This window comes from Lycium barbarum, chromosome 5, assembly GCF_019175385.1.
Source record: "Lycium barbarum isolate Lr01 chromosome 5, ASM1917538v2, whole genome shotgun sequence".
In the NCBI taxonomy this organism is placed as follows: domain Eukaryota; kingdom Viridiplantae; phylum Streptophyta; class Magnoliopsida; order Solanales; family Solanaceae; genus Lycium; species Lycium barbarum.
In genome coordinates, this window is record NC_083341.1 from 71,657,210 (window position 1) to 71,729,298 (window position 72,089).

Consider the following 72,089-nt stretch of genomic DNA (forward strand, 5'->3'; position numbering starts at 1 on the left):
AGTCAACACCCAATGGCCAAATACCAACTTTCCAACTAATAACCCAAAATGCTCCCGAGTGTCTCGGGAAACGAACTGAACATCCCACCGAGTCATAGTCGACCATTCAGACCTCTTGAAATCAAAGGATTTTCGAAAAAGGTCCGCTTACCCAAAAGTCAACTATAGGTCAAACATTTTTCAGTTTAAGGCTCTATTTCACAAAAGTCATCATAAATCTCCCCCGATTACTTCGGGGACCATGCCACCCATCCTCGCGGGTCAAAATCGTACTAATAGGGTTCGGGGAAGGGTCAACGTGGGTAAATGGTTAGAAGCACATGTTTGGTCGTTACAACATGATTCTAACTCTTTCTCTTAGAAATTTTGAGTACGTTATTAAATATTTCTAAGTAATTTCTTAAAAAGCTGAATAGTATGTATGAATGTATTTTGTAATTCAGATCATGTATGGTTAACAAAGTGAATGCGGTAGAAATCTCAGGAAAGTCTTTTTCCAGATATCAAAGGAAAATATTTTGTTAGGAAAAACATTTTTCCAAGCATTTAAGCCTACCAAACAAGTACATAAAAAATCACTAAAAATAGTTTTCTTCATACCAAAGACACCCTACATAGATTCATATAATTATTATGTTGTAAAGTTTGTGAAGTATATTAAGCACTTATGACATTGGTGATCTGCATACTTAAAACAGTGCTAGCATAGTAGCGTTGTCAAAATAAACTGATATATAGGAAACAAAAAGTGGTGATTGTTCATTTTATGACTGGCAAAGCCACTTGGCCTCAGAAGGAAACTAGACAACCTTTTGGTGCCTCTTTATACTACTATTTTTCATTTGGATCCAACTTTTGAAACTACTGACAGAGCTGGTAATTAAGATGATCTATGATTTTATATTCATTACTTCGGTGATAATCTATGCGTATAATCTCCTTATGAATTCTATGATTTTTCTCAATATAAAAAGGACCTATATCAATTCTGAGGCTTGGATATAAATATCTATCACGGGGAGAACAAACACAATATTAAACTTTCATTTCACGTCTCACTTGACATGACCATACAAGTGCCATGAGAACTACTTATTAGTTACAATAAGGTAAAAAAATAAATAAAAAACAAGAAAAAATCCAGCGTAATCTCACAAAGTGAGGTTTGGAAAGGGTAGAGTGTACGCAAATTTTACCCTGACCGTGGAGGTAGAGAGGTTGTTTTCGTTAGATCCTCGGCTCGAGGAAAACCAGTTCAAAGCAGTTCGAAAATAGAAATAACATGAATGAAAATACTATAGGAAGCATAACAAAGCATTCCAAAGAGTAACTACATCAAAATAATACGGTAATCGAAGTTCCAGAAGCAGCATATAGTAACAAAAATCAAAAGACCAGAAACTATAGATTTAATGCTACGACTACTTGTATGAATAGATAAGCGAGACAACACTCTACTACCTATTACCCATCTACCTTAATTTGTGTCCTCCACAACCTGCTATCTATGGTTATGTCCTCGGTAAGCTGAAACTACACCATATCCTGTCTAATCACCTCCCCCCAATACTTCTTTGGCCTACCTCTACCTCTCATGAAAATGTCCATAGCCAACCTCTCACACCTTTGCACTGGGGCATCCGTGCATCTCCTCTTCACATGTCCGAACCATCTCTTTCTGCATCTTTTCTTCCACCGAAGCCACCCACCTTGTTCTGAATATCTTCATTTCTAATCTTATCTCTCCTAGTATGTTTGTCACGACCCAAACCGGAGGCCCATAATGGGCACCCGGGATTTACCTACCGAGCACCGCTAAACATACTTTCATATCATAATCATAAACAACAGTGGACCTCGAGGGTCATCAGATGGAAATCTGCTAAATAATAAGAGAAATATGATGAAAAAAGGATGAGCCCAAAAAGATACGCCACATTACTATGCTGGACAAAACTGTGCAAACCGACGAGGCCATAATGGAATACCATACAACAAAATGTAGGCCGAGAGGCCCATACAACGTCTAACTATACCATGACTGTCTATAAGCCTCTACTGGAGTATATGACATAATAAGGTCGGACAGGGCCCCGCCATACCCATATGCGCACAAAAGTATAACGTACCAAAAGCACAACAGCAACTCCGGAACAAGAAGAGTGCTCTGTTATCAGCTGAACAGCAACCTACAGAAGCGGATTGTCAACCTGTCTACCTGAACCTGCGGGCATGAAACGCAGCGCCCCAGAAAAGGGACGTCAGTACGGACAAAGTACTGAGTATGTAAGGTATGAGAGTAGCATAAAAAGACATAAAAGTACATAGGATGAAATGAATGAAACCTATATGTCTGAACTACCTCTGAGGGCCAATGATATGCATATATACTATGCATGCATGCATAGGGGTTATACATATATATATATATATATATATATATATATATATATATATATATATATATATATGAGTATATAACGCCTGTCAAGCCTCTGTGGGCATCCCATTGTATCATATCGGCCTCTGTGGGCATCATCAGCATCATCATGTGACCAGCTGATCAGGTGGTAGTGCGTATATAACGTCGTCACCTTCCTCATACCCCATATATATATAATACATAATATAAGCGTATATAACGCCTGAGGGGTCATAGGTCTGTACATATATATATATATATATATATATATATATATATATATATATACAATGCATGAATATGATAAGAGTACATCCTGAATCTGTCGGAGTGATGTAAGGTCGTTACACTTCCGAAAGCCTCTGTGGGCATCCCATTGTATCATATCGGCCTCTGTGGGCATCATCAGCATCATCATGTGACCAGCTGATCAGGTGGTAGTGCGTATATAACGTCGTCACCTTCCTCATACCCCATATATATATAATACATAATATAAGCGTATATAACGCCTGAGGGGTCATAGGTCTGTACATATATATATATATATATATATATATATATATATATATATATATATATATATATATATACAATGCATGAATATGATAAGAGTACATCCTGAATCTGTCGGAGTGATGTAAGGTCGTTACACTTCCGAACATCATTATGAGATAGCATTTTCATCAACAAGTGACTCTATGAATCATACTGAATCTGTAGAAAGACTTACTGGAAACAACATTATAGAACCCGAATCAAAATGGAACATCTCTAGCTACTAAGAATAGAATTATTATTGGATAGCGTTACGTCTACGTTTCGTTCATAAGGATCATGCCAAAAGAAGGAAAGCTAGCCTTAACATACCTCAAGTCGTTAACAAAAATCCCAAAATGAACCCGTCGAACTAGTACTCCAATCCTATATCAAGGGAAAGCATTAGCAAGCTTAGATAGTACCAGTATATCATGTATATCAAACAATAAATTGATTCTAGAACGAAACGGGCTACATTTACCCTATAGCTTAATCAACACAATACATCCAACAACCAACAATCAACACAATATGTGCCGCCCCGCCACTGCCTGCAAATAGCCCACATTTAGCCCCATGGGAAAATTTAAATCAGCCAACCACTAGCCAAAAACCGTATGCCAAGGAGTCAACATGCGTGGGAGGTTCCTTGTTCAGCCATGGGAAGCAATTAATGCCTTGGGAGCACAGCCATAGGAAGATCAGTGCCCACTGCCCAACAGAGGCAAGCGCAAGGGCTGTCAACAAAAGACAACCTGCAATTTTACTGCTTTGGGAAAGTTGACTGTTTTTCCCCAATGTTTCCCTTTTAGCTTAGGCAGATTTAGACGCCCCTTTTCCCATTGTAAAATAAACCCCATAGGGATATAATTTCAGCTACATAAACGTGTAAGCCATGAGGGTAGATGACCATCCTTGCATACTTGTAAAATTCACTCACAAGATATATTGACAAAGGGCAGTTGCCTCCCAACTGTGTTCTTCTTTCTTTCCAGCCTTTCTTGTGTGTGTTTAGCTTTGTTTATTCACTGATTTTGTGCCAGTGAATGAGTTAGGGATGAAGCGTTGAGTGGTGATCGAGACCATCAAGGCTGCCCCACGACACCTTAGATTTTAGGCCCGTGACAAGTGGTATCAGAGCGAGCAACAAGCGTGGCTAACAATAACGAAGAAGAGGCTGTTTACGATGAGCACCATGGTGGAGACGAGTCCTCTACCAAAAATACCACAAAACAGAAGAAGCAGCGTGATAAAAGCAGGGTTAGAGGTCCACCCGCCGTTACATCTGAGGGGTTTTGCATTTCGGCCCCCACCTTTGGGTGATGTGTGCGAAAGTTCGGTGTCGAACACGCTGGTGGAGAAAGTCGTCCACACAGAAGCTGGGTTACTCACTTTGAACCAGCGTTTTGACACCTTGCAAGGCAACTTCGGCACCCTTGAATCTATAGCCCTTGAAGGGTTGGAAGAGGTCCAAAAAGGCCTCACTGCCGAGAGCAATGAGCATAAGGAGGCGTTGTCCAGTCTTGAACTCAGGCTCATGGAGGCGCCGTCCAATTTGCAAGAAGAGGTGGAGACCTTGAAGACGCAAATGGAAGTGGCCAAGCTCACAAATAGTGCTGGTCCTATTAATGTTCGGGAAACCCGCATAGAGGTTCTTAAACCCAAGGACTTCAAGGGTGAAAGGAACGCTCAGGATGTGGAAAATTTCATTTGGCAAATGGAAGCATATTTCGAGAACGTCAAAATTGTTGACGAAGCTGCTCGTATTCGGACAGCAGCCATGTATTTGGGCGACACAGCCACATTGTGGTGGCGTAGGAAGAAGGCGGACATGGAGAAAGGAACGTGTCTATTGAGGATTGGGAGCAGTTCAAGAGGGAGTTAAAGCGGCAGTTTTACCCCCAAAATGTTGTACATGAGGCCCGTCGAAAGTTGAGAGAGCTCAAGCAAACATCCTCCATCCGCGAGTACGTGAAGGAGTTCACAAGGCTCACTCTTCAAATCCCAAATCTGACCAGTGAGGATTTGTTGTTTTACTTCTTGGATGGCCTTCAAAACTGGGCCAAACAAGAGTTGCAAAGGCGTTAAGTTGAAGACATTGATGAAGCCATTGTGGTGGTGGAGTCTTTGAATGATTTTCACACCGACAATGCCAAGGCGAAGGATAACTGAGGGAAGCAAGTTGCTGCCAAGGTTGATCATAGCAGCAAGGACAAAAACAGATTTGTCCCCTACAAGGGTCGTGATTTCAAAGGAGACCGAGATCGCAATCGAGGTTCTAATTCCAATTTTCATAAAAACTACGAAGAAAGGAAGAAGAACTTCACTCCAAATGACGGCTGTTATTTGTGTGGACAAGCAGGCCATGGTTACAGAAACTGTCCCTCGTTGAGCAAGTTAGGCGCAATGTTTGCTGCCAATAAACAAGCTGGCACGCAAGCAGGGGTTCAGATCGATCAGCAAGGCGCAAAGGCGGAGGGTATGGAGCAAGCAAAGGCCAAGGTGGCAGGTTTATTCAATCACATGATGCTTGCTTCCATCTTGGCCAAGTCACCCCAAATCAGGCCAAGAGAGTCATTGTTCGTTGAGGCAACATTGAAGGGCAAACCAGTCCGCATCATGGTGGACACCGATCCGACACATAATTTTATCACGGAGGAGAAGGAAAAGGAACTGAGCCTTTCTTATGTTTCCAGTGGTTCTTTGTTGAAAACAGTCAATTGTCTTCCCACGGACGTGAATGGATTTACCCCTAAAGTCCATCTTGTCCTAGGCGATTGGCCAGGATTCACCGATTTTACCGTTGCCCCGATAGGTGTGTTTGATATTGTATTGGGTCTAGACTTTTGGTATGAGATGAACGCGTTCATTTCGCTGCATCTCAACAAACTTTTGATTCGAGATCCAAGCTGTTCTTATGACGTGCCGCTGATTCGTGTGTATCAAGCGGGCGTGCACTTGTCCGCAATGCAATTGGTGAAAGGGTTCAAGAAAGGGGAGCCAACCTTTCTTGCGTCTCTTGTGGTAGTTGCGGATGAAAGCAGTTCCAAAGTGGAGGAAGCACTGCCCCCATGTGTGCAGCAGGTCCTTGAGGAAAATAAGGACGTAATGCCCGACTATCTGCCCAAGCGGTTGCCCTCACGTAGGGAGGTTGACCACCAAATCGAGTTGGTTCTAGGAGCCAAGACACCTGCCATGTCCCCTTATCGCATGGCACCACCTGAACTTGAGGAGCTAAGGAAGCAGCTCAAGGAGTTGCTTGAAGTTGGGCACATTCGCCTATCAAAAGCACTATTTGGAGCCCCTGTTTTGTTCCAAAAGAAGAAGGAATGGACGTTGCGGTTATGCATTGATTATCGTGCTCTTAACAAGGTCACGGTGAAAAACAAGTATCCCATCCCTTTGATTGCAGATTTGTTTGATCGTTTGGGGCAGGCCAAGGTGTTTACCAAAATGGATTTGAAGAAGGGTTACTAACAAGTCCACATAGCCGAGGGCGACGAGTGAAAGACAACTTGTGTGACTCGATATGGAGCATTTGAGTGGTTGGTCATGCCATTCGGATTGACTAATGCACCCGCTACTTTTTACACGTTGATGAACAAACTCTTCCACCCATTTTTGGATCAATTTGTTGTCATCTATCTTGACGACATTATGGTGTATAGCAACAGTTTGGAGGAGCACATGGAGCATCTCCGCAAGGTTTTCCAAGTGTTGAGGGAGAACGAGTTGTGCGTCAAGAAGGAGAAATGCACTTTTGCCCAACCACAAGTGCAATTCCTTGGGCAGACAATCATCCAAGGAGAAATTCGGATGGATAGCGACAAGATTAGTGCTATTCGAGATTGGGAGATTCCAACGAAAGTAACTGAGCTTCGGTATTTTCTTGGCCTTGCCAATTATTATAGGCGATTCATCCTTGGATATTCAGCCATTACGGCACCACTTACCGATTTGTTGAAGAAAAACCGTGAGTGGAAGTGGAAAACTTCATGCATGAAGCATTTGAGGGTCTTAAGGAGGAAATCACAAAGGAGCCTGTTTTGGCTCTACCCGACTTCACCAAAGTGTTTGAAGTTCACACAGATGCATCCGATTTTGCTATTGGCGGTATCCTTATGAAAGAGGGCCACCCCATAGCTTTTGAAAGCCAATAGTTGAATGATGCGGAGCGGCGATACACTGTCCAAGAGAAGGAGATGACGGTTGTGGTCCATTGCCTAAGGACGTGGCGTCATTACTTGCTAGGGGCACACTTTATTATCAAAATGGATAACGTGGCGACAAGTTACTTTCAATCCCAAAAGAAACTGTCACCCAAGCAAGCTCGGTGGCACGATTTTTTGGCGGAATTTAACTACACTTTGGAGTATAAGACAGGGAAGGCCAACATTGTTGCCGACGCCTTAAGTCACAAGGTAGTGCTAGTGGCTATAGTTAGCACGACCAGCAGTGATATTATTGATGCCATCAAGCAATGCATGCAACATGATCCAGTGGCGAAGCAGCTTCTTGTCTTGGCCAGTAAAGGCAAGATGAAGAAATTTTGGGTCGATGACGGTATTCTCTATACCACAGGCATACGCATTTATGTGCCATAGTGGGGCAATCTTAGGCGCACCCTGATCAAAGAGGGGCATGACACGGCCTGGGCAGGCCATCCAGGGCAGAAGCGTACCATGGCGTTGCTAGAGTCATCGTATTACTGGCCGCGCATGCGAGATGACATTGAGGTCTACGTTCGCACATGTCTTGTGCGCCAACAAGACAAGACGGAGAACAAGGTGCCTGGTGGCCTACTCGAGCCACTGCCCGTATCGGAGAGACCATGGGACAGCGTCACCATGGATTTTATCACGTGTCTGCCCAATTCAGAGGGTTTTGGCACAATTATGGTGGTGGTTGATCGGTTCTCAAAGTATGCAACCTTTAGCCCCACCACGGCTAGTTGCAAAGCCAAGGAAGCCGCAAGGTTGTTCCTAAGGGACGTCGTCAAGCATTGGGGCGTGCCAAGGCACATCATTAGTAACCGAGACCCACGATTCACTGGGGCATTTTGGAAGGAGCTGTTCAGTTTGTTGGGGTCTGAATTACATTTTTCAACCAGTTTTCACCCTCAAACCGATGGCCAAATGGAGAGAGTCAACGCATTGTTGGAGTGCTATTTGCGGCACTTTGTTAGTGCCAATCAAAAGGATTGGGCCAAGTTACTTGACACTACCCAATTTTCATACAATGTTCAGCGTAGTGAGTCGACGGGTAGGAGTCCGTTTGAGTTATCCACTGGGCAGGAGCCCAACACACCACAATCACTACCCGCTCGGGTCGAATTGCGGAATCCAGGGGCATATCACATGGCCAAGGCCTGGGAGGAACAAGTTGATATGGCCAGGTCATATCTTAACAAGGCTGCTCGAAAAATGAAGAAGTTCACTGATCGCAAACATCGTCCAACTAATTACAGAATTGGCGACAAGGTCATGGTCAAGCTCAACCCAAGGAAATTCAAGTCATTGAGGAGCTTGAATCAGAGTTTGATGCGGCGTTATGAGGGCCCTTTTGAAATCGTTGCCAAGGTGGGCAAGATTTCTTATCGGTTGGACATGCCACATCATTTGAAGATTTATCCCGTCTTCCATGCTATCCAACTAAAGCCATATTTTGAAGACAAGGAAGACGAGGTTCGGGCTCAAGCCAACCGTGCTAGGATTTTTGAGACACCTGCTGCCAAGGACAAAGAAATCGAGGCAATCATTGATCATCAATTGGTCCGAGGCAAAGGTTGGGGCAATTCTAGTGCTCAATTTCTTGTCCATTGGAAGGGACAACCACCCGAGGAGGCAACATGGGAAACATATGAGGACTTATGGCAGTTCAAGGATAAGGTTCACGAGTTTTTGCAGTTATGTGGCACCGCGGTCGTCGCCAAAACATTTGAGGGAGAGTGTGCCACCCCGCCATTGCCCGCGCAAAATAGCCCACACTTAGCGCCATGGGAAAATTCAAATCAGCCAACCACTAGCCAAAAACCGTTTGCCAAGGAGTCAACATGCGTGGGAGGTTCCTTGTTCAGCCATGGGAAGCAATTAATGCCTTGGGAGCACAGCCATAGGCAGATCAGTGCCCACTGCCTAGCAGAGGCAAGCAGAAGGGCTGTCAACAAAAGGCAGCCTGCAGTTTTACCGCTTTGGGAAAGTTGACTGTTTTTCCCCAATGTTTCCCCTTTAGCTTAGGCAGATTTAGACGCCCCTTTTCCCATTGTAAAATCAACCCCATAGGGATATATTTTCAGCTATATAAAGGTGTAAGCCATGAGGGTAGATGACCATCCTTGCATACTTGTAAAATTCACTCACAAGATATATTGAAAAAAGGCACTTTCCTCCCAACTGTGTTCTTCTTTCTTTCCAGCCTTTCTTGTGTGTGTTTAGCTTAGTTTATTCACTGCTTTTGTGCCAGTGAACGAGTTAGGGCTGAAGCGTTGAGTGATGATCGAGAACAGCAAGGCTGCCCCACGACGCCTTAGATTTTAGGCCCGTGACACAATAACCTCATAAGATCCTCTTTAAGCTCATATCATCAACATTTAGAGATGTACAATAAAACACCAATATACGCTTCACATATAACACCTATACACCTCCTTCTTACAAATACACTAAGTATAACAACCCCAACACATTCTCAACATCAACTACTATCTATACCACATGATTTTAGCTCAACACATATTAACAATCATGGCTCAAAATAGATTACAACTCAAAATAACATCAAGTTCATGTTTGTACCCTTCCTCCATTTTCTTTCTCTCCAACCCTAGCATAACTATCACACAAACTTATAAACATGGAAATAAGATGAAATATTACCTCAAGAACTTAATAGCACTTGTCTTCCCAGGTTACTTCACCTTGAAGTATCCTTCGAAGCTTCGAAGGAGAAACAAGCTTCAACAATTCTTTGAAAACCTTTAGCACTTGATTCTCACTTTTAATCCTTGATTTCACTTGGGGTTGATTACATATGTTGGAGAGGGTTCTAGAAGTGTTTGGGGTTTGAGGAAATGAGATAAAAATGAGGGGTACGAAATATAACATAAAAAAAATCTTGCACCGACTTAAATTTACTGTCCACTTTTACGGATCGTAAAAATTATACGGTCAGTATAATTGGACAGTAAAATCACATCAGTGGCTCACCCCCACTGTTATCAATTTACAGTGGGGGTCAGCCAGATATACGGTCCGTAAAAGTTATACGGTCCGTATACCCAACTGTAAAACCCAACTTTTTTTTAAACATATTCTCGTCGATTCGTTCAACCTCTAATCCTCTCAACACATACTAAGCATGGACTTAAACCCTCATATACTCAAGATGAACACGTCAATCTCACACATCCTCGAAAATAACTCCGCTTTCCGAATCTATAGCAACCAACTCATGAAGAAACTTAATGTACGAAAGTACGGAGTGTAATGGCCTACACATCCATCTCAGCATGCTCATTTACACAACTTTCATCTTATGACAATGAGAGTTCTTGACTGGCCAACACTCCGCCTCATATAACATAGTTAGTCTAACCACTACCCTGTAGAACTTGCCTTTATGTTTTGGTGGCACCTTCTTGTCACACAGGACTCCAGATTCGAGCCTCCATTTCATCCACCATGCACCAATACGGTAGAGTAAGGCTAACTCTCTACGTGCAGGAAAATCATTGTTATTCCCCATGCCACGTTCTTCCATCATTATTTTGAATTCGCATCAGCAGTAGAGTTATGTTCTAGTTTCATGAAAAGCCTGAGAGCTTCTATACTTTATACAATATAGGTTCGTAGTTCGTTCATGTATGTCATTCCAAACATCATGAACTCATGACATATATGAATGCTCATGTATTTATTACCATGCGTCTTAGTCTTGAACCACAAAATATCTTCAAATAGTTAATACTCTAATTTTCATGAATACTCCATGATAGTATTGCTCAGTATACATGTTAAAACTATAGTAAGATGGCCTATGATTCTCATACTCAAGATATAAATTACGAAATCATGAACGCCTATACTTGGGTCCGAGGCCACAAATTAATAGATTATGCATACATATACTTGGGCCCAAGGCCACAGAATTGTGCACTTATAATTGGGTCAGAGGCCATAGGATTACGAACTCATATAAACAGATAATTTTCCCATGTTCAGAAAGGGGTACTTATGATTATGATTCTCATGATCAGTTATCCTCTTGTTTCAGTTTCAGTTCAGTTTTAGGACTTCCATTATGACTTATGTTTTGATTTGGGTTGCCTTCCCCCGAACACTCCACATCTATTTATTCATTCAGTTAGTTTTACATACGAGTACTATAGTACTTACGTCACTTTTGTCGAGGGCGTTGCATTTCACGATGCAGGGGCAGAGACTTAGGGCGACGAGACTTCTCATTAGGACTTGCCCATATTAGTCAGTTGGTGAGCACCATTAAATTCAGGACGTTATCTTTACTTTCAGTCATTATTAGATAGTTGAGGCGTGCCGGGACCTTATCCCAGTAAATAGTTAGTTTTTCTATTTATATCAGAGACTTCATAGACTAGACTAGTAGTTCATGTCAGTGTTGTTAGATATTGTTTTAGCCATGGTGGCTACATGTTATGTTTCAAAACCATTTCAGCATTTCTAATTAGAGACTTATTCAGACTTTCAGTAATTAAACATGATTATGTTTTATATCCCACACTTGCCTATGTCTCATGTTATGTTCAGTCATGTATGTGGTTCGCTCGATTGAGTTCAGACACCTGGTGCCGATCCACCCAGACCCAGATTCGGGGCATGACACGGATTTTGTTGGTGCAAGGTTGTACTGCGCTATTGCGAGATGGATGACAACCATCGCGAAAAGGAGAATGCCTGGTCAAAGCGATCGTGTGGGGATACTTCGCGACCATGAAGGGTGATCCATAGGTCAATTCGGTCAACCCTCTTGTGTAATCGTGAAGGGGCTGACCGCAATTGTGAAAGGATAAGTTTAGAGCATCACAAATGTGAGGCAGCGGATCATGAACGCAAAGACAACTTTTTCAGTATACATATAACAGTGGTAATTTTCAGCAGCGTTTAGATTTTGAACAAAGAGCTCTCGATTTTGGATCAAGGAAAAGTGGAATTTTAAGATAAGGATTCCTCACATTGATCTAGTGACTATTTAAAAAAAATCAAATTTTATTCCCAGAATCATAAGATTTAGAAGGATTGAATTGGGAAATTTGCCATATTCTTAAAAATGTAAAATCATTGATTTGACCAAGAATTCAATTCAAATAAATTTTTGATTTTTCTATTTAATTTATTAGCTTATGGTTAATGTGTCCATGTAATCAATTTCGAATTTTGAATCATTGACCTGAGGGCTACATTTGAGTTGACCAAGAGTTGATTTTGACCCCGAGGCATCCTAGAATTATGATATTGTTCCCCTAGACTAACTTGGATGCGTTATTGATTAATTGGAATAGATTGATGCCATCAAACCTCGTTCGGGTTGACTTTGGTAATTCAAGTAAAAATTTGACTATCGAATTTCAGCCAAGCGAAACATTACTGCTTCTTTTTCCTTAAAAACATGTTCTATGTTTTTTTATGCGCATTTAAAACATCTAGTTCGTGTGAGTACATCAAGCCAGCGGATTGTGAATCTACTATGCTAGGGTCCATAAATAGTAGATTCAAAGCCCGATTTATGGAATCTACGTTTTCATGACATAAATGATATATTGAAGCCTTGATTGCCAAGAATTTACAAGAAATGTTATGAAAAAGCTGAGAGACGCGCATCACGAAGTGGTTGGAAAGAAGATTGAAAGGCCATTGATAGTAAAACTACTCCAAAGTAATAGGTAACTCAGATTGTACTAGCAACCATCCCGGCTTCACAAGGGTGGCATCAAACCTATGTATCGTACACGCGAGGCGCGTGAATACTTAGCCCACCAAGTTGGAATCAGATCGTTGGGATATAAATGGGATGGTTATAGACATTCGAGATGCGATATCCACATAAAAGAACAAAAATATAAACTTATGTCCAAAACAGAACGTACCAACTTATACTGAAGAAGTACTATAGATGTGTAGAAAACACTTCTGAATTTCATGATTTTCACAGAAATGCATGAGGAAATAGCTCAGCAGGAAATTAAGTACAATAACCAACTCGACTCATGATTATATCAAATGCAAGACTAAAGCTTCTTAAATCAACCAGAGAACAAGAAGTTGTGCTTCGATATTTGCTGGCTCAAGAAGCTAGTGGTTCCATATGTATAGACATTCCTTGAGCATGTAATCTATACATTCAATATCCACGAGTAGAAAAGTTGGCAACAGTTTATGCACTAACATCCACGAGTGGGATGTTGTAGCCATTTTGGTGTCCCCCCGGTCATTTACTTCCACAGCTTTCGCAAAGACATATTCTTCTCCGTCTCTTTCTTCATTACCTTGGCAACTGCCATCTCAAAATCTTCTTGTGTCACGTGTACCCTCCTCTCCCTTAGAGCAAACATCCCTGCTTCTGTACAGACAACCTGCAGATAGATCATAAGACACGTCAAGAGCACGAAAAATATAAGGCAAGCAAAGATCTCTCACATGGCACTCGATCAAGGTAAAAGCCACAGAAGTCCCTCAGATGTTAGATCATAAAGTTTTAATTGCTAAATAAGTAGGCTCTCAAGCAACCAAGTTGCTCATGAAAGGTTATGTTAAATATCATTAAAGCCAAATGGACATGATATCACTAAATACCTTAAGTTCTGCCCCGGAAGCACCATTCATCTTCTCAGCAATTTTATTCAAGTTCATCTTCCTAGAATGAATCTTCAAAATGTCGAAACGGGACTGTAGAATAATGAACAGATAATTGATTAAGATGAATCATCAGAGGGTTCTAGAAATGACGACAAAAAGCCTGCAGCAATGTGAAGAAGCATAGATATTGTTGTATCCTTTCATACATGTTTAAACACCTCTTGTACTATACTCCTTCTGGTCCTATTCATCTGTGTTCAAGGCACAACCCATTAAGAAAACCATTTTATATCATTAATCTTAAGGGATATTTTGACTAGATTACCTTTATCTCTTGCTTAAGTGAGTAATTAGTGACTAGTCTTTTTGGAGGAATAAGGGTTGCATTAGGGTAGGCTGTCTACATCACACCCCAAGAGGTGAAGCCCTTCCCCGAACCTTGGTAATGCGGATGCTTTGTGCACCAGGTAGCCCTTTTAAGGGTGGAATTGGAAAAAGATAATTAATTCCTTACTGGTAATATTTTGAACCAACTAAAGTGAATGATAAGAAAGACAGAGGAGAGTAATAAACAAACTAGAAATGTAAGCGATCAAGGAGAGAGCTAAGATCCAAGAAGCTGGTAACAATATATTGAAACAATGGATACTCATGTTAAAAACATCTTATATCTTCTAAACTATGGGAAACCACACCTCTTCATTAGGATTTGGAAATTTAATCTTCCTCTCAATTCTTCCAGGTCTCAAGAGTGCTTGATCCAGAATATCAATGCGGTTTGTAGCCATCAAAACCTAGAGCCAGGAAAAGATTTTTTTTCAGCTTTACAATCTCAAGACGATATACTTGTAAACTAGGAAACATATATTCAAGTGATCCAGATAGCCAAACTTGCCTTAATTATGTTTGATGCCTCAAATCCATCAAGTTGGTTAAGAAGCTCCAACATTGTTCTCTGCACTTCACTATCACCATTGCCACTTCCTGATTCCATTCTAGCAGATCCAATACTGTCTATTTCATCCATAAAAATGATAGAAGGATCATGTTCCCTGAGAATAATTCAACATAAGGCATTTCTAAAACTGAGCTAAATATACAACAAGCGAGAGAGAAAACAAAGCACTCAGGTCAATAGACCCAAAAAAGATACATCAAAGATTATGAAAATAATTTCCCTCCTCTTCCAGAATAGGAATGTTAACGGTTTTATGGAATTACATTCTTCACGCCCAACTTTCAAGCAACACGACAGTGTCTGAAATTTGAGATCCACGAATTCTGGCTCCTGGACACATGTCAGCAACAGGAAGATGAAAAAGAACAAAGAGAATTTGAATCTAATGTAAGTGGCAAATTATATGTGCCCCAAGAGTTTAATTTAATAAAATATTTTTACATTATCACTTTTTACCTGATCAAAAGAACGTTTATGTCACGCCCCAAAACTCACCCTAGAGTGACCGGTGTCACGACCCGGCTAGGGGCGGTGATGGGTACCCGGGGCTAACCACTGAGCACCACTCATTCTAATTCTCATCATACTCCTTAAACGTTCTTTCATCAAATTCATACTTAAATTATAAGAAAATCATTTTTTTTCATATGAAAACATGATTAACTTTTATATACATAAGCCTTCCGGTTAACAAAATGATAATATGTATGTACATGCGGTAGTAACCTCGTGAGACCATATAACCCACAACTGCGTATCTACGAGCCTCTACTAGAGTACTAGACATAGGGACGGGACAGGACCCGTCGTGCCCTAAATGCATATATATACACAAAAGAATGATCAAAGTGTCACGACCCGACTAGGGGCCGTGACGAGTACCCGATACTTGTACCGAGCACCCCTTATCTATCATATTACCTTTACTTCATGGCAAGCCGTGTAAAAAGAGCCATATATTTTTTTTCCTTTCTGAACATTAACATTAGCAGCGTCACCATAAACATAAGTAGTAAGCTTTCCGCTATCGCGTTATACCGGGACGCGAACAATTCAAAATACAACACATCTAACTGTACATAGCTGACTGTGCATATCTGTCTACGAGCCTCTAGACATAGTACACTTATACATAGAAAGGGCCGAGTACTGTCGTGCCCGAATGTACATACACAAAATAGTACCGCTGGAGTGAGGCTCCGAAACAACTGGAGCGTTGTCAAGTGTGGCTGGTAGAGCTTCTAAGGATCACGTCCACCTGTTTGCTGACCTGCGCGGCATGAAACGCAGCGTTCACAAGAAGGGACATCAGTACGAATAGTGTACCGAGTATGTAAGGCATAAAAGATAATATAAACAGTAACATAGAGTACGATTAACAATATCATGGAGTCATAGGACATATAACGGGGCAGGAAAGTAACTTGTACGTGGGAAGGCCTCTGTTTCAGGCCGGCTATCATGTAGGCTTGTCCTTTTCTCTTTGAGACATTTCTTTCTCGTAGACACAGAAAATAGGATTTATATCGTGTCATATTTTATCATATTATGTGCTGCTCTATCATAGCGTGTCGTATCACGTCATGTCGTAGCATCTCATATCATAGTATATCTTGGCATAGCGTATCATGTCATAGCATTGCCCCTTTTTCAGAACACGGTGTCCCTTATTCTCGTATACAGAAAACAGTACAATTCAGTAAACGGTATCTTTTACTCACATTTACAGACACCGAATACATCGGCTCTCCCAACCCCCTCCCCAACGGTGTCCCAACACATCATATCATATATCATATATATACAGACGCCGCGTACGGCTCTCCCATATCCCGCGTCCGGGCATCCCGCGTCCAGGATGAAATCCAGCTGAATCAGGTGGTGATATAACAGTGGCCCTTCCCCTTTCCCCATATACATATACGTGTACATTTACTTCTCTTATTATACATATACATGTCTTATATACAAATACTTGTCCTATATACATATACATGTCCATACACATATCCCTGTATCATATAACCAGTATGCACGGGAGTCCAAAGAAAGTTACGTCTATCGGAGTGATATAAAGTCGGTAACCTCCGATTACATTATAGAATACTCGTGATCGCTTTGTCTCACCTTGAAGGAACGAGTATTTTAAGGTGAGACTATCAACGGAGAATAATATTAAAGTAAACGTAGAATGAAATCGTGGGCATCATAGATGACAGTTCATAGACTTTTAAATCTTTAGAAAATAAAGTCATAGCTACGAAATATAAATAGGATTCAAAAATTAGTTTATCATTTTCATGTTTACATAAGATACTTATCTTAGTCATCTTAGTCATAGAGTCGTTCCGGTAGTACGTATCATAGGCATATCCTCTTATCTAACATCATTGTTATCATTATCGTCATGGAAGTGCCCTCATTAGAGGAGTCATAGTACTTATCATTTGGTAACGAAATCGGGATCAAAGGTTCCCTTTGGATTCACTTCAAGTAAGTCAAGCAAGACTGTAAGGAAAATCTGAGAGTAACGGGCCTACCTCGGGACGGATGGGGTGGCGTATATGATTTACATATGTTACGTGTCATGTCATTACTTGTGAGGGTTCTAGGGTAATCGGGTCCCACTTATGCAAGTTCTAAGGGTTTAAGAGGTCTTTCCATCATTTGCACACTTTCTAGTTCAATTCTATTGAACAAAAAGTGGAAAACTTTTGGTGCGGATTCCGGGGACTAGGGTTGTCCCCGAGGCTCGTACCCGACTTATTACATCTAAGACATGCCATAGAAAGAAGGGTGAAGCCTTACATACCTCTTTCTGCTCCTTTTGCTACTCCAAATTCACGTTGCAATCTCGTCAAAATCTGCAAATTGGTCATATTTACCAAAACTCTTATTAGGGTACTTAGGGTTAAAATCTTAAGGTAATACTTGGCTACCGAAATTTCGGCAGCACTTCCTCTGTAAATATACCATCCTCGACATTCAACTTAGTCAAAATCTCATCAATCACAATCCGGGAATTCAAACCCGGCCAAACTATCAATATAAATTCAACAACCACACTAGCGATTCACATATTTGATTCAAGATACATGATATCGATTTACTACTTTCTTCAAAACCTTCGGACTCCAATGAACACAATAACAATCTTATAACATATTCCAACAACACCATTCTAATATCATTACATTTCATACATGCAAGAACATAGCATTCAATTCACATAACCTTCCAAAACAAGTTTCCAATTACTACTATTCCACTAAGCTCATTAGGCTTCCATTTGTAATATAATCTCCACAACACAACGACCAACATACTAAATAAAACTTACTCACTATCCGTTCATAATTCACCAATATAAACGGTCACATACACCATGCACACACACGGCTTCATCATGCCTTCACAACTACAAATCTCTCCAAAATCATTCAACTTCCATTTTTCACATAACATTCACAACAATAGCAACCAAACACTAGACAAAATAATTGAAACATGTTTCTTACACATATATGCACATGCACGGCCACATACTATATTCCTTTCCTTCATGAATTTCATCCATTTTAGCATACTACAACACATATAAACCATTCATAACACATAAAACAAGATTAAAACTCACCTTTCTTCTTCAACCTCTCACTTGACTACAACTTGGCAACTTGTATGATTATGAATTTTTCTTGCTTCAACAACAACTCCACCTTGTTAAGGACCCTCTAATTAGTAGAAATTGATTTTTGAAGGAATTTTTGTCAACTTTTCTTGTTGGTTTACCCTTGGCCGAAATGGCCTTCAACTTTTCTCCTTCTCTTTCTTGTTCTTTCAATTTCTTGAAACTTCTTGAATATTATGTGATAAAGATGACTTTGTCATCTTTTATTCTTGAAAATTAAATTCCCACATGGGCCTAGCCCATGCCATGGCCGGTTGGGCCTCTATTTTTTTTTTAAATTTCAAGCCCAATTATATTCTTAGCTAGTTCTTGTAATTTATGGAAACAATTTTTCCAACTTCCAAATTTGCCCTTCGTCGTTCTCCATATTTCCACTTCTAGACTTTTCATAAGCAACTCATGTGCCAAACAAAATAAAATATTGCCTTGCTTGTTGTTTTCCCGCGATTGTCTTGAATTATCCGATTGCATAAAATGCGGGATATAACACAAAGGCACCTCCAGAACAATGGAGTGCTCTCAAATCAGGTACTAGCTCTTATGAGTCTGGATCAAGATCACCTCCCTGTCTACCTGTGGGTATGAACACAACGTCCAACAAAAAATGGACGTCAGTATGAATATTATACGGAGTATGAGAGGCATATGCAATGGAAATATGTCAATGAGATAAAGGAAGCACCAATAAGGAGCAACTGTATGCGATTGGCACTTACAGAAGAAATAACACATGCTGGCTTACTTATAATCATTATCATATCATGTATGCATAAATGTACAAGTGTATAAGCATAAGCTGCCCGTCCATATACATACGGTGTGATAATAATTAACCTGCGTCCAGGCCTTCCGCGTCCAGGGTATATGCTGCCCACTATAGTGGTGTGTGTGTGTGTCTGCCCGTCCATATAGGAACGGTGTAATGTCATGAACATATACTCATCATAATGCATGTATAATAACTCAAAGATAGATATACTTCACCGAGCTGACCTAAGGTCGTGAATCCCCGATTTTTTTATGGAAGCTTTATGGTACTCTGCCTCACCTTGAAGGAAATAATATATATAAGGTGAGTGTGTACAATATACGACATCATTAACCTTATGGTATTCTGCCTCACCTTGAAGGAGATAATATATAAGGTGAGTGTGTACAATCTATGACATCATTAACGTTATAGGAATATCATATCATGAACTCTAGAATCTTTAAACTTAACTCATCATCATCATTATTGAACTCATAATTTATCTCTTATCTCATATGACTATTCATGATCATAGACTCTTGGCTTTCCGGGATATAGAGAATTCATGGAGAGGAAGGAGAAATCATGCTATCGGATTCATGCCATAGAAAGAAAGGACTAGCCTCACATACCTTTGGCATTTAACTAATCTATCGCTTGCTTGTTCTCCTTCGATGTCCACGTTTCTACCTTCAAGAGAATTCGCATTAATATTAGCTAATCGATTACTTAAACGTGCTTACTAAGGCTAAAGAAAATTGAGCAGCATTTCCTTTGTTTATACAAATTTTCCCCTTGTCATATATCAACTCCCAACATCCATGATAACTTTCACAATATTGCGAACAACAATCATCATTCGTCTACATTACCCACATTTCACCATTTCACTCCCAATTCTCTATAATCATGGTCATAGTTCATTATTGCATTTTCTCACATATAATGCTTATTCCAGGTTCTAAATGTCATTCATAACATATTTAGAATCATAACATACCAATATTCATACTTCATCCCAAACTACTACTCAACAATGACACTATTCACTCATTCATGACCCATTTCCTACCTCCTTCTACAATCCAAGTGTTTCAACTTTTCAATGCCTTAAATAACATGTAAATACCATAAAACTCACCTTAGATAGTGTAGGAATAAGCCTTGAGTTGAGATATTCCTCTTTCACCAAAGCCCTAGCTCACTTCCCTTGAGTTTTCTTGGTGTAGATGAACTTTTACTAGGTTTCATACACTTGATTTCGTGGATTTGTTATAGTTGATCATGGTTTTCCCTTAGTTTCTTGGGGATGAATAATGGATAAAGTTCTAGAGGCTTCTTGGTGTGTGGAGAAGTGGAAATGAAATGAATTAAAATGAGAGAAGGGTCCTTATATAAAATCTTGAAATCAGTCTCGACCGAGATATACGGTACGATCGATGAAGTGTCGATCGGGTCGATGGAGCGTCGATCTAATCGTCGAAGTCGTTAAATTTCCAGTGAGCAACCTTTCGTTTCCTTTCATTCTTCGGTGAGAAGGACAGTCCATCGAACTGATCGACGGAACGTCGATCTGATCTGTCGAATGGTCTTCGCGCTAACTCAATTCTATGGCACAATCGACGAATCGTCGGCCCATCCGACGGTACAAAGAACAACCGTCGAACCCCCCTTTCGCAGAACTGCAGTGAAGTTTCATTTGATGAACTTTTCTCCCTTGCCTCTAACTTCTTTGGAATCTTAATTAGAATCATTAAGCATCCCTTCTTACTTGTAGGGACATCATGTACACCTTAACTTACGTTAGTCCATTCACCACTCAGCAACCCAAAGTTCCGAGGTGTAACAACCGGCATCCGACGTCATGTATAACATCGGAAGAACCTAAGCAATGCAATAATAACACTTGAACCCGCCAGGTTCAACATTCACCTCCAACAGTTTATAAAATAAATGTAACGTCAAGTTCCTTTTTAATAATCTTTCCTTATTAAATTAAACAAAGTTATAAATAACTGCATATATCAGGATCATAATTATGAAATAAGATTAGCGGAAGTCTAATATAAGTAATAGTCATAAACGTGACAAACACCCATTAAGTCGTACGAGACTTTGAAAATCTACCCGCAATTATAGAGCATCTAAGAGACACAATAATCGTCTAACTTCGGGACGCAGCCCAAAAATCTAGAATAATAAATGAAACAGGAAGTGTCCCACGAACAAGGATGTGGTCTCACCAAATCAACAACAGCAGCAAGTTCTCCTAAGTGTCGAGAGTATCACGAACCTGCTCTTTTCCGTTTCCTAACATACTATCAAAAACAACAATGGTATGCCTGAGTACTTTCGTACTCAGTGAGTGCCTCGGGGACAAGTATTATAAAAATAAAATATAATAATACATAAAGAAATCAGTTCTCAAAAGATAGTATAAAAAACAGTCATTCCACTTTGTGATTCTTAATATCATTTGTTAAACAGTTTACAAAGCCATTAATCAATATAAAAACAGGTATTCAACATGTGTATCTCAATAAGAATTATCAAAACCGATTATAAAGTCTTTTGTCAAGTTACAACTTTCAATTATGCCTTTCAAATTGATCATGATTGTCAACAACAGTTCCATGAGAGAATAAGAATATCACACATGCCAGTATAGGCCCAAGAATCAATCACATCGAAGGGATGACCGTAGGGTTCCCTTGTCACAGCGCACCACACCGGAATATGAAATTCTCGGTGGCTATCCTTCCTCCCGAATAGCTATGCATTAACCACACTTCGGGTAGCGAACCCGGTAGTGGCCACTCTTCCTCCCGAATGGCTTGGCAATTACCACACTAGGATCCATAGTGACTACCCTTCCTCCCGAGTAGGTAGGCCAAACACAACAATAAAGTTCATAGCATAGAAGCCGATTCACAAATTTTCTCAAAGTAGTCACACCATCAATAACATTAAAGTTCATTATGCCATATCGAAAGAATAAGTGTTATATCCCGCATTTTGTACCTTCGGATAATTCAAGAAAATTGCGAGAAGTTAAGGACAAGGCTATATTTTGATCTTGTTTAACACAAAAGTTGTTTATGAAAATTTTGATGCGGAAATATTAAGAAAGGCTAGGGGCAAAAAGGGAAATTCACAAGATGGCCCATGGAAATATTGAGGAAGGCTAAGGGCAAATTCGGAATTTGGAAAATAATTTTTCATGAATTCTAAAAAAAAAAAGAAAAAGGATAGTCTTGAATAAAAAGGCCAAGTGGGCCGTCCAAGTTGGGGTGGGCCTTGGCTCAAATAAATGAATTGAACATGCATTTGTCATCTTCCACACTTGGGAAAATTCAAGAAGCTTGAAGAAGAACAACAACAAAGGCCATTCGGCCATAGCTCCAAAAAATTAGCTCCATGGAAAATTGATCAAAAAAATTATATCTTCTAGTATTCCTACTAATTTGAAGGCCCTAATTAACTTGGGGAGGTTGTTGAAGCAAGCAAACCATTTATTTGTGCAATTTCAATCCTTGCCGAGAAAGAAGATGAGTGGGAGAAAGGTATGTGTTCAATCCTATTTTACATGTGTTATGAATGATTTATGTATGTTGAAGTATGTAGAATGGATGAAATTAATGAAATATGTAAGAGTATGGGTGTGGCCGAATGGAGGTGGTGGTGTAAAAGCGATGAATTAATTTTATTTAGTAGTTTGATTGTTGTGTTGTGGATTCCATGATGTAAAATGAAGGTTTGGTGGCTTGAAATGAATTTGAAATCGTTTGTGCATTATTGAAGAAGTTAGTGTGACATTAGTGTGGTTTCTTATATTTGTAAGAATAAATTTGTTAATGTATGGGTTGTTGATATAACTCATGAATTTGGAGATAAGAGATGTGTTTGGAAGATGGTAAGCTGGTTGTTGTGATTAAATTGAATATAAGCAAAATGTTGTCGAATTATGTAAAAGAAGTTACTAACATTAGAATGTATTTCGGATTGATTGTTGAAGTTGTTAGTATGATTGTTGGTGTAGTTTATGAATTAAGAAGGAAAGGAAATAGGTTGTTATTATTCTTGTTGAATTTGGAAGGTTTCGGGTAAAGGGGCATGTTGGTTGGATTGTTTAGAATATTGTGTGGATTGTTTGAAGTGTTCATGAATATTGTTTGAAAGGTTTCGAATTAGTACTTGAATATGTGAGCAATTATGAATTGAATTGAATATAAATGAAATGCTGTTGAATTGTATGACAAAGGTTGTTAATGTTAGAATGCATCTTGAATTGATTGTTGATGTTGTTGGCATGATTGTTGGTATTGTTGTTGATAATTTGGCCGAGTTGAATTCTCGGATTGTTGATTGATGATTTGGCCGAGTTGGATTCTCGGGGATGGTGTATTTACAGGGGAAATGCTGCCGAAATTTCGGCAGAATATAAATGAATTCATTTGAAGGACTAAGACAAGTGTATGTCGATGAGTCTAATGATTATGTCAATTCTCTTGAATGTAGACTAGCAAGTTTGGACGAATAAGCGCAGCTAATTGGACGTGGGACAGGTATGTAAGGCCTACCCTTTCTTTCTTTTGGCATGATCCTTGTGAAACGAACAGACGATATGTATATGATTCCAAAGGAACTCCCATTCTTAGAGCCACTAGGATGGCTAACGTTCTTGATTTCCATAAGCTGTTCCATATGGTTTTGATGCGTGTTTATGATGTCCGAAGTTCAGTTTGATATGTTTCCGAATGACATTCGAAAGATAATTGATATGACTAAAGTTTTGATCTTCAAATGCTAGCACGTTCGATTATTCCATTGAGTCTTTGATATGTTTTGATAAGTACATATGGTTCAAAAAATGGCTTCTGAAACGTTCGTAGAAAGTTCTGTACTTAAAACGCCCATAACTTCCTTGTACTAAGTCAGATTGATCCGAAACTTGTTTCTAAGCCTTCAGGTGTCGGTAAGTATACTTGTCTATCGAGTCTTGATTTATGTGCATATGGTTTCGCATTACTCTGCTCGTGCATACTATTGTTATATCGTTCGCCGAGTCTCGGGCCGGTTATGTCGTTGTGCGCACCATGTTAAACTCGGCACCAATATGTTATGTTATAATAAATTTATGGATCGGGCTGCACGTTCCGCAGCAGTATAATATATATATGGATCGGCCTGCACGTTCCGCAGCAGTATAATATATATATATGGATCGGCCTGCACGTTCCGCAGCAGTATAATATATATATGGACCGGGTTGCACGTTCCGCAGCAGTATAATATATATATGGATCGGGCTGCACGTTCCGTAGCAGTATACTATATATTTATGGATCGGGCCGAACGTTCCTCGGCACTAATATGTTATATATATGGATCGGGCCGAACGTTCCTCGGCATTAGTATGTTATATATATATGGATCGGGCCGTACGTTCCTCGGCACTAATATGTTATGTATGGATCGGGCCGTACGTTCCTCGGCACTATCATATTACGTATGGATCGATTATATGTATAGGTATATGGTGACATGATGTCGGCATGTATGATCTGTGTTTAGAAAGTAAGTATTTTGGTACTCTGGATGTTTTACTCATTTTCGGTACTTTTTCTGACATATAACATCGGTAAGTATGATTTACGTTCGGAAAATAAGCACCTTGGTGTACCGTTGTTCCGATTGTGGTTCTGTTTTCTGTATTCCATGCCTTACATGCTCAGTACATATTCCGTACTGACCCCTTTTCTTCGGGGGCTGCGTTTCATGCCGCGCAGGTACACCCAGATGAGTAGAAGCCATTATAGAAGATGTTCCGGCGGCGTTGGCAAGCTCCCTTTGCTCCTGGAGTGCTGCCGAGTCAGAGTACACGTGTTATGATTTTTGATTGGAGTTAGAGACTTTGCAGAAAGAGTCGTGGGTATAGAATGTCAGTTTTGTAAGCGGCTCCATCAGCCGATGTGTCACTCTGTGTTATGTGATGAATTCTACATGATTACAAATTTTGTTTGATTTGAGAATAACGATGAAAAAGAATATTTCTGAAAGCCGTACTATGTATTTCATCTTTATTTGATTTAAAAGTCTAAGAAGATTATGTGTGCACTAAGGGTCTGAGGGTTCGCTCTGCCCTAAGTAAGGGTCGGGTGCCCATCACACCCTAGTAAGGTTAGGGTGTGACAATAAGTCATTCCAATCAATGTTTTGAAATCGTACAACTTCTTTACAAAGATTCTCATGTCCCAATTCACCAATGAGAATGTCATTACCAACTCTTAGCTAGCATTACTAAGCATCTCTCATAGAGGAAAACATTCATAATATCTTATACATATATAGGGTTTGTTACAATCTAGGTTTTATGTGGGTTTGTCCCCTCACACACATTAACCATCATTTAGACATGAATTAGAGTTCAAGAAACATGAAAAAATTGCTTTTCCTTTCATTCATTAAAGAATCTTGAAAAAGTGATTTTCATTCAAAATAAGTTTTTAAAAGAGAGACATACAAATCACCTTTATAGTCAACAATGATTTTTAAAAGAGACATACGAATCACCTCTATAGTCAACAATGATTTTTAAAAGAGACATACGAATCACCTCTATAGTCAACAATGATTTTTAAAAGAGACATACGAATCACCTCTATAGTTAACAATGATTTTTAAAAGAGACATACCTTAATATGTTAAACAAAGTTTAACAATTCACTTTTCTAATGAAGAACACCCAAACCCTAGCTTGAATCACTTTGGGAAGAATTATGTTGCAAACCTTAGGTTTTGGTCACAAGAATCATGGGTTTGATGTTAGAATCGATTAGTAATGTTAGGGATGTTCTTACCTTTGATTTGAAGACTTGGAGGAATGATTTTCGTCCTTAGGGTTGTTTAGAATGTGGAGGAATAAATAAAACAAGTGTCTTATTTATACTTTTCTAGTGAAAACGGGCCAAAGGATGCCCCCGAAGGACGGACCGTCCTTCGTGTTATGGACCGTTCTTTGGACCGTCCTTTAGTGGAAATTTCCAGAGAGTTCTGGTGATTTTTGAGATGTTACAGTTCCATGTTACGGCCCATAACACGTGTTGCGGTCCGTAACGTCTCACCGTAACACAGGCCAAATTTCCAGCGAAGATAGGCTTCAGTAAAACGGGCATAACTTTTTGTACGCAACTTTTCTTGGGCTGGGTGACCTACTGTTGGAAAGCTATTTCAAAGATCTACAACGTTCATCAAGGAAGGTGTTCCAAATTCGCAACAAATTTTCATGAAAATCGGAAAGAAGACAGACCTACCAAAACTTAGGCGAATTTAAGAGCCCTTAAGAACTTCAATAGTTGGTTTGACTTCAAAACGACCATCTTCCACCCGAATTCATCAAGAATGGATTCATATAGATAAAATATCATCTTAACACTATATTTTTACAAATTCACACCTAGTTCAAGTTTATGGGGTGTTACAGTTTACTTCATATCATCACCGCCACCCCCTTTTCTTTTATTTTTATTTTTTTGGATAACTGCTAAATCCATTATTTTCAGCTTTGGAATTTGGTGGATAATAAGCTCACCCCTATACTCATACCTACCTAAATACCAAACTTGGTTCACAGAAGGAGTTGAACTCGTGACATGCACCTACCACTCATCCCATGATGTACGCTACCTTTATAACATCTTTTTTTTTTTTGTTTTAAACTGGTAAAGTTGTATTCCTCAACATTAAGGGTATGTTGGCCACTGTCACGACCCACCCCCGTGGGCCGCGACTGGCGCCCTACTTGGGCACCCAGACAGACTTACATATCCAATTATCATATCCAAATTTAGCTCAGAGTTCACAATAGTTATTTTAAACATAATTTAAATCAAAACTTGTCTTAAGCGGTCGTGCGTACCAAAATATCATATCGGAACAGATAGAAGCGGCGGAATGCACATCGCCGATCATGTGTACAAATATAAACATAAGGGCCATTTTGGCCACCATAACAGACGGACCGCATTAAGACACAGATCATAATCAAAACAGACACATATAGGACCCTCGACCCACATATATGACTACAGGCCTCTACAATTACAAAACGAAAACATATGACTGGACAGGGCCCCGCCGTACCCCACATAGTCAAGTATACAGATACATATACGTCACAAAAAAAAAATATACCGACACATGGGCTCCGGATCGAAAGGAGCACTCTGTAATAGCAGAACGTGTGGCCTACACTGGCAGATCACGAATCTCTGTACCTGCGGGCATGAAAACGCAGCCCCCGAAGAAAGGGGGTCAGTACGAAAGATGTACTGAGTATGTAAAGCATAGAGTGCAGAAGTGTAAACCATAACCGAAAATAAACAGGATACAAAAAGGGGAATACTGACCCGCATATCAAAATCTGTACCAAAAACGTATGCACATAATGCAGATAAAAATCATGCAAAGCTCAGGAACGTGGTCACCCCTCCGACGCAGGTGCCACACACAGCATAACACTAGAAGGTTCAAATCTCCGTACATCCCCGAACACACACATATCATCATAACATATCACCAGCCATATCACAGCATAACTCCAACGGAACCCGGCCCTATGGCGAGGTCTCGGGAACCGTAACACAGCATACGGCCGAATTGATCATAGTGCGCACGAACCATAACCGGCCCGGGAACCGGCGAACGAAATCATAATAAGGGCACGAGCGGAGTCATGAGAAACAATGAAATTTACATATCAAAATACTTTTGCAAACTTGACAAAATCATATGTTGACTTATTAGTCAAAATAATTCGAACAATTAATCAAAACGGGGTTCATTTCACAAAAGTATTTCCAAAACGATAATTATGGTTCAAAATATAATTTAGGATATCGTGGCAATCAAAACATTATTTTACAATAGCCAAGTTCATAAACAAAAGTCTTTTGCCGACGTTATACAAAAATGAGCCTTATAGGGCAACCGAAAGAGTCTCGGAGTTAGCGGGCCCACCTCGGGTCAAGTCGAGGTGGCGAACATGAATTACGAACATTTGGGGTCTATGAAATCATATGTGAAAGTTTCGAAGCGATTCGAATACACTTACAAAGGTTTCGGACATTAGATCACTTTTAACACAAATGGGAGTTTTATGCTTCAATTGAATTGAATGAATAGTACCCAATTTTTAATTCGGATTTCCGAGAACAGAATAGCCTCCAGGGCTCCGATGTCGACCTAGTATACCTAGGACATGCCAAAAGAAGGAAATGGGGGTAGCCTTACATACCTTTCACGCTCCCTACGCTTGTCCAAAATCGAATCCCGTTTCGCTCAGAATCTACAAATGGTCAAAGTCACCAATTAGGAATTTCAAGACTTTAAGAATTCATTTAACTTCATATTTGTCTACCGAAATTTCGGCAGCACTTCCCCTATACATATAACACCCCCGAGAATTCAACTCGGCCAAAATATTCACAACAACCCAACAACAACACTAATAACAATAACCATAGCTACAAAACACACAATATGGCACAACTAACCTTCTTCCCGACATAATGTCACAACCTTCATTCCAACTTCATATTTTCAAATCAATATCAACATCCTCACATTCATTACTAATTAAGACCATGACAATATAATTCGAGAGCATTTCATAACATTTCTACAAAATATTCATACGATATACAAAGTATACAACTTCCCACCAAAATCATAATTCATTCAAAACTTCTAACCTTTGGCATACATATTCATAACATGCTTCCATATCCCAAATTCATCAATAATCATCATAATTTGCACCTTAACAACTCCATTTTCATAATGTCATAAAATCATACTAAAACGACATAAACTTCTACATTCCATTTCAATGCAAACTTATATCATTTCATCTTCATTTACATTGCAAGAATCACAACTAACATGTTAAATCAAAATTTAATTCATTCCCATTCCATTCCCTATATCACACAGCCAACCTATACATTTCCAACTTCAACCAAATTCATTCCACTTTCATTCTCAATATGAATTTCATCCTACACACAACTAGAATATAACATAAATTCAATCCACCATAAGCATACAATGTATATATATACACGGCCATGGACCATATTCCATACCCACTTTGCAAACTCCCATGTTTTCGTGAACCTACTCATTTCCATACACTACAACACAAACAAACCTTCCTAACATAATAATATGGAATGAATTCTTACCTTTTCTCTTCAACTTCTTCAAACTTCTACTTGCCAACACAAGTGCTTTCTTGCCTTAAAAATTATACCATCTTGAAGAGCATCCTTGAGTTAGTAATATTGCTAGAAAATTATGATTTTTGGACCAAGATTAATGGACTTGGAATTTTTTTCTTTTCTCTTGGAGGGGGCCGAAACCCTCCCCCTTGTTCTTGCTCTATTGCTTTGTTTTTGCTCTCTCTCTTTTTCATTATGTTTCATGAATCTTCCAAGGGGTAAAGCTTCTTATATAAATTAATCACATGGCAAAAACTAATTAAAACATGGGTTGGGTCATGAAGCATGGCCGGCCACCCCTACTCTTATTGGGCCTCATTTTCATTTAATTTTTATTGAGCCCAATTAGTTACAAATCTTATTTTGTAATTCCCGAAACAAATTTCCGAAATTCCAATTTTTGCTCTTGACCTCCCCCCGTGTTTCCACACCAATATTTTTCATAAACAACACACACATATATTAATTCAATCAACATATGACCTTATTCCTTACAAATCAAAATCATTTCGATTTTTCCCGAATACACGAAAATACGGGATATAACAGCCACCTCCAAAAAGTGAGTAACCAAAAGAAAGGAAAAAAGACTTATAGAAAACATAGTAAATCTACAATCTGATTTGTTTCCTCTATACAAAGTTGTTTACACCAAAAAAGTAAAGATACAATACAATTCCATTTAACTTTCTGAACAGAATTGGATCTATCTTCAAAACATCTCCCATTTCTTTCTCTCCACACAGTCCACACCATATGCAGGCTGGTATTATCCTCCACCACCTTTTCTAACTTTTTCTCCCCCCTTCTAATCCAACAACTGAACAGATCTGAAGTGTGCTCTGGCATGATCCATCTTGTATTAGAATGTTTGAGAAAGATTTCCCAAAGATGGACAGTGAACTCACAATGAAGAAACAAATGTTTGTTAGTTTCCCCTGTTTTGTTGCAGAGAAAACATCTGGGTACTGACTGCATCCCTTTCTTTTTTAAAACTTCTTGAGTAAGGCAGGCTCTCTTTACCACTGACCATGTGAAACATTTCACCTTAGTAGGTACTAAGGTTTTCCAGATGGAATTCCATTGATATTGTGGCCTTCCAGCTCCACTTTACATCTCTATCTTGTATGCGCTATTGACTGTGAAGCAACTATCCTTGCTATGCTTCCATATAATCTTATCAGGTTATGTTATGATACCGCTGGAGCCTCCTAGTTTTCTAAGTAATGATGCCACCCTCTCCACTTCCCAATTATTTAGCAGCCTTCTAAAACAAAGGTCCCCCTGGGGTGTCCAACATTCATATACACTTGCTTCGAGATTATTATAAATAATGAACAGATCCGAGAATGATTCCATTAGAGGAGTTTGGTCAATCCATCCTTCTTTCCAGAATTTAATCTTGATCTCATTACCCACCTTAAATTTCAAATTTTCTTCCATCGATGGCCACAAAGCCCCGATAGTTCTCCACACTCCAACCCCAAAGGGTTCAGTGGCTGTTTCTGTACACCAAGGAATAAATTCACAAAATTTAGCCATGATCACTTCCTTCCATAGGGCATTTTCCTCTCCATTATATCTCCATAGCCACTTCGTCATAAGACTATTGTTTTGTAGTCTTAGGTTTCTGATTCCCAATCCACCCCTTGCTTTGCTGAGTATTACTTTATCGCAGTCCACCAAACTGTAACCCTTTCCTTCTTTGCAACCTTACCATAGAAATTTCCTCCGTAGCTTGTCTAATTTTTTCACTAATGCTGAAGGAATAGGAAATAAGGACATCACATATGTAGGGAGAGAATCTAGCACAGAGTTAATCAAGGTTAATCTTCCCCCAAGTGAAAAATATTGTGCTTTCCACCTTGCAAGCTTCTTCTCATTTTTCTCCACTATACCATCCAGATCTCCAGTGCCTTATGCTAATTACCCAGTGGCATAACTAGATAAGTTGTAGGCAGATTCTCCACTCTGCACCTTAACATGCTTGCCAGATTTTGAATATGAGGGACTTCTTTGACAGGGAATAGAGTGCTTTTCCCCCAATTGACCCTCAAATCTGCTACAACTTCAAAAACTATCAACATCAATATGATATAGCAGATCTGTTCAGCGTTTGGTTCACAAAAAATAACAGTGTCATCAGCATACAATAAATGACAGATCTCCATTTCCTCCCCAGCTCGACCACCAATTTGAAATCCCCTGATCCATCTATTATGTATTGCAATTCTCATCATGCCATCAAATCCTTCCATTGCTAGAATAAAAAGGATAGGAGATAGAGGGTCACCCTGTATCAAACCCCTCTCAAATGAAAAAAAACCCCACAGGTTCTCCATTTACAAGAACAGAAAACCTGACAGTTTTAATACAAAACTCAATCCAGCTCAGCCATTTGCTACCAAACCCATCTACCTGAGAGTGTTTAATAAGAATTTCTAATTTACATGGTCATAGGCTTTCTGAATATCAAGTTTGCACATAACACCAGGTTCCACTCCCTTCATTCTTGAATCAATACATTCACTAGCTATGAGTGCAACATCCATAATTTGTCTCCCTGTTATAACAGCCATCTGATGTTTGTTGATCAGCTTACTCACCACTTTATTCAACCTTTTTGCTAGTAGCTTTGCAATAATTTTGTAGACTCCACCTTCCAAACTTATTGGCCTGTAGTCCTTTAGATCAGCAACACCTATTTTCTTAGGGATCAAAGCTATAAAGGTAGCATTAAAGCTCCTTTCAAAAGTCTGGTTAGAGTGGAAGAACTGGACAGTGCTTATGGTATCTTACTTCAACATTTCCCATAAATAAAGAAAAAACAACATAGGAAAACCATCCGGTCTAGGAGCCTTCTCCATAGCACATAAATTGATACACTCCAGAATTTCCTCCTCCTCAAATTGTCTTTGTAACCTATTCGTTCTTCACTAAAGATCACTGAAGTTTCATGAAGCTGCAAATCAGGTCTCTAAGATTCAGTATCCTTATATAATTCTTGATAAAAATTCTGAGCAGCCTCCTTAATCTCCTCAGGGTCAGTGACATTAACCTCATCCACGTCTAAATGATCCATGGAATTAAATCTTTTGTGAACCGTAGCAATTCTGTGAAAACAATTGGTGTTCTTATCACCATATTTCAACCATTGTATCCTTGATCTTTGCTTCCATGCTATCTCTTCATTTGTTGCCACTTCCTCAAATTCCATAGCCAAATGTGCCTTTTGAAGTAATTCGTCATCAGTGAGAATTCTCTGATCTTCAATAGTTTCGCTCTGTTTGATGTGAGTAAATTCCTCCTCCCATTGTGCACAATGAAGGAATCTGTCAATCCTAGAAACACTCCTATGGTCCCCCCCCCCCCCCCCCCTCTCCAAGTGTAAGATCCTCCAAATAAAGAAGGATCAACCAGTTCAAGATTCTCAATACAAGCAGAAAACTCAAAGGGGAATACGGCATCCCCAAAGGGTAGGTTTATTTCCTACCTCAAGGCAAGGAAGATGATAGCCAAGGGCTATATTTATCATTTAGTTCGAGTTCATGATACAGAAGTAGATTCACCCACTCTTCAATCTGTTCCAGTGGTGAATGAATTCTCAGACGTATTTCCAGATGAACTTCCAGGTCTTCCTCCGAAAATGGAAATTTATTTCGTTATCGATGTATTACCGGACACCGAGCCAATTTCTATTCCTCCGTACCGAATGGCTCCGGTAGAATTGAAAGAGCTAAAAGCACAGTTGAAAGATTTGCTGGAAAAGGGGTTTATAAGGCCCAGCTTATCGCCGTGGGGAGCACCAGTCTTGTTCGTGAGAAAGAAGGACGGATCCTTACGAATGTGTATCGACTACAGGCAATTGAACAAAGTGACGATAAAGAACAAATATCCTCTTCCAAGGATTGATGATTTATTCAATCAGCTACAAGGTGCTAAGTGGTTTTCAAAAATAGATTTGAGGTCGGGTTATCATCAAGTGAGAATTAGAGAAGCAGATATTCCCAAAACAGCTTTCTGAATGAGATATGGCCACTATGAATTTCAAGTAATGTCATTCGGGTTAACTAATGCTCCGGCTGTATTTATGAATTTAATGAACAACATATTCAGGCATCTCTTGGATCTATTTGTGATAGTATTTATCGATGATATTCTGGTGTGTTCTCGCACAGAATCAGAACATGCAGACCATCTGAGAATTGTACTTGGCATTCTTCGAGCCCGAGAATTGTATGTAAAATTTTCGAAGTGTGAGTTCTGGCTGAATTTTGTAACATTCTTGGGCCATATTATTTCAGATAATGGTATCCGAGTCGACGCTCAGAAAATTAAAGCGGTGAAGACTTGGCCAAGGCCTACGATGCCCACAGAAGTCCGTAGTTTTCTGGGTTTGGCAGGTTATTATCGAAGGTTCGTAGAGGACTTTTCATCTATTTCGGCCCCATTGACGAAGCTAACCCAGAAGTCGGCAAAGTTTCAATGGGATGATGCCTGTGAGCGCAGTTTCCAAGAGTTGAAAGACAGGTTGACCTTAGCTCCGATCTTAACACTCCCAGAAAGGTCAGATGGCCACGTGGTATACTGTGATGCTTCCGGTGTTGGACTAGGATGCGTATTGATGCAGTACGGGAAAGTTATTGCATATACTTCGAGGCAATTGCGGAAACATGAGAAGAATTATCCAACTCATGATCTCGAACTAGCTGCAGTTATTCATGCCCTAAAAATATGGAGGCATTATTTATACGGGGTGCACGTTGATATCTATATAGATCACAAGAGTCTCCAGTACATTTTTAAATAGAAGGAGCTGAATTTACAGCCGAGGCGATGGTTAGAATTATTAAAAGATTATGATGTTAACATTTTATACCACCCCGGGAAGGCGAATGTAGTAGCCGACGCACTTAGCCGCCGATGGCAGCTTATGTGAAATCCCTCCGGAAAGGAGAGAGATGGTTCAAGAACTTCACCGATTAGCAAATTTGGGAGTGCGTGTAATTGATTCGGGCGACGCCGGGATTAGTATAAATGATTCCACAATTTCATCCTTGGATATGGAAGTGAAAGAATGGCAGTGCGAAGATTCGCAGTTATGTCGTTATAGAGACACATCTTATATGAAAGAAAAGTCTCAGTTTGAAGTTTCTATGGATGGAATTCTTAGGTACCGAGGCAGGTTATGTGTGCCGAACGTCGCGGATTTGCACCGACAAATTTTAGAAGAAGCACATGTCTCTCGATATTCTATTCACCCAGGTGCAACCAAAATGTATCGTGATCTCAAGATGATGTATTGGTGGGATGGCATGAAGAGAGACATAGCCGAGTTTGTGGCACAATGTCCAAATTGCCAACAGGTAAAAGCTCAACATCAGAAGACAGGAGGCTTGTTACAGGCAATAGAAATCCCTACCTGGAAATGGGAAGTGATCAACATGGATTTCGTCGTGGGATTACCCCGTTCCCGTGGCAGGTTTGAATCTATATGGGTGATCGTGGATAGGCTGACGAAAGCAGCCCATTTTCTTCCAGTCAAGACCACGTACTCAGCAGAAGACTATGCAAGGTTGTATCTCAAAGAAATTGTACGACTCCATGGAATCCCATTATCTATTATCACAGATAGAGGAGCACAGTTTACAGCTAAGTTCTGGAAGTCTTTTCAAGAAGGTTTGGGCACGTAAGTGAATTTTATCGCGACATTTCATCCGCAAACTGATGGGCAGGCCAAGCGTACTATTCAAACCTTAGAAGATATGCTACAGGCATGTGTGTTGAATTTCGGTGGTAGCTGGGATGACCACATACCCCTTATTGAATTCGCATACAACAATAGCTACCATTCTAGCATGCAAATGGCTCCATATGAAGCTTTATATGGGAGGAAATGTAGATCTCCAATCGGATGGTTCGAAATAGGAGAAGCACAACTAGTGGGCCCTGAATTGATCCAAAAAACAATAGAAAAGGTCAAGGTGATCCAAGATCGGTTGTTGACAGCCCAAAGTCGCCAAAAGTCCTATGCGGACAATCGCCGACGAGTCTTGGAATTTCAAGCCGATGATTGGGTGTTCTTGAAAGTGTCGCCAATGAAAGGGGTGATGAGATTTGGTAAGAAAGGGAAGCTAAGTCCCAGATACATTGGACCCTACAAAATCATCTGCAAGGTGGGTCAGGTAGCCTATGAATTGGATTTGCCTTCGGAGCTTGAATCAGTCCACCCAGTTTTTCACGTTTCGATGCTCCGCAAGTGTATTGGAGACCCCACCAAGATTGTCTCGATAGATGATGTGCAAGTGACATAACGACTTACCTATGAAGAGGTGCCTATTGATATTTTAGATAGGTAGGTGTGGAGACTCCGAAATAAAGAGCTAGTTTCAGTCAAAGTTTTATGGCGAAATGATAACCGGGAAGAAATGACTTGGGAAGCAGAAGAGAGCATGAAGTCCAAGTACCCACACTTATTCCAACCCCCGGGAGAGATCTAAGACGAAACGCCGACAATATGAGGTATGTACGCTTTATTTTTATGTTTGTGGTCCTGTGTGGCCAAGGATATGTTGATATTGTGATGTAGCCCTGTGAGGCGATGATATTATGGGTTGTTGTGACAGGTTGGTAGTGTCAAATTACAGGGAAAACTCTGGCGAAATTTTCCTAGAATTCCGAGTGTTTAACATTCGAGGACGAATGTTCCAAAAAGGGGGGGAAGGATGTTACACCTCGAAAAATTTTCGTGAGCCAAAAATGAATAGACCAACGAAGGGCATGAGTGTGTGATGTATTGCTAAGTAGGGAATGACTATTTATGAACTTTGGAAATAAGGAAGTTGCAGAACTTCATTTCAGCCCAGTTGGTCGTAAAGTGGAATACGGGCCCGTAAAGTGATTTACGGACCGTAAACTGCTATCGTCCTCCGACCTTTCAAAAATTTCAACTTTCTGTCAAATGATTCCAATGGTAAAAAATGACTTGGAATACGGACCATAAATTGAAATACGACCCGTAAACTGAGTCGTAAACTGCCATGATCTTCAGCCAATCTTTCTGTTTTTGATATGCTTAAATACGGTCGCGAAGGACGGACCGTAAACCAGTATACGGCCCGTAAAGTGGCGTTTACGACCACTGTACACCCCGACTGTTGTTCATTAAAAATCAGATTTTGAGTTATTAAAAAGGGACACTAAGCTCATTTTATTTCATTTCTCACCTACACGGTTCAAGAACTCTCTAGAGTGATCCAAAACACTTCATCCACAAGACTTTAAGAGAATCAAAGGGAGATCAAGATCAACCACATTAAATCCATGAAACAGAGTGTGTGAAACTCAAGTGAAGTTCATCCAAACCAAGAAGTTCAAGAAAGAGGTGAAGTGGGGTTTTAGTGCTAAAGGAAGAACTCCACTCTAGGCTTGTTCCACCACCATCCAAGGTAAGTTTCATGACTTTATCATGTTGTTTAAGGTATTGGAAAGCCAAGATGCTTGAATTGTAGAAAGACATGGAAAATGGGTCTTAAATGGATGAATGGTGTCACAATTGAATGATAGTTGAATGGAATCATAAATGTTGATGTTCCATGATTATGAATATGTTGTAAACGATGTTTAGACCAGGAAGTGAGCACGATATATGAGAAAACACGATAACGATCTATATCCATAAATGTGGGAAGAATGAAGAGAAATGGTGGATTTTACTCAACGTATATGAATGACGATTGTTGATACGATATTGTGAAGTGTTGTTGTAAATGTTTAGGAGTTGAAATAGAATGTGGGAAAAGTAGTAGAAACAAAGGAAATGCTGCCAATTTTTCCTAGAAATAACGATACGTTCTCATAACCGATTAACTAACGTTAATGAGAATTCTCTCGTGAAGGTAGCGACGTTATATTGGAGGAGAACACGTGAACGATAGCTCAGTTAGACGCCAAAAATATGTGAGGCTAGACCTTTTGTTTCTATGGCATGAATCCCATGATATGATTTTTCTTCCTTTCCATGATCCTCCTATATTCCGGAAAGCCAAGAGCCTAAGATCATGAATAACTACATGAGTCAAGAGATATGATATGAAGTTCTTATAAAGTAAATGATGTCGTTCCTTGTATACACTCACCTTATGTACAAATCCCTTCAAGGTGAGGCGGAATGTTCATAATGGAATCGAGGGCTCACGACCTTACGTCACCTCGATAAAATATAGTTATTCTAGAGGCCTTATGCATGTACGATGATAAGCATATTATTATAAGTATTTTATGATGAGCATGTTATAATCATATTACACCGGGCCTAGTTGGCCGGGCTGTCACCGCGAAAGCGGGCAGCTTATACGATACACCATGGCCAGTTGGCATGGGCAGACACCACTAGTGGGCGGCATGAGATGGTACCCCGGACGCGGGATAGTAAGTCAACATGCATTACTTTTCATGTAATTCCCAGTCAGGTACAGTTGCTCCATACTTGATGCCTCCCTTATTTCCTTGATGTATTATTATTGTTCATGCCTCTCATACTCAGTACAATATTCGTACTGACATCCGTTTTCTTTGGACGTTGTGTTCATGCCCACAGGTAGACGGGGAGGTGAGCTCGATCCAGATTCTTAGTAGCTGCCAGCTGATTGCGAGCACTCCATTGTCCGGAGGTGCTCATGATTATTCTCTTGGTATATGTATATTTTAGGCATGGTGGAGTCTTGTTCCACCTATATGTATAGTATGTCGGTAGAGGCTCGTAGATGCACAATGTGGGTAGATGGTCTCACGAGAGGCTTTTATGTATATGTATATATTATTTTGATGGCCGGGAGGCTTATGTATATAAAAGTATTTTTATTTTCTCAAATGAAAAGATGTTTTTCTTATGTCCTAATCATGAATTGATAAAAGAGCATTAAATGGGTAAAGTGAGTAGCAGGACGAGTGGTGCTCGGTGGCTAGCCCCGGGTACCCGTCACGTCCCCTAGCTGGGTCGTGACACAACCAGTGGTGGCAATGGTTGCGGCGGGCTTACCAAGAGGAAGGGAAGGAAGTGAAATGGGAAATTTTGATTGAGTTATGGTCACGGTTTTGTCCTTCGGATTGTGAGGACTTTGATGAATCTCTATCAAAAATTCGGAAACTTGGCTCCTTATGAGATTTTAAAAGGCTGGGCAACAGAGCGCAAGGATTGGTTCAAAAGGCCCTAGTAGGCACATTCATGGACGAACATAAGCCACATATTGCAAATGGCATTAGAAAGTCTAAACCAAAGTCCTTAAAGGAGACAATTAGCTTTGGTTGAATGCAAGATGAACATTTTTTTTTTTTTTGAAAATGTAACATTGGTATGTATTGACTTGATTAGTGCATAGTTTGCACTGGAACCATATTTACAGCAAAAGTGAGAAAGCTAATCCAAAACTCTGAAAATCTAACAAGAGCTTAAGATTTCAATTATGGATTCAGTCTCCTCAAGGTAAATCTGTCTGCACCAAAAACAAAAAGTTTGACGCAATTCAACTTGATATTTTGTACATCACTACTACTGTCTTCAAAGCACCTTGAATTTCTCTCTTTCCATATTATCCACCAAATGCAAGCTGGGACAATCCTCCATCTATCTATGTCTGAGGCTCCTATTCCTGCCTCTTCCTAAATATGGAGTAGATTAGTAATCCTATTTGGCATTACCCAGACAATGCCCCTAACGTTCACAAAGATCCTCCAAAGTTGTATTGTGATCCGACAATGTAAAAATAGATGTCTGTCTCACCCTCTTCACCACACAAGGTAACATCTGGAACAAAGAGAGAATTTTCTCTTTTTTAGGTTTTCTTGAGTCAGTACTGCTTCCCTTGCCAACAACCATATGAAACATGCAACTTTGAATGGTACCTTCACTTTCCAAATGTGCTTCCAAGGCCAAAGTTGCACCTGCTGGTTACTTTGGTTCAAAAATTTGTATGATGTGCTCACTTTGTAAATGCCTTTGATGCCTTCTTTCCACCACAATTTATCTGCTCTTTCTTGTGTGCCTTTAAACTCTTCTAGTAGCCTAAAAAACTACTGAATTTGTAAGTGTGACTATGCCCCCTAGAGATATATATTGTGACTTCCACCTGGATAGCTTCTTCTCACATTTTTCAATCATAGGGTTCCAAATATTCAAGGACTTTGATTTGGCTCCTAAAGGCATACCCAAGTAAGTAGTTGGCAGTTCCCCTACTTCTCCACCTAAAATCCTGGTCAATTCCTCTATATTATTCACACTATTAATTGGATATATGTGACTCTTTCTCCAATTAATGTGTAACCCAGAAATCCTGGTCAATGCAAGATGAACAATTTACAAGACAAAATAAAGCTACACGACAATGTACTCAACTGCCTACTTTATTTCCAACTAAGAGCAAGACAAATTCTCCAATGAGGTGACTCACCTGGGTTGAGATGCAGAAGCAGCAGGGCTAGGGACTTTGTGTCAATTGTGTGAGAGATTTACACCTGGCCACATCTGTAAAGTCCATAACTACTATTGTTAGAAAGCAACAATGAATGCTCATAGGATGAGGAAATTGAAGGGTCGACAAATTCCCAACCTGAGGTATCACTACACATACTTTCAGGATGGACAACTCACACAACAATGCGGATAAATGGCAAACGTCGATCCTTATTTTGTGGTGAGTTTGACTTTTGATCGATAGGAGATATACTCACAATCAGTGTTTTAAAAGTTTTTCTGGGTGAGCCCCCAGGACAAGGCGTACCAAAAACGCACCAAGGCGTACTGGTGGGGTGTAAGTATCGTGGGGCGTAAGCCCCAACCTTCAGGGCTTTTGCCTAGGTGCCCCAACATTCTAGACATTCATTTGGGGTGTAAGCCTCGAGAAATTTCCCAAATTTGAGCAAAAATTGCTTAATATTTTTTTTTTTAAAAGTTAAATATGCAAAAGTTAACTCATAGTAAATTCTCAAACTAAAAATCTCAAAAACTCATGTTTTTTCTAATTGTTTATCCTAATTTCATAATCTTTTCTCTTTGTTGCTTACGGAGTAACAAATACACTTTAGACCTTTGTTTGCGAAGTGCAAACTATAAAGCAAAGAGTTTTGTCCTCCAATTCTTACTATGCTTCCATGCTTGCATTTTCCTTCTTTATGCTTTATTTTCTTCAAGATTTTTTTTAGCATTCTCCGATTTATCTTTTTCAAGATATTTTTGACTTTTAGAATTTATTTTGGTATCGCTCTAATTTAGATAATGTTTTGAAGACTATTCTGGCTATTTGTATAATATGAGCATTACATTGTTATCTAGTTTTAGGTTTTAAAAGAATAACTTTATATTATTGTCATTTTTATCTTTGAATTACTAGGATAGAGTAACATTGTTACAACTCTAATTATGTTTCATCATAGTCACGTTATTGGTGTAATGCATCTTTATGTCATTCACTTTTTCAAGATTTTTTTAATGGTCCGTGCACATGTTAGCATATTAATAATAGATATATACATTTTCCAACTAATTTTGTTATTTTTTAATAATTTGAATGTATTTTTTAATTTATATATTTATTTTATTAATTTATAAAATACTATAAATTAAATACCAAGGGACTTACCCCTTGCCGAGGAATATGTAAAACGCCTCGCCTTACATCCACGCCTTTTAAAACACTGCTCACAATTTTATTAGTGAAAAAGTGGCCAATATGTTGCAATTTACTAGTAGTTCTACTTGCAACTTTTTAATGTCTAAGGTAGCAAACAGGAGGTCATTGAATTGCCATAGCAGATTCAACAATGTTCAAAGTCTTCTCCAAGGTATTCCTTTTGTCCTCACCTTATATGCTTTACCTTTAATTGGATTGGATGTGGTCTTAGGAATCCATTGGTTGGAACAATTAGGACTTGGCATGTAACTACAAATAATTAACAATGGAGTCCCAATGAAACAACCAAACTCATAACTTGCAAGGATTGGGTACACAAGTCATTCAATTTGTACACATGCAAGTTACTTCCAAGGATGCACGACAAGAAAGCTCCATGTTTGCTATTCTCCTTCCAGCCACAGCGGAGCCCACAGATAGACATCCATCCTGAGATGAAGCCATTATTGGAGCAGGATCAAAAACTTGTTCCAAGAGCCTTCCCAACTTCCTCCTCCTCAAGTAGTAGATCATCATATCAATTTGAATGAAGGCACTGAACCCATCAATGTGAGCCCATAAAGGTATGAGTATTCAAAAAGCTAAAATTGAAAAACGAGTTCATGACATGTTAAAATTGGGGCTCATAAGGTCTTGTACTAGTCCATTTTCATCTCATGTTGTATTGGTTAAAAAAGGGATGGTCCATGGTGTTTTTGCACTGATTATAAAGCACTCAATGTCATAACCATCAAAGATAGATTTCTAATTCCGACTGTTGATGGCATGCTTGATGAGCTCCATGGAGCTAGTTCTATCACCAAACTTGACCGTTTAGTCATGCTATTTGGTCTTTGTAATGCTCCATCTAGCTTTCAACCAATTATGAATTCCATCTTTCGCCCTTACCTTAGTAAATTAATAATATTCTTTGATAACATTTTGATTTATAGCCCCAATTGAATGATGCATCTTGAACATGTTCAAAAAGCTTTTGAAATATTAAGGAAAATTAGTTTTTTGTCAAGCTCAAAAATGTGCCCTTGGTCTTCGAGAGCTGGAGTACTTTGCCATATCGTCACTCTACAAGGTCTCAAGGTGGATCAAGAAAAAATTAACACTATGCTGCGTTGGCCTAGGCCTACTAATGTCTTTGAGTTGAGTGGATTTTTAGAACATACGGGTAATTACCGAAAATTTGTCCGCAACTATGGCCTCAGAGAATGTCCTCTTCACCAAACTTCTCAAAAAGGGGCAATTTGTATGCAGTAATCAAGAGAAGTGCTTTTCAAGAGCTCAAATCATGACTACACCAACACTTGCAATGCCCAATTTTAATGAGCCTTTCATCATTGTGTCAGATTCTTCAGGGGATGGCATTGGTGCAATTTTAACTCAACAAGGAAGGCCTATCGCATTCATGACTTGAGCCTTAGGCATCACCAAACTTTCCTGGTCAGCCTATGCAAAGGAAATGTTAGCCGTCCTTCACGTAATTTAGACATGGAGATCATATTTGCTATAAGAAATATGAAAATGCTCCCAGGCACTCTCCCCAAGAAATTTCTCTCTCCTACTTCTTAGGAGGGGAACTAACCCTTTTCCGGTGACTTTCTATCGGAATTTCTTTCTATCTCTCTCATCTATTCTCAAGTTATTACCTTCTGTGATATCTTATCCTTCTCTTTCAATTCGACAACTTAGATTCTCTTCTCAAACATGGGTGACAATAGAATTTACTTCAATGCAAGGTTTAAATCCGTTGACATTACTAGATGGTCTTCTGGAAACTCTGACTGGTATGAATGGGTAGAAAGAAGTAGAAAAATGATGAAGAGGACATCCATAAGTAGCAAAATCATGGAGTGGATCATTTTCACTTTGCAAGAAGCCTCAATAGATCAGAACAAGGTGGTGAGAAGATGGAAAACTTTTGAACGAGAAGCAGAGCACTTTTGCACCAAGAAACACAATGAGCATGGGAGATATATGAGCATCTTATCATTAAGTGGTAGTGGCAGATCAGTCCTAATCATTCCAGAGCCTGTATTGAATGCTAGATGGGTTGGCTTAGCATTTAAGATTGAAAGATTCATTAAGTGCCACTCAAAGCAGGAACAAGCAGCCCCTCCTGGAATTAATGAAACCAACTACCCTTTCTCAAAGGTAGTACAAGAGAGTAAATGGCAATCGAGAAATCTCCGTACAGGAGAGGTTAAAAGCAAGAAGGGAAGCATTGAAATATCATAATCATCTGTATATCAGGAAAATGGGCTCTTGAAGATATGTTTAGTTGGATGTTGTGGAGAAAAGTCAAAGGAAAAACCTACCCTAGCAGATATAAGGAGATGGTCTTCATCCAACTAGAAAAAGGCTACTGGGATAACCATCTATGAGCTATACAATGATATGTTCCTATTTGAATTCCCAAATAGACATATGGCTGAACAAACTCTCCAAGGACAATGGAGGTGGAAGAACATCTGTTTTAACCTCAAATGGTGGAGCCCATTATCAGGAGGTATCTCAAACTCCATTGAAGTAAAGGAGACTTGGATCAGAGCAGTGGGCATTCCACTGCATTTGTGGTCACAAATTTGTTTCCAAGAAATAGGTGAAATCCGTGGGGGATGGGTTGCTACAGAGAAGGAGAGAGAACTCAAGAACCATATGAAATGGGCAAGAATATTGGTGTCCAATGATGGTAGATTTATACCGAGGGAGGTGTCGATCAATCGTAATGGAATCACGTATTACTTCCCATCTGGGTGGAAAGTAAAACGAGATTCAAAATCACGCCGGAAAAGGAAGAAGGAACCATCAGAGATGCTGTTGTAGATGCTGCTATGAAAGATCCAGGCAAAGCTATTGCATGCTGGGTAAAAGGAGATGACCTCTACAAAGAAGTACAAGAATCCCGTCCTCTAGGTACAAGAACCATCAGAGATGCTGCTGTGAAAGATCCAGGGAAAGCTATTGCATGCTGGGTAAAAGGAGATGACCTCTGCAAAGAAGTACAAGAATCCCATCCTCCTAGGGATTCCAGAGATACGCATCACATGGGATTGTCAAATACAGTGGTTGACTTCACATCAGAGGTATCACGTGATGGGCATGTGAAAAATTTAAATGAAATTTCAGGATTGGACCGGGTATGTTGGCCCACACCTAAGAAACCTCTGAAAGTGATAAATGGGCCTGATTTTGCTGGACAAGTTATATTTAATGACTTAACTTGTGATTATTACTTGCCCTCAAGATCGTACAAAAACAATTGGCACTGCATGACCATGGCTGAGCTCTCAAAACAAAAAGAAAAGCATGCATGCACACAAACTGCAAAGGAAGTGAACACTTTTGCAGACGTGGTGATGAACTTGTCTGGGGAGGTGATTGAGGAAACTTCAGAAGTGGTGGAAAAAGATGATTGGCAGATGGTGGCTAGGGAAAGTGGTGGAAAGAGGGTGGCAGAGGACCTATTTGAGATAGTAGATTTGAATCCTTTCAATGCTATTGAAAACTGGGAAGTTGATGAGGCAGAGCCTATCCAAATTCAGCAACAACAAACAATCACGGATAAAGAGCAAGAAGCTTCGGTTTTGGTATAGCAAAATATGAGTAAATTCAACAAAAATTTTGGGGTAGATTTCCAGGGGCATAAGGAAGAGGCTATGGAACTATTACTACAAATCGACAGCAGTAGACAAGCAAGAAGAATAGTGCAGGATTCTGAATGCAGGAAAACAAGGTTAAATGGTACATAAGAGCTGAAAGGTCTTGTTTCTTTTGATGTTAAATACAACAACAATGGGAATAGGTACAAGGGGAGAAGTATCATCCCTGTGTCTTAATGCAGTTCAAACTAGTAACATGGAATGTTAGGGGATTAAATAATAGGGACAAAAGGAGACTGGTGAGCAGATATCATCTGTTTTCAGGAAACTAAAATTAAGGGTGACTTTACAGAACTGGTGAAAAACATCTGGGGGGGGGGGGGGGGGGGGAAGATGGATTAGTTTTGCTTGTTTGGAAGCTAGTGGAACAAGAGGGGGGATTCTATTGATGTGGGATAAAAGGGTATGGAGGGGGGATATTCTTGAAATAGGAGCTTACATTCTAACCTGTATGTTTGAAGCACAATTACAAAACTTCTCATTCCATATCACAGGAATGTATGCTCCAAACTCTTATAAAGAAAGGAGACTGGTGTGGGAAGAATTAGGTTCTGTGAGGGGCTTAATGGAATGGCCATGGGCTGTTTGTGGAGATTATAATGTCACTAGGTTTATCTCAGAGAAGAAAAACTGTACTCAAAGAACCAGAGGGATGAAGGAATTTTCTAATTTCATTGAAGATATGAACCTAATTGACCTACAGCTTGAGGATGCTACTTATACTTGATTCAAAGGTGACAATCTCGAGATAGCTTCTAGAATTGACAGGAAATTAATCTCAAAAGAGTTTGATGATAGTTTCAACAATTTGAAACAGATTCCTCTTCAAAGGCTGGTTTCAGACCATATTCCAGTTGCTTTACAAGGTGGTTAATGGAATACGAGTAAAAGTTATTTTAAATTTGAAAACAGGTGGCTAGGTTCAGAGGGTTTTGTGGATAGAGTTAAGGGTTGGTGGAATTCTTTTAACTTCACAGGAAAACCAGAATACATACTTGCTTGTAAATTAAAAGCTCTAAAGTCTAATCTCAAGACTTGGAGCAGAAGTGAGGATGGAAACTTGGGCTCTAAAAGAAGAAGTTTGGTAGGACAGATGGCTGAAATGGATGTAGTGCTGGAAGAAAGAGTCCTAACAGAAGAGGAATCAATCAAGAAGGTAACTTTACTTATAGAGTATAAGGAGTTGGTCAAGAATGAAGAAATATCTTGGAGACAGAAATCAAGATCACTCTGGTTAAAAGAAGGGGACAAGAACACTAAGTTCTTTCAAAAAATGGCAAATGCTCACAGAAGATATAACAATATTGATCAACTTGTGATTCAGGGAGAAACAATTGAGGAGCTAGCTAGAATTGAAGAAGAGATAATTGATTACTATCAAAAGCTGTATTCTGAGACCACATAATAGAGGCCAGCCTGTAACTTCACAAATTTCCCTACTATATCAGAGGAGTAAAAGGAGTCTTTACAAGGCAGTTTTGAAGAAAATGAAGTATTAAGATGTCTAAAATTGTGTGCAGTTGCCAAAGCTCCAGGCCCTGATGGATTCACCATGGATTTCTTCATCAAATGTTGGGAAGTAGTGAAGCATGACATAATGAACACTTTTCACAACTTCCATGAGCAAGGAGTTTTTGAGAAAAGTTTTAATGCAACTTTCATTACTCTCATTCATAAGAAGAAAGGTGCTAAGGAACTAAGGGACTTCAGACCTATCAGTTTGATAGGTAGTATTTATAGAATCTTTTCCAAACTGTTGACTGAAAGAATGAACGGGGTCATTGAAAAACTAGTGGACTCCCAGCAGATGGCCTTCATTAAGGGCAGACAAATTATGGATGATGTGCTAGTAGCTAATGAAGAAGTAGATTCCAGGTTTAAGCTGAAGAAACCTGGAATCCTTTGCAAGTTAGATATTGAAAAAGCATATGATCATGTAAACTGGAGGTACTTACTACAGGTTTTGGAGATGATGGGTTTTGCACAGAAATGGATCCAATGGATCAAATTCTGCATATCAACTGCTAGTTTCTCAGTTCTGATTAATGGTTCCCCAACAATTTTTTTTAAAGCACAAAGAGGTCTCAGGCAAGGTGACCCCTTGTCACCTTTCCTATTTTTGATTGCAATGGAAGGTCTAAACAATATGATCAAGACAGCAAAGGTGAATGGATGGATAAATGGTTTTGAGGTGGCTAGAACTGGTAATGAAAGTCTGGAGATAACACACCTCCAATATGCAGATGACACACTGATCTTTTGTGATGCTAAAGAAGAGCAACTAAGGTTTTTAAGGATGATACTAGTCCTATTTGAAGGAATCTTTGGGCTGCACATTAATTGGAGGAAGAGTTTTTTGTATCCTATCAATGAAGTCCCAAACATGAACTTGTTGGCTGCAAATCTAGGTGGTGAAGTTGGTACTCTGCCAACTATCTATCTGGGAATGCCTCTGGAAGCTAAATCTAATTCAACGGAGATTTGGAACAATATGATTGAAAAATGTGAGGGGAAACTAGCTAGATGGAAGAGCCAATATCTGTCCTTGGGGGGTAGAGTGACACTCATCAACTCAGTCCTTGATGCCCTACCAACATATATGATATCTCTATTCCCAATTCCAGCAGGGATTATCAAGAGGTTGGATAGCATCAGGAGGAAATTCCTATGGTAAGAAAATAAAGAAAAAAAAGGATTTCACTTGGTGAAGTGGAAAGTAGTGATTACTGGCAAGAAGAGTGGGGGACTGGGAATAAAAGATATGAAAATGCAGAACAAAGCACCTAGAATGAAGTGGCTATGGAAGTATGCTAATGAAAATCAACTTTTATGGAGGAAAGTTATCAATGCAAAATATGAAGAGGAAGATAGCTGGATGACAAAGGAGGTTACCACACCATATGGGGTTAGTCTGTGGAGATCCATAAGAGCCTTATGGAATGAAGTTAAGTGCAACTCCAAGATCAAAGAAGAGCCTTATGGAATGAATTTAAGTGAAACTCCGAGATCAAAGTAGTGAATGGGGTCAAAACCAGATTCTGGAAGGATAATTGGCTTGAGGTTGGTCATCTAGAAACACTATTTCTAGATATATACAATATTGTCTTAGATCATCAAAACACTGTGGCTGATTTGTGGACACCTTAAGGATGGATTTCACTTTCAGAAGGTGAATCAATGATTGGGAGATACAAAGAGTGGCTGATTTTCTTAACATACTAGAACAATTTAAGGGACTTCAGGTAGGAGAGGATGTTTTTTGGTGGCTGGGGAATAGAAAAGGAGTGTTCAAAGTTAGTTCAGCCTACAGGATGATGAATCATTAAATTCAACAGATTACCAACTGGCCCTGGAAACACATTTGGAGATCCAAAATCCCACATAAAGTTAGCTGCTTTGTGTGGCTTTTAGCTAAAGAAGCAGTTCTTACACAGGATAATTTGAAGAAAAGAGGGATAATTTTATGCTCTAGATGTTTCCTCTGTGGAGAAACAACAGAGACACTTAACTATCTGTTTCTACACTGTAAGTTTACACAACAACTTTGGAGAATATTTTTAAATCTCAAAGGTATAGTCTGGACCATGCCTAGCAAGGTCAGAGGCTCTAAAGAGTTGGGAAGAGGCAGGATTGCAGGCAAAGAACAGAAATAGATAGAGAATTGTCCCTGCCAGTATATGGTGGGCAATATGGAAGGAAATAAACTCCAGTTGTTTTGAGAGTATAGAGAATGGAGTGCAGAAGGTCAAGTTGAATTGTATTTTATTGCTTTATTTTTGGTGTAATCAGGCTTACTCAGATGATACTATTTCCATTATTGATGTATTAGATTCAATATAGGATTAGAATAGTAGAGTCTTAGAGTACTTTTGTAGATATGGTTTCAGTACAACCTATGTACTGTTTTGCTCATATGGAATACAATACAGTTACCAGTTTGAAAAAAAGATCATATTTGCTCATAGAAATTTTTATATCCACACTAACAAACGCAGCCTTAAGCACCTATTGGAGCAACATATTGCAACACCTGAGTAACAAAAGTGGGTGTCCGAATTGCTTGGCTATGATTATGAGATCCAATATTAACCTATGTGATGAGAACAAGGTAGCAGATTAGTTGTCACATGTGGCGGGAAGTCCTTGCCTTGAAGCCTTATTTATATCTCAAGCACATTTGGTAAACACATCTGTAGAACCAGGAAATCCATATCATTGGCATAATGTGTTAGTTTGCTACAAAACTCAGGTGGTGGTACCTCCTCAATCTAATATCATCTAGCAATTCTTACAAAAATTCCATGATTCACGACTTGGGGGCATTTAGGGGTACATCGAACATGCAAAAGGACTAGCACAACAATTTTATTGATCATCCATGTACAACACCATGAAGAATTATGTGGCTTCTTGTGAAGTGTGTGGCGCAATAAAAGTGAAATCTTGTCACCAGCTGGACTTTTACAACCACTTTCTAATAACTTGCCAAATCTGGGATGATTTCCCTTTGGATTTTATTGTTGGTCTTCCACCTAATGGTAAATAAGTCAATTCTAGTCGTGGTTGACAGGTTGAGAAAATTGGCACATTTTATGGCTCTTGCCCATTCGTATACAGAAAAACTGGTGGCTGAAAAATTCATTCACTGTGTAGAAAAACTTCATAGCATGCCCAGGTCCATCATGAGTGACCGTGACTCGGTATTCATCAGCCGCTTTTGGCAAGAACACTTCAAAATGTCAGGCACAAAATTGAAAATGAGCTAAGCTTACTATCCACAGACGGACGGACAAAAAGAAGTAGTCAACCGTTGCATTGGACAACCATCAGCCCCGTAAGTGGTATTCTTTCCTTCCTTGGGCTGAATTTTGGTACAACACTACCTATCATGTATATATAGGAACGACTCCCTTCCAAGTCTTATATGGTAGGCCTCCACCAACAATTCCACATTACCAGGAAGGAACTTGCCCAATCCATGAAGTCGACCAAAGTCTATCCTTTCGAGATGCCTTACAACAACAACTAAAATCAAATATACATGCAGCAAGAAATCAAATGAAAAAAATAGTGGACTCCAAAAGCAGGGACACTAAATTCCATGTAGGTTTTTGAAGCTTCATCCCTACCGCCATCATTCTGTGTCTCAGAGACCTTCCAAAAGCTTGCAAGCAGATTCTATGGACGATACCAGATTGAAGAAAAATTTGGAAAAGTCGCCTATAAGATAAAATTGCCACAAGGCTCATGCATTCATCTAACGTTCGATCTGTCTTTTCTAAAGGAGAGAAGCTGCGGAAACCATTGTTTCAAGTGATGCGCTACCTCCAATGGCTGATGATGGTGATCTAGTTATGGAGCCAGAAGTTATTTTGGACAATCGTTGATTCAAGATATCGTCCAAGTTGTGGAAGAAAAGCCTAATCACATGGAAGAAATTACCAGCAGAGGATGCTACATGAGAGTCTATGCTACATGGGAAGACTCTCAAGATGACAAAGATTCGTCAACGTCAACCTCGAGGACAAGGTTGCTGTCAGAGAAGTAGGTATTGATAACCCAAGAAGATATAGTTACCAGTTTCAAAAAAAAAAAAAAACCCAAAAAGATCCCAAAGAGTGCCCAAGAAAACTAAAAGTATTCTGACTAATATATTCTCATGTCAATGCATGGTAAATTATTGGCTGCTAAAACAATGGTCTTAGTTGCTGGACGTGGTCATAGGATTTGATTTTGAGTACAACTTTCCTTTAATGTAGCTAATGTCCTACATTCTTAGAGATGTGTCCTGAGAAGTAGGAAAGTTATTAACTTTCTGTTGTATTCAAATCACTGTTTAGACATTAATAAAGGGGCATACTTCACTCCAATTAAACTTACTGGTTCATTCTCAAGCAGAATAGTATTTCCATTAAGAATTTATTAGTTCTGACTGGGGCCTATCACCACCAACCCCGCCAGCATTTTAGGAAGAAGAAGGTTCTTATACCAAAAAAGGGGGAATTTACCTCCAACCCTCAAAATATTATACACAAGAAATAGCATTGGGGTAGCTACTAAGGCACAAAATACATACGACCTTCACACAACATACCCAGTGAAATCCCACAGAGTCAGGTTTGGGGAGGGCAGTGTGTACGCTGACCTTACCCCTAACTCAGGAGGTAGAGAAGCTGTTTCCGGTAGACTTTCAGCCCAAGGACAAGCAACTCAAAGCAGTATAAAAGTCATGGAAAAATACCATAAAAGCATGATACAGCAGTATTAAAAAAAAGAGCAGTAACTATGGCAAATTAATAGGATAATCAAAATAGAAGAAACAACAGATAGTAGCAGAAATCGAAGGACAAGAAACTATAATATAAAACTCAACAAATCATACACAAGAAATAGCATTGGGGTAGTTACTAAGGCACAAAATATATAAGAAAAAGCTATAGATAATGGCCCCCAAAAAGTAAACAACAAAAAAAAAAAAAGAGATAGAAATAGATCTAGGGTTAAGAGGAATAGACCTTTGGAATTGAGTTCATTACGTTGGGCTTCAAGTCGATTGAGATTGTGAATCTTTTGTCTGACCTGAAGCTGGAGATCATGGATATGCTGCATATAATACTATTTCAGACCTTCACCAACTTGCTTCGTCCTTTTTGCTGAACAACTATCCTCTCTCTCAGTATCCATCATCCGACTCCGACCTACTTCCACTGACGCCATTTTCTCTCGAGAAACTAAAGCTCTCTATCACTTGAATTGATGAGTTATTGGTGGGTTGGAACTGAACAAGGCAAAGCTTTCTTAAACATCACTACTTCTTTGCTTCTTCGGTGGGGAAAACAATTGAGGTGCTAGTCTTGGCTATCTTTTTCTGTCTGCCCTGTTTCAATTCGGGCCTGTTTGGAAAGCCATCGATAATTAGAATTGAGCAATTACACAGTTTGACATATTTATTGGGCCAAGTAACTAATTATATGATCATTAATGTCACACCCCGATCTTACTAGGGTGTGATGGGCACCCGACCCCATATTCGGAGCAGAGCGAACCCGCTGACTCTTATTACATACTTAACCTCTTTAAACTCTTACATCAATAAGAAGTGGAAAACATAGTAAAGCTTTCAGAATTTTTCTTTTCTTTGTACTCAATTCAAACAAAATCTGTGGCCATATGGGATCTGTAACATAAAATCTAAAGACACATCGGCTGGTGAAGCCCCTTTCAAGGCTGACATACTACACCCACGACTCTATCTTCAAAGTCTCTAACATCAACCAAGACATCATAACATAGTACTCTGACTCGATAACACTCCAGGGCCAAGTGGAGCTTGCCAATTCCGTTGGAACATCTTCTATAATGGCTTCTACTCATCTGGGTGTACCTGCGCGGCATGAAACGCAGCGTCCACAAGAAGGGACGTCAGTACGAGCAATGTACTGAGTATGTAAGGCATGAATAGTAACATAATAAGGAATGTACTTATGAATAGTAACAGAATGGAAACATAGAGCATATCATGGGGTAAATGAGTAACCTGTACATCTGAGTGCCTTTTAGGCGGATACCATGCATGCTTAGTGCTGCGGAACGTGCAGCCTGATCCATATATACATATACTATATTATATTGCTGCGGAACGTGCCGCCCGATCCATATACATATATTGCTGCGGAACGTGCAACCCGATCCATATATATATTGCTGCGGAACGTGCAGCCCGATCCATTTACCCATATATCCCGCGTCCGGGACGATATCATATCATACCAACTGATCAGGTGGCTACGCGTATATAACGCTCTCACCTTTCCCCTTTCCCCATATACATATACATATACATATATCATATCACATCATGCAGGAGAACCCAAAGAAAGTCATGTATCTATCGGAGTGACGTAAGGTCGGTAACCTCTGAATATATTATGGAATGATCATCCTGACTCTGTCTCACCTTGAAGAAACAATTATTATAAGATTAGACTAGCAACGAATAACAACGTTAAGAGAACATGGAGTAAGATCATAAATCTCATAAGGCGTCGCTTCGTATACATATGCACATAGAACAAATTTCCAAGACTCGATGGGTACGTACATAAGTCGACACCTGAAGGCTCAGAAACAAGTTTCGGGTCAATCCGACTTAATATAAGAAAGTTATGAGCGTTTGAAGTACAGAACCTTCTATGAGCGTTTCAGAAGCCATTTTTGGAACATCAAAGCAATAATCATACCAAGTACCTTTAAACATGAAATCATTCTTATCATAGTCATCGTAGAAATATTCTCATCCTTGACATCATCATTATCATTGTAAAACATATCCGTCGTTGTTGTCATAAGAGCTCACAAAATCATAAACCTCTCTTTTGGGAGAATACGGGCACTTTGGAAAAACATTTACGAGTTATCGGGAAGAGAATCATTCCTTGGAATCATAAACATCTAACTTTTAAAAACAAGAAAGATATGAAAACATTTATGAAGTCATAACATCGGATCATGCCTTTGAAAGAAAGGGACGAGCCTTAACATACCTGCTCCACGTCCTATTAGCTACGCTTAATTGTCTAAGCTCGCTATCGCTAGTCTACATTCAAGAAGATTTACACAATCATTAGATTCATCGTCACACACACTTGTCTTAGTCTTTCAAATAAATTCACTTATGATCTGCCGAAATTTCGGCAGCATCTCCCCTGTAATTACACCATCCCCGAGAATCTAACTGGGCCCAAATCATCAATCAACAATCCGAGAATTCAACTCGGCCAAACTATCAACAACAATACCAAACAATCGTGCCAACAACATCAACAACCCATCCAAGACGCATTCTAACATTAACAACCTTTGTCATACAAGTCAACGACATTTCATTTATATTAAATTCAATTCATATAATATTCAAGACGACTCAATTAACATACTACTTCACCCGACACCTTCCAAATCCAACAAGAACAATAATAACCTATTTCCTTCTTTCAAATTCAATCACCACAACCCAACTTACAATCTTCCAAACAAATGTCTCACTTCCAAGTTCATGAATTATATTTCCAACCTACACATTAGCAATATCATTCCTACAAATATAAGAAACCATACTAGTGTCACACTAACTTCTTCCATAATCCACAAACAATCACAACTTCATTTCCAACCATTAAATCCTCATTTTACATTATAAAATCCACAACTACAACAATCAAAATACTTAATAAAATTAATTCATCATTTCTACACAAATAACCACTCACACGGACACCTCCCTACACACACATATTTCATGAATTTCATCGATTTCTACATACCACAACATTCACAAATCATCTCTAACACATAGGAAAGGAAATTAAATCTTACCTTTATTCTTTGACTTCTCCACTCGGCTAGGGTGGATAATTGCACCAATGAATGCTTTGCTTGCTCCAACCACCACTCCATGTTAATTAGGGCCTTCAAATTAGTTGGAATACTAGGAGGAAATAATTTTTCTTGATCAATTTCCATGGCTTCAAATTTTTCCACCATGGCCGAATGCTTCTCTTTTTTTTTTTTTTCTTTTCAACTCCCTAAGTTAAAATTGATGAATAAAGTGGCCCTCTCTCTCATATATATATATATATATATATATATATATATATATATATATATATATATCTAACCCACACAAGGGTGGCCACATGTCCCCCTTCTCTATTTTTCTTGAAGTTTCTTAATAATAAACAAGAAGACCACTTGGCTTGTTTTATAAGCTTTGGTCCATATAATTATAATTAGCCCCATTTTATAAAATATGGCATACACCACACGGCCAACATGGCCCCTCCAAGAACCTTCCCGAATATTTTGTAAAATTCCCATTTTGCCCCTAGCCTTCCGCAATATTACCATGGGCCATTTTGTGAATTTCCCTTTTTGCCCTTAGCCTCTCAAAATATTTCCATACTAATAATATTCATAAATAATATCCATAACCAACTTGTACATTAAAATAATTTTGGACAATGGTCTTGCCCTTCACTTACCACGACTTCCTCGAAATATCCGGACGTACAAAATACGGGCTATTACAATTAATTGGGTGTAATTGGAAGGGGGTTGAGAATTGGTGTCATTACACCTTGTAATTACATGGTTACTTTTTTTTTTTTTTTTTTTATTTATTTTAGTTTCTTTTCTTTTAAATTTATTTTTACATTTTAAATTAATTTTATTTTTAAATTATTTTTACTTTTAATTTTTTTATATTATTTATCTTTCATTTTCTTTCTTCTCATTTCCCAACATTTACTTCTTGTAATTGCTCGTATATTATTTTAGTTTTTTCCTCTTATTTTCTTCATTCAACGTAACTATATAATTATTCTAGCTTTTGAAATTACACTTCTTAATATTAGAAAGAATGAGTCATTAACAAACTTGACATATAACAGGTAATGTTATTAAAGTATAATTTCGTTGTTGAATGAGGTTAGACATATACTATATGTTTTCACTTTGTTTTGAATTATATTTACTTAAGTTATGTTGAAACTTATTTTATGTTATGTTGAAATTTGGCATAAAAGTATTGTTTACCCCAAATTTGGATAATCAATTAAATTTGTGAGTAGGTATAGGATATGTGGCTAAGCCTCAATCTATTTGGTGGAAAAAGGTATGTATGGATATGATACGAAGAGAGTAATAATGATCAGAGATTCGCTATAGATCGATGTATCTATTAATATATGAATATTACTTAATTGAACAAATCTAAGAGATGAACACAATGAATCCGGGCCAAAATCTGATATTGAGAGAGAGATTTGTGTATATTTTCTAGTACAAGATGTTCTTGATATGAGGAAGCCAACCCCTCAAAAGTGGGACAATGACCCCTATTTATAGTATTGCCCCATGGGCTTTATACAACAAGAGGCCCTAAAAATAAAGAAAAACTCTGAAATGGATTAGGTCTGACACCCGTACGATTGGCAGTTAAACATGACAGGACGGTATCGACGCGTGTCAATTGTGTAACGGATCAACCGGACCAACGACCATGATCAACCGGACCAACGGCCACGATCAACTGGACCAACGACCACTATCAACCGGGCCAATGGCCATGATCAACCGAGCCAACAGCCACGATCAACTTAGCTATGGAGAAACCTGACCAAACGATATCCTTCGCTTTTTTCGGATCAAGGACTCCTCCGATCCTGAAAGAAAGTCTTCATGCTCGTGCTAATTTATTTCTTCCATTGGACTCCGGTCTTACGGGTTTAGCATATATTCGATTTTTACCGTATACAGCTAGTCCCCACACTTTCTGGACCGTAGTTTTATCGGAGTAACGGGAAGTGGATGAATCACGCCTTCATTTCATTTTTCCTCCATTTTATTTTCTTCACTTCACTTTATGCTCGCTTCATTTCGTCACCTCTAATCATCTTCCATCTCAGGTTTGTTGCTGATTTAACCATTTATCCCCTTTGGTTCATCTATTGTATTATGAACAGTGGAAGTCTCGGAGGATCACCCTTGAGCAAGCCGGGCATGGTTTTGCGAAACTTCTGGCCCTGATACTTGAAGCTAAGAGGGTAGAGGAAGAAGCTAAGAGAGCCCTCGAGACTGACTCCCACGACTCCGAGCTGACAGTGCCCGAACATTCCGGATCCAGCCATACCAGATAGACCAGGGCCTGTACATAGCCTTTTTTTTTGCCTTTGTAGGGGTTTTCGGTGCAAAGACCTTTGTATAAATGGAACACACATTTTTGTTGATTTTCTTTATTCTTTTGTCTGAATGTCTGTTATGACTTTTCCCGAATTGTCGGTCCGTTTTAAGGACAAGCAGACTCGGAGTCATTATTCCACATTGTGCCTGAATTTTAGCTTTTTCTCTTCGTCCGGTACATTTTGTCCGGGAATTTGACCGAGTTTTTGCCCGTGGGACTTATCTTATTCTTTGTGAATTCAGACGTTTTTGAATCACGATAGGCATTTTTAGGGCCGGTATTTTTCGGCTATTTTTTAGGGCCGGTGTTTCTCGAACACTTGAATCCCAGCCTTAGCAAAATTTGATATAGCGGTCCCCATTCGAGGGAGTTTAAAGATTTTCGCTCGGTTCACTGTGACCTCGCTGCCTTTGTCGAATTTCGACCGTAGTGCCCGGAATAGGGTATATGAATGAAGCAATGCCGAATACGACGATAATCACCGGGGTAAGGTGTTTTAACAAGAAGACATCCGAGATATCGTTATCCGAACTTTCGATGATCTTTGTATTGCATGTATTTGTACAAGATATGAGAATTTTGTTTCCTTCTGCTTTTGACGTAGCAAATACTAAATGGACACGATTCATTCTGATCGTTTGGTCCTTACACCGAAACCTAATGCAGAAGGTCCGGTCTTTATTTTGCCGTAGCAAATACTGAGTGGAAACGATTCATTTTGATCGTTTGGTCCTTACATCGAAACCTAATGTAGAAGGTCCGATCTTGGTTTGTTGAGCTCCTCCGTTTTCCACTAACCGGGGTAAACCTTGATATGGGTATAAGTCCCCTAGTGCTTATCCGAGCTGCAAGATCAGGCAAACGCTATTAAGCCCCACTCGTAGGCCGTGACCCCGAGTTTCTGGGCGTTTGTCCTTATCTTTGTCAAGTAACACGTTGTACTTGTTGCCTCATTAAAAACCTTGTCAGAAAACCCATTTTGGGACAAAACCGTACTAAGGAAAAGAGTGCAACACGCGTTTTCAGACCTAGATCCTAACTTTATCCGGTACTTGACTTCCTGCAAAAAAGAAAAGGTTAAACATGAGGTGTCCATACCTTAGCAGTAATCTCTTCAAATACGGACCAACGCGTTTTCGCGAAGTTCATCCGTGAGATCGAGTTTCACGGCCATGGCCTTCTCGTTTGACTCCTCGGTGGTGTACCTGAACCGGAGACTCGGCCCGTATAACATCCCGCCCGGAGAAATGACTCGGGCCATCCCTTGATTTGTTTTTACCTGAAGCTTGGTTTTTACGAATGAGAGTATGGCCGTTACCTTTCCCTCGATGGTCTGTCCTCCGGTTCGTAATTCTTTCGTGATCTCTCGGAGCTTTTGTTTATTTTTATGGGCCCCGAGAGAAGCTCTAGTTGGTCATCCTCTACCCGAATCTTTAACTCGTATCGGTTATAGACATCCGCCCAGGTCATAGCCTCGTATTCCAACAAGTTCTCCTTTAACTTGAACGTGGCCGTCAAGCTCCGAGGATTGAGCCCCTTTGTGAAAGCTTGTGCAGCCCATTCTTCCGGAACCGGGGGGAGCTCCATTTGTTCCCTTTGGAATCGGTTGACAAATTCGCGCAATAACTCATTGTCCCTTTGGGCTATACGGAAAATATCCGTCTTACGGGCCTGCACCTTTTTGGCACCGGCGTGAGCTTTTATGAAAGCATCGGCGAGCATTTCAAAAGAAGTGATCGAATGCTCGGGCAGATGGTCATACCAAGTCAATGCTCCCTTTGACAGAGTTTCCCCGAACTTTTTCAGCAACACGGATTCAATTTCATCCTCTTCCATATCAATGCCTTTTATAGCGCAGGTGTATGAAGTCACGTGTTCCTGAGGATCCATTGTGCCGTCATATTTCTGGATATCCGGCATCTTGAACCTCGTCGAGATTAATTTCGGAGCCGCACTCGGAGCAAAAGGCCTCTGAATGTACCTCTTCGAATCCGGTCCTTTATGAATTGGCGGAGCCCCCGAGATTTGGTCCACCCGAGAGTTGTATGTTTCCACCATCTTTTCGGTCGAATCTACCCGCTTCGCCAACGTTTCGAGCATTCTTAGAACCTCGGTGGATGAACTAGCTCCGGACCCATTGCTTTCAACCATCCGCACCTCATCTCTTCTGGGTTCAGCAACACCCTTTGCCTTCTCCGGGGTCGTTTTATCTCTTCCGTTTGCAACTGGGCTATTGTGATTCCCTGTTCGGCAATCGCCGCTCTCTGTTCCTGCAGCATTTCAAAAATTAAACGTAAGTCAATATTATCATTCGGGGTATCCGGTTCTTTCTGGCCCTGTGTCCGGGACAAAGTAATTGAATTGTGAGTATTTAAAGGGTCAGTGGCCGGCTGGGCGGCATTCTCCTGGTCCACGATGTTTTTTCGGTTGAGGCCCTCCCTCGAATTAACGGGGTTAGGGTCAGCGGGGTTTGGTAATCCTCGTGGCCCGATGCCTTTATTTTCGGCCACGATCTCGTTGTTGTTGACGTGACCAGATTGCCCACTGTTAGCCATTTGGTCCGTTTTTTCAGAGACGAACAGAAGATGTTTTTGATTTTGATGGGTAAGATAGAGATCAAGATCAAATACCACTATTATCCTAGCCCCACGGTGGGCGCCAAACTGTTTACCCCAAATTTGGATAATCAATTAAAGTTGTGAGTAGGTATAGGATATGTGGTTAAGCCTCAATCTATTTCGTGGAAAAAGGTATGTATGGATATGATACGAAGAGAGTAATAATGATCAGAGATTCGCTATAGATCGATGTATCTATTAATATATGAATATTACTTAATTGAACAAATCTAAGAGATGAACACAATGAATCCGGGCCAAAATCTGATATTGAGAGAGAGATTTGTGTATATTTTCTAGTACAAGATGTTCTTGATATGATGAAGCCAACCCCTCAAAAGTGGGACAATGACCCCTATTTATAGTATTGCCCCATGGGCTTCATACAACAAGAGGCCCTAAAAAATAAAGAAAAACTCTGAAATGGATTAGGTTGGATTAGGTTGGTCGTACGGTCTGACACCCGTACGATTGGCAGTTAAACATGGCAGGACGGTATCGACGCGTGTCAATTGTGTAACGGATCAACCAGACCAACGGCCATGATCAACCGGACCAACAACCACGATCAACCGGACCAACGGCCACTATTAACCCGGCCAACGACCACGATAAACCGGGCCAACGGCTACGATCAACTTGGCTATGGAGAAACCGGACCAAACGATATCCTTCGCTTTCTTCGGATCAAGCACTCCTCCGATCCTAAAAGAAAGTCTTCATGCTCGTGCTAATTTCTTTCTTCCCTCGGACTCCGGTCTTACCGGTTTAGCATATATCCAATTTTTACCGTATACAAGTATCATGTTAAACTTTTTCTTTTTTTGGATTTTGAGTTTAGGTTATATTTTCGATTTCAATTTATTTGCTTTAGTACTATTCACTTGTTGTTTTACATTGAATGTTGTTCATTTTTCACTTACAATTGATAGATTATTTTTTTTGTCAAACATTTGAATAATGTTATGACATTATATGTATAAATATTAATCTTTTTGTTAAACATCCAGCTTATGATGTTCTTACAAAATGTGTGCTTTCAATTTTTATAATTAATTAAATTTAAAAATTATTAATTATATACAATTACTTTTACAATACTATTTACAAATATGTGATTACTAATTAATATATTTTCAAGAAACAATAAGTATCTTAAATACCTAACTTAATATATCATTTATAAAGGCACATATTTGTGAAGTATTAATTTTTATTTTTTAACTAATATAATTGTGTAATTACACATGTGCAACCAAACAATATGCTTGTAATTACACTATAATTACATTAACAAACAAATCCTCGTAATTACTATACTGTGTAATTACTACCCTTGTAATTACACCAATTCCAATTACCATGTGGCTTTCCAAACAGACCCTTAGTAAAGGATAATTAAATACTATGTACATAGGAAAATAACACTCTATGGCTTTTTGGAGAAAATATTTATCCGAAATGGCTCATATTTTTAATAGGAAAATTTACTTACCATATGTTGACACCTAATTTTTGACCTCCCATAATTTATTTTAATTATTCATAACATTTGGATATGAAACGGAGTGAAGTGTGTATTTTCTACACATCAAAATGATTTTATAAATATTATTTAGATAATATTTCGCCATTTTTATTTAGTAAAATAAATTCTATAATATTTTGAATCATTTGGAAAATAATTTACGTATTTTTCAGGAAAAAAGTAATCTGGAACAGTTGTCTATTTAATTGATAAAATTACCAAAAAGTCAATTAACAAGCATTTCATTCCGATTGATTCAAGGGATCTAATTAATTGAATGAATTAATGATTTTACCCCTCAGTTCTTAATTTTTCATACTCAATATACATTTGTACAAATTATTAGAATTAATCATAATTAATCAAGTGTTTAATTATGGTTAAATTCCGTAAACTATTTACTATGTGGCTAATAGTGGCTATAGTTGAAATAATCAATTGTCAAGTTTAATTCTGGCCTTACTGAAATAGCCAATTTTCATGGTTTTAGTCAATCAATGTAATTATTACAAAACTAGCCTTTAATTGCCTTAATTATTTTTATTATGGCCATAATTGAAATGACCAATACATGGTTCAAGACAATTAAGGTCATTATTGCAAAATCAGCTTGTTAATGGTTTAATCGTTTAATTATGTCTTAATTTGGTTATATTTAAAATATTGTGGTTAATAATAAATCCTTTAGTTTTGCCCATTATATTAAATTGCTCGTTTTGCCCTTTATACATATATATACATTATATATATATGTATATGTATACATTGTGTGTATATACATGTAAAAGGGCCCCTTTCTCCTCTTTCTTATTTTGGCCGAGCCCAGGCCCAAACGACCCAGACCCGGCCCAATGGAGGCAAGTATATATGGCTGAGTCTTCAGCCGAATGAGACCCCTAAGGGGTCATTTGCATTGTTGCAGCTAGGGTTTCTACAACCCTAGCGTTGTCGCCTTGCCTTTCCCCTTTCCCTCATGTCCCATCATCCTTTAAGAGTACTTATAGAGGAGGTAGGTGTATACAGGCGTCGTTATGGCAAAAAAAGGATGAAACATTTACTGCTTAGTCCTTTTCATGAATTTTCCTCCACCAAATCCCATCCAAACATGCGTAGAGGTACAACCATCCCTTTCTTTTTATCATTTTCGTTTTTTACTTTGAGTGTAAGTTAGTCCTTTACCTTGAAATCCTCGATGCCCATTGGTTCGTTGGGAACCGAATGGATCGAAGAAAATCGGCTCAAATCGAGCCGTTTGCTGTTACTTTGTTTCAATCCTGTTCGTTCACTTTGAAAACAAGTGAAAATTAACATAAAATCAAACAGGTCCCACATCGAGAAGTTGGGGTTTTTTCTCTCATTTTTCGGGTTTCAAGCTTTGCAAAGAGGACACACAGACAAAGACAGAGATACACCTATAAACCCATATTTTGAGGATTTATACTCAAGATTAGGGTTTCAGTTAAAAAATTTTACTTAACTTTAAAAGGTTGGGTTTCTTAGTTTAGAAATTTGATTTCCTTTGTTTTCTTGTGTGGTCTGAGTTTGGGTTGGGAGCACAAGAGGTTTCCAAGTTCATTCTTGAATCGGCTGAGCATAAAAAAGGTAACGATTTATCTTGTTATTGATTTTTTTATTTATTTTGCTCAGTTTAAGTGTTAGTTTATATGATATGTTGCTTAGTTAAGTGTTATGCTTTTAATGTCATGCTTAGTTCATGTAATTAATCATGTTTTTTTTTCTTATTCAAGTAGTTTAATGATGCTGTGGTTGTTGGTGTTGGTTTTGAACTTTGGCTTTATGGTGCTAAAACCCCCCTTAATGGCTTCATGAATACTCATGACAGAATGAAGTGCTCATATGAAGTTAAAATACTGAAATTGTCTCAATGAGTTAACCACTTAGTTTCAAAGGTTAAAAAAAAAAAATCGAAAGAAGAGAAGAGGATGAGAAGTCTGATGTGAACCTGTCTAAATCCTTTCTCATATGAGTCTGTTAGTGTATGAATCATGTTGGTTGGCATTTGTTTGTCCAGGACAAGATTTATATGAACACCTGAAATGATTTAAGTCTATTTACCAGTATATGTGAATGTCCTGTAATACTCTTTAATGTGCTTGTTGATTTGATTGAATGAGTCTAAAAAGTTTTAATGCGTGTGAGTGCACTTAAACAAGTCTAAATATGATTGAAAACACTTAAAGGTGTCTGAATATACCTGGTTGTATCTGAGCTTGCTTAGGTCTGTCTGAGTATGTTTGAGTGTGCCTAAATCTGTTTGAATGTATGTCTGAAATGATCTGAACATGATGGTCTGCTTAGTATACATTAAAGTAAAGCATGGAATAGGTGGAAATTCTTAGTGGTAGAGTGTGAACCAATAATAAAAAGTAGACTCAACCTTTTGTATTAAGCTCTAATCTGGTTCAGGTGATTAAAATAAACTAGAAGATCCTAGGAGTACTTTACTTGATTTGTCCATGACTTAAAATGTTTTTGAAATGAATTGTATACATGAACCTGACCTTTTGTGGTCCTTAAAATTAGCCATTGGTTTTTGTTTTTTAAAATGATCTGGAGTTTGAGGCATAGGAAGAATAGAAAAAAAAAATGCGTGTAGGTCTGGACGCCTTTGGTTTTCTTTTTGATGTATTGCTCCCTTTCCCCCCATCTCTGTGTGTGACTTTGCCCTTCATGACTAAGTCTACCCAAATTATTTCATAAAATATTCATGATTAACCTAGAAGTTGGTATTAATAAGAAAAAATGATGATATGAAATGATGTGTTACACCTCGAAAACTTTCACGTTGATGCACAGTCGGTAGACTAACGAAGGGCACGAAATATGAGATGTTTCAATAAGTAAGAAATAGCATTTGATGATCCTAATTGAGATTTCAAAGACATTCGAGGAAAGAGAAGAAAGTTGCCAAGAAAGGCAAGGTATACGTTATGTATCGGAAAGGATTTACGGGTAACGAGTTAATGATGACTTAATGATGTCTTGGAGAAGAGTTATAATGTCCCTTAGATTGTTAATGAGGTGTTAAACAAGTGTAAAGAAGGTTCCATAAGGATTGGAGATAGAACGAGTCGACAAGAACGAGTTTCGGAAAAGCTGGGCATTATACGGTCCAACATACTGGCCGTATGTTAGGCTGTATATTCTGCCCAGAATGGCAGCCCTCACTAGACCTAATCTACGGCCACACATACGTTCCATATAAATTATACAAACCGTATGTTGGTCCGTATAACTGAGTCGGGTCAGGTTTTAAAATTAATATAAGGACCCCAACCTCATTCAATTCATTTCATTTTCTCTCCCCTTCTCTCAAGAACTCTCTAGAATATTTCTCCACACTTCTTCCACAAGAATTCAAGAGAAACTCATGCTCAACTTTATCAAAACAAGAGAATCAAGTGTAAGGAACTCATTAGGGTTCATCAAAGGCAAGAAATCCCATTGGAAGTGAATTAGGGTGTCACGACCCGACTAGGGGCCGCGACGGGTACCCGGGGCTAACCACCGAGCACCGCTCGTTCTATTACTCATCATACTCATTTAAAGCTCTTTTATCAAATTTATCCTCAATTATAAGAAAATCATCTTTCATTTTGAAAACATAATTACTTTCATATACATATGCCTCTCGACCATCAAAATAATATGTATATACATGATGGCATCCTCGTGAGACCATATAACCCATACTGCGTATCTACGAGCCTCTACTGGAGTGCTAGACATAAGGACGGGACAAGACCCCGTCATGCCCAAAATATATTTACACAAAACAATAATCATAAGCAGCTCCGGATAATGGAGTGCTCTCAAATCAGCTGCTAGCTGCTATGAGTCTTGATTAGGATCACCTCCCTGCCTACCTGTGGGCATGAACACAGCATCCAAAGAAAACGGACGTCAGTACGAACATTGTACTGAGTATGAGAGGCATAAACAATAATGAAACATCAATGAAATGAGGAGGCATCAAATGAGGAGCAATCTGTAACTGACTGTGAATCATAAAATAAATAAATCATATATGCATAAATGTATAATTATAAGCATAAGCTGCCCGTCCATATAGGTACGGTGTGATAATAATTAACCTGCGTCCAGGCCTCCCGCGTCCGGGGTATAAGCTGCCCACTATAGTGGCGTGTATATCTGCCCGACCATATAGGTACGGTGTAATATCATCATCATATGCTCATCATAATATGCTCATCATAGTATGCTCATCATAATACATGCATGAAGACTCAAGGACAACTATACTTTATCGGGGTGACGTAAGGTCGTGATCCCCCGATTTCATTATGGAGCATTCACAAGAATTATGCCTCACCTTGAAGGAAGTAGTATATAAGGTGAGTGTGTACAATGCATAACATTATCGAATTTATGGTACTCTGCCTCACCTTGAAGGAACAACACATAAGGTGAGTGTATACAATACATGACATACTTGACTTAATGGTATTCTGCCTCACCTCGAAGGGGATAATGTATGAGGTGAGTGTATACAACATACGAAATCATTATCATTATAGGAACATCATAACATGAACTCTAGAGTCTTTAGGCTCAAGCTTATCGTCATCACCATTAGACTTATAACATATCTCTTATCTCATATAGCTATTCATGATCATAGACTCTTGACTTTCCGGTATATATAGAGAATTCATGGAGAGAAAGGAGAATCATACCATCGGATTCATTCCATAGAAATAAAGGACTACTAGCCTCACATACCTTTGTCGCTTAACTATTCTATCATTCGCTTGTTCTCCTTCAATGCCACGTTTCTACCTTCAAGAGAGAATTCGCATTAACGTTAGTTAATTGACTATAAGAACGTGTCGCTATTCCTAGGGAAAATTGGGCAGCACTTCCTTTGTTTCTACTACTCTCCCCACATTCTATATCAACTCCCAAACGCTCACAACAACATTCACAATATTGCAAACAACAATCATCATTTATCTACATTTACCACAATTCACCATTTCTCTTCAATTTCTCCACAATTATGGTTATAGCTCATTGTCGCGTTTTCTCATATATAATACTCATTCCATGGTCTATAGGTCATTCATAACATGTTTACAATCACAACATACCAACACTCATGATTCATCCCAACCACTATTCAACAATGACACTATTCACTCATTCATGACCCATTTTATATGTCTTTCTACAATTCAAGTGTCTTATCCTTCCAATACCTTAAACAACATGGTATGGTCATGAAACTCACCTTAGATGATGGATGAACAAGCCTTGAATGAAATTACTCTTCTAGCACCAAAACCCTATTTCTATCACCTTGAGTTTTCTTGGTGTAGATGAACTTTGGCTAGGTTTCATACACTTGTTTTCATGGATTTGGTGTTGTTAATCTTGTTTTTCCCCTTGAATTCTTATGGATGAATGATGGATAATATTCTAGAGGTTTCTTGAAGTGTAGAGGGTGGAAATGAAATGAAATGGGAAAGGGTCCTTTATATTAAATTGAAAGCTGTCCCGACCAACTTATACGGACCAACATAGGGTCCGTACATTTTATACGGGCCGTATGTTTGGCCGTATGTTTTGTCCAGTGAGAGATTCCCCTCTTGGCTAATTATATGGCCTAACATATGGCCAGTATAATTTATACGGCCAGTATGTTGGGCCGTATAATGCCCAGCTGTTCCGATTTCGTTCTCGTTGACTCGTTTGATCTCCAATCCTTATGGAACCTTCTTGACACTTGTTTAACACCTCAATACCAATCTAAGGGACATTATCACTCTTCTCTAAGATGTCATCACGCCATCATTAAATCGTCGCCCATAATTCTTACCCGACACGCAACATATCCTTTGCTTTCCTTGTTAACCTTCTTCCTTTTCGTTAAATGTCTTGAATCTCAATTAGGATCATCAAAGGCTATTTCTCACTTATCGAAACATCTTATACGTCGTGTTCTTCGCTAACCTATTCACTGTACGTTAACGGGGAATTTTCCAAGGTGTAATATAGGGTTTTGGCTCAAGTGAAGTATTTCCACTCAAATCTCATTCCCACACTATCTAACGTAAGTTTTATGATCATTCCATATTGTGTAGGGTATTGAGGGGTTGGAAAACTTAGATTATGAAAGGAGATAGAAAATGGGTCATGAATATGAGAATAATATCATTTTTGAGTAGAAGCTTGGAATGAGTCATGATTCTTGATATGTTGTGATTATAATTATGTTAGAAATGACATTAAGAACATGGGATATACATTGTATATGAGTGAATGTAATAGTGTGCTATTACCATGGTTATTAATGATTAGAAGTAAATTGGGAAAATATGGATAATGTAGGTGAATAAAGGTTATTGCTTATGATGTTGTGAGTGTTATTATAGACGTTTGGGAGTTGATATGTGATATGGAGAAAGTTGTATAAACAAAGGAGATGCTGCCCAATTTTCTCTAGCTTTAGTCAAGTATACTAAGCTATCAATTATCTAATGTTAGTATAAACTCTAATGAAGGTAGAAACGTGAGCATTGAAGGAGAACGTTCAAGCGATAGAATAGCTAACCAAAAAGGTATGTAAGGCTAACCCTTCTTTCAATAAGGCATAGTTTTTTGGTTATGTATCTATCCTTTCATGAGTCTATTGTTATGTCCCGTGTTTCGTATAAGTGAAAGTCGAGAAATAAATAAGGCTTGTGTGTTATGAGAAATATTTTGATTCAAGTTGATGTGACTATGTTGGTTACGAAATCATTAATGTTAAGACATCGGGGAAGGCCGAGGGTAAATTTGGAATTTCGGAAATTAGTTTCGGGAATTACAAACCGAGACTTTAATGCATTTGGGCCAAGAAAATTGAACAACAAATTTAGGCCCAAGTCTTTGGGGGGTGGCCGGCCACTTGGTTGGCCCAAGCCCATTTTTTTTAATGTCATGTGCTATGCACATGACTCTCTAAAGTGGATATATATCAAGAAGTCTTTGAATTATCTAGTAAACCAAAGCAAAACAAAAAAAAAAAAAAAGAAGCAATAGAACTAGGCTCTCGGCCGAGAACCCCCCCCCCCCCCCCCATTGGAAAAAAAATTATCTTGCCTTTGTTGCTAATCTAAACACCTAGTTTCTTTTGGAATGATTGATGAGTTCGAGGTGCTCTTCGTTGTGGTACAACTAGTTTGATGAAAGGGCGACGTTTGCGGCAAATCGGAATCTTAAGAACAAGGTAAGATTTCTATGTTTTCATGTTATGAAATGGATATATATGTGTTAGTAATTGGATTAGCATGAAGATTATGGAAGTGTGGTGGGGGTGTGCATGGCGTGTAGGTGTGTGAGGGGTGTATTAGGCCGTGAGCCATATGGGGTGGAAAGAAATGTGAATTGATTTCATTTAAGTTTGTTAGTTGTGTTGTTGTGATCTTTATGTCGTAAATGATTGATTAAAGAATTGAGTAGGCGTTAGAAAATGATTTCGGATATTATCGGGAAGTGTATACCTTCGGTATCATTGTGTATATCATTGTATATTTATGATACTAAAGACTTTAAATGTGAACTTATAATGATGTTAATGAATTCGGAATGAAACGACGCAAGTTAGAACGTTCGTTGTAAGTTTTGAAGTTTTGAAAGAAATATGGAAGGTAATGAATTTTGAGGAACTTTGTATATGGTTTGGAACTTGTTTGTAATGCGATTGAATAATCTTGAATGAATACAATAATATGGACGTAGATTTGGAATTTTGAAGTTTGAATGGAAGATTGTCAACTTGTGTAATAAGGTAAAATTTTGAAGCTAGTGCGGTTTGATTGTGGTTTGTATTGTGTAATGATGTTTGGGGTTGTTGTTGTTGTTGTATTTTGAGCCGAGCTAAGTCTCGGGGGTGTTAGATTTATAGGGGAAATGCTGCCGAAATTTCGGTAGCCAAGTATAGCCCAAAGATGAAAATGTTAACTTTCATGAATAGTAACTGGTAAAAGTGACCATTTGCAGTTTTCGGACGAAACGGGAATTGCGATTTGACGAGCGTAAGGCGCCAACCAGGTATGTAAAGCCTACCTATCCTTCTTTTGGCATGTCCTAGTCATACTAGGTTAAGACCGGACTCTCGGGGATAACTCTGCTCTTGGAAATCTAGGTTCAAGTTTGGGTACTATTCATCCAGCGCAATTGAACCCTTTTTGTTGCATTTAGTTAAAAGAATGTTTGAACCTTCGTAACTTTTGCTGTTGTCTCCGAAACTCTCCGAAACCTTCGTGGATGACTCTATGGAGCCTAGAGTCCGTGATTTGTGTCCGCCGCCTCAATTTGACTCGAGGTGGGCCCGCAAGCCCTGAGGCTTCCCTTATTTGGTTCGTTTGGCTCATTTTCGTCCGATATAAAAGGCAATCGTTTGTTATGACTTAAGGGTCCGTTTGAAATTCCCTATGCCGTTATTGAACGTTTTGCACTTTGAATGATGTTAGATTTTCGGAAAATGACTTGTGAATTGTTTTTCAAAGACTTTGCAGTTTGGAACTCCGTAACTATTACCTACTACAGTTTTATTTTCCTGACTCCTACTCCGAGCCTTTTACGTCAAGTATATGCCATGGATAATCATGTGTCGAGTTCGGTAATTTACTTTTAATTTGCATATGGTTTTTGCACTACTCCGTTCGTGCCATTTACTATGATTTCGTTCGTCGGTACCCGGGCCGGCTTTGTGATCGTGCGTGCTATAACATATTCGAAAGTTATGATGTGTTACGATTTCCGAGGCCTCGCCATAGGGCCGGTTACCGTCTATGGAGATATGATGTGATATGGCATTTGATATGTTCTGATGATGTGATATGTGTGTGATATGATGTGTCTGGAGACTGTACAGAGATTTGAAAACTTCTGGAGTTATGATGTGTTGTGGCACCAGCGTCGGGGGTGACCACGTTCCTAAACCCGATACATGATTTGATTTGCATTTGTACATTTGCCTTTCGCACAGGTTTGCTTTGCTGCGTTGACGTTCGTGTTTGTTTCTTCTAACTCCAGTTGTGTTTGTGAATCCTGTACCTTCTGCTTTACATACTCAGTACTTCTCCCGTACTGACCCCCGGTTCTTCGGGGGCTGTGTTTCATGCCCGCAGGTACAGAAGCTCGTTTGGGTGGTCCTCCAGTTTAGGCTACTCATTCTGCTGTGTTGGAGAGCTCCCCTTGATCCAGAGCCTACTTTTGGTATATACCTTCTGTTGTGTGTGTGTTTGGTACATTTGTGGATGTGTGGGTACGGCGGGGCCCTGTCCCGTCATATGTTCATATGTTCTGTTTTGTCTAGAGGCCTGTAGTCACATTTGTGGGTCGTGGGTCCGGTGTGTTTGTATGTGGGTCTGTTTTGCGTTCTTAAGCGGCCCGTACGCTACTATGGCCAAGATGGCCTTTGAGTTTGTACGTGTGTGTGTGCATTCGGGCGATGTACATTCCGCCCCCTTTCTGATGTGTGTTTGTGCATTTGGGCGACGTATATTCCGCCACCTTTCTGATTTTGATTTGATTAATCTGAACGGGCGACCGCTTAAGATAAGTGTTCGATAAATGTTAGCGTCTGGCGTCTGTTGTTCATTTTCAGTTCGAATAACGCATGTTGAGTTTGAATGAGTCTGAATACGATAATCTGGTTGTGAGTCTGGTTGGGGTGCCTAAGTAGGGCACCAGTTGCGGCCCACGGGGTTGGGTCGTGACATCTATAATGTCCTCCAACTGATTCGATCTTTAAAGCTACTAAAGCTCATGATTTCTCGTTATGTTTACGATTCTACTAAATTCCTTATATGATAGGTGATCCTCTAAGGATAGACGTAATGAAACAATGATGATAATGATGTCGAAGATGCTTATGAGCTCTTATGTATATGTGTCTATGTATGACTATTATGTAACACCGAGCTTATATGGCTCAGTATAATATTTATTGCGCGCACACCACTGCAGTTGGGTACGGCTAAAACTGAGCCTTGGTAGGGCCAGGTATGTATTGCACCGAGCACTGTCATGGCCGGGTACATGAATCACCGAACCTTCATGGTTGGGTATGCTGTGGTCATGAATATAGTTATGAAACCTGGTCATGAATATGGACAAGAAAATGTATATAAATACGGATACGAATATGGATACGGATATGGATGTATGTCTATGCTTATGTGTATGTACACAAACATGCATTAGAAATGGAAGGTCCCTATGAAACACAAGTAAGTGTTTATGACGATGGTTCTACTACCTTCCATCTTATGCTATTTCTTATATTGTCTCTTATGCTTCTATAATGATGTTGATTATGCTTTACATACTCAGTACATTCTTCGTACTGACGTCCCTTTGTTTGTGGACGCTGCGACATGCCCGCAGGTGGACAGGGAGATAGGCTTGATCCATAGCCTTTTATTCAGGGACCACATAGAGGAGCTCCATTTCATCCGGAGCTACATCTTTTGGTATCTATTCTTTTGTGTACATACTTATGGGCATGGCGGGGTCCTGTCCTGCCTATATAATGTGACATACCTTTCTTAGAGGCTCGTAGACACTTGTATATGGTTAGATGTCTTTATCCTTGTCGACTTATAGTTTTGTATATTACTTTGATATCCTTGTCGGCTAGTGTACATTGACATGGGCATAGTTATTAATGATGATATAGATATATTGTTGCGCAATGAGATTAACATGAATGATGGTAGGAATTATGATTAAGCTATGTGGCTCATCTAGATGTAAATGTAAATGTACAATAAGAGGTGCCCGGGTGGGTTAGCACTGGGTGCCCGTCATGGCCCTCCGGTCGGGTCGTGACATGATGCTATGAGACTGGAAGGGTGAAGTGGTTGTATTCAGAAAAGAATATGTTTTTGTGAGTCTGTCTTGATTTGTACTGTCCCGAAGATCAACCTCAAAATGGATGTCAATATGGTTTTGACTTCTGTCATGCTTAAAAGGAACTCAAAACAGTTTCATAGTCAAGGCTCTAGTTTGAGTTAACTAAAATTGTTAACTCTGGGTTGATGTTGATTAAACATTTAGCTAGGATTTGATTTAAGGGTAGTTGGTTGGTGGAATTGTAAGTGATCATGAACAAACCATGAATCACTTGACAGTGGAGAAGCCTTTTTAAAAAGGCACCTCAGAGAGAGGAAGGAGAAGTACCAAGTTCCACTTGGTCCATAGTTGTCCTCCTCCTAATAAGAGTTGCCATGGCATACTCTATTAGTACATGGGGTGTATGTTTGCATTTATGATTATATTTGACTCCTCAAACTTCATCATTATGTCAAAGGTTGGAAAAAGGAAGTGAGTACACTAGGTGTCTAAATAGGATTCTAAA

The 72,089-nt window shown here is 39.2% G+C and overlaps 5 protein-coding genes across 5 annotated transcripts; 2 read left to right on the forward strand and 3 right to left on the reverse strand.

The window, feature by feature from the left end:
* Window positions 1-6,619: 6,619 nt before the first annotated feature.
* On the forward strand, window positions 6,620-7,566 carry LOC132639470 (uncharacterized mitochondrial protein AtMg00860-like). Its single transcript, XM_060355914.1, has 2 exons — window positions 6,620-6,935; window positions 7,346-7,566. Exons 1-2 carry the CDS (start codon window positions 6,620-6,622, stop codon window positions 7,564-7,566), a joined length of 537 nt encoding a protein of 178 aa, XP_060211897.1.
* A 5,565-nt stretch (window positions 7,567-13,131) lies between these two features.
* On the reverse strand, window positions 13,132-14,913 carry LOC132642520 (26S proteasome regulatory subunit 8 homolog B-like). Its single transcript, XM_060359668.1, has 3 exons — window positions 14,487-14,913; window positions 13,789-13,881; window positions 13,132-13,568 (listed from the first exon to the last, which is right to left on the reverse strand). Exons 1-3 carry the CDS (start codon window positions 14,577-14,579, stop codon window positions 13,428-13,430), a joined length of 327 nt encoding a protein of 108 aa, XP_060215651.1. The 5' UTR covers window positions 14,580-14,913; the 3' UTR covers window positions 13,132-13,427.
* On the reverse strand, window positions 14,660-31,729 carry LOC132639471 (uncharacterized). The gene is made up of 4 exons (XM_060355915.1): window positions 31,402-31,729; window positions 30,891-30,976; window positions 14,997-15,079; window positions 14,660-14,843 (listed from the first exon to the last, which is right to left on the reverse strand). The coding sequence occupies exons 1-4, from the start codon at window positions 31,727-31,729 to the stop codon at window positions 14,660-14,662; spliced, it is 681 nt and encodes a 226-aa protein (XP_060211898.1).
* Window positions 31,730-31,912: 183 nt separating this feature from the next.
* On the reverse strand, window positions 31,913-41,674 carry LOC132639472 (uncharacterized). Its single transcript, XM_060355916.1, has 4 exons — window positions 41,507-41,674; window positions 32,530-32,778; window positions 32,314-32,433; window positions 31,913-32,227 (listed from the first exon to the last, which is right to left on the reverse strand). The coding sequence occupies exons 1-4, from the start codon at window positions 41,672-41,674 to the stop codon at window positions 31,913-31,915; spliced, it is 852 nt and encodes a 283-aa protein (XP_060211899.1).
* Window positions 41,675-44,751: 3,077 nt separating this feature from the next.
* Window positions 44,752-46,216, forward strand: LOC132639474 (uncharacterized). Its single transcript, XM_060355918.1, has 4 exons — window positions 44,752-44,893; window positions 45,306-45,443; window positions 45,546-45,677; window positions 45,789-46,216. Exons 1-4 carry the CDS (start codon window positions 44,752-44,754, stop codon window positions 46,214-46,216), a joined length of 840 nt encoding a protein of 279 aa, XP_060211901.1.
* The last annotated feature ends 25,873 nt before the right edge of the window (window positions 46,217-72,089 follow it).

Bases quoted from the DNA above. Each gene is read 5' to 3' on its own strand.
- LOC132639470 (XM_060355914.1), top strand. From the start codon at position 6,620: ATGGTGTATAGCAACAGTTTGGAGGAGCACATGGAGCATCTCCGCAAG. The intron at 6,936-7,345 runs GTGAGTGGAAGT...AGTATAAGACAG, and splicing joins CGATTTGTTGAAGAAAAACC to GGAAGGCCAACATTGTTGCC.
- LOC132642520 (XM_060359668.1), bottom strand. From the start codon at position 14,579: ATGGCTACAAACCGCATTGATATTCTGGATCAAGCACTCTTGAGACCT. The intron at 13,882-14,486 runs GTGTGGTTTCCC...ATTATTCTACAG, and splicing joins TTCCAAATCCTAATGAAGAG to TCCCGTTTCGACATTTTGAA. The intron at 13,569-13,788 runs GTATTTAGTGAT...ATCTATCTGCAG, and splicing joins CTTCCGGGGCAGAACTTAAG to GTTGTCTGTACAGAAGCAGG.
- LOC132639472 (XM_060355916.1), bottom strand. From the start codon at position 41,674: ATGATGATCTACTACTTGAGGAGGAGGAAGTTGGGAAGGCTCTTGGAA. The intron at 32,779-41,506 runs GTAACTTGCATG...GCACAATGGGAG, and splicing joins CTTGTCGTGCATCCTTGGAA to GAGGAATTTACTCACATCAA. The intron at 32,228-32,313 runs GTTTTCCTATGT...CACTCTAACCAG, and splicing joins GAAGGCTCCTAGACCGGATG to ACTTTTGAAAGGAGCTTTAA.
- LOC132639474 (XM_060355918.1), top strand. From the start codon at position 44,752: ATGAGTAAATTCAACAAAAATTTTGGGGTAGATTTCCAGGGGCATAAG. The intron at 44,894-45,305 runs GTACATAAGAGC...TCCATATCACAG, and splicing joins CAGGAAAACAAGGTTAAATG to GAATGTATGCTCCAAACTCT. The intron at 45,444-45,545 runs GTACTCAAAGAA...CTTGATTCAAAG, and splicing joins TATCTCAGAGAAGAAAAACT to GTGACAATCTCGAGATAGCT.
- LOC132639471 (XM_060355915.1), bottom strand. From the start codon at position 31,729: ATGGAAGGATTTGATGGCATGATGAGAATTGCAATACATAATAGATGG. The intron at 15,080-30,890 runs GTGGGTAATGAG...ACATGTGTCCAG, and splicing joins AAGAAAATTTGAAATTTAAG to GAGCCAGAATTCGTGGATCT. The intron at 14,844-14,996 runs GTTAACATTCCT...AATTATTCTCAG, and splicing joins GAATGTAATTCCATAAAACC to GGAACATGATCCTTCTATCA.